At 31.6% G+C, this 56,659-nt stretch overlaps 4 protein-coding genes and 1 pseudogene across 8 annotated transcripts; 3 read left to right on the top strand and 2 right to left on the bottom strand.

Annotated features, from left to right (window-relative positions):
- The first annotated feature begins 335 nt into the window (after window positions 1-335).
- LOC114388167 lies at window positions 336-9,176 on the top strand (annotated as a pseudogene). Its single transcript, XR_003661455.1, has 15 exons — window positions 336-606; window positions 1,341-1,511; window positions 1,791-1,837; window positions 2,302-2,449; window positions 2,543-2,625; window positions 3,314-3,441; window positions 4,053-4,177; window positions 4,278-4,339; window positions 5,349-5,456; window positions 5,547-5,581; window positions 6,773-6,835; window positions 8,072-8,163; window positions 8,250-8,326; window positions 8,402-8,479; window positions 8,736-9,176. The product of XR_003661455.1 is annotated as a tubulin-folding cofactor E-like (transcript).
- A 4,722-nt stretch (window positions 9,177-13,898) lies between these two features.
- LOC114388567 (polygalacturonase-like) lies at window positions 13,899-19,911 on the bottom strand. The gene is made up of 4 exons (XM_028349113.1): window positions 19,313-19,911; window positions 17,116-17,405; window positions 16,294-16,522; window positions 13,899-14,286 (listed from the first exon to the last, which is right to left on the bottom strand). Exons 1-4 carry the CDS (start codon window positions 19,796-19,798, stop codon window positions 14,065-14,067), a joined length of 1,227 nt encoding a protein of 408 aa, XP_028204914.1. The 5' UTR covers window positions 19,799-19,911; the 3' UTR covers window positions 13,899-14,064.
- A 4,835-nt stretch (window positions 19,912-24,746) lies between these two features.
- LOC114388222 (cysteine desulfurase 1, chloroplastic-like) lies at window positions 24,747-33,138 on the bottom strand. Of its 3 annotated transcripts, none has more exons than XM_028348592.1 (12): window positions 32,841-33,138; window positions 32,520-32,750; window positions 31,968-32,199; window positions 31,294-31,427; window positions 30,967-31,126; window positions 30,328-30,514; window positions 27,640-27,785; window positions 27,497-27,569; window positions 27,009-27,072; window positions 26,131-26,230; window positions 25,390-25,548; window positions 24,747-25,211 (listed from the first exon to the last, which is right to left on the bottom strand). In XM_028348592.1, exons 3-12 carry the CDS (start codon window positions 32,178-32,180, stop codon window positions 25,041-25,043), a joined length of 1,407 nt encoding a protein of 468 aa, XP_028204393.1. In that variant the 5' UTR covers window positions 32,181-32,199; window positions 32,520-32,750; window positions 32,841-33,138; the 3' UTR covers window positions 24,747-25,040. The 3 variants fall into 3 exon arrangements, with proteins under 3 accessions (XP_028204393.1, XP_028204392.1, XP_028204394.1); XM_028348591.1 differs by having other exon boundaries at window positions 32,531-32,750; window positions 32,841-33,137; XM_028348593.1 differs by lacking the exon at window positions 32,520-32,750.
- A 2,921-nt stretch (window positions 33,139-36,059) lies between these two features.
- On the top strand, window positions 36,060-37,824 carry LOC114387313. The gene is made up of 3 exons (XM_028347470.1): window positions 36,060-36,312; window positions 37,416-37,485; window positions 37,604-37,824. The coding sequence occupies exons 1-3, from the start codon at window positions 36,196-36,198 to the stop codon at window positions 37,645-37,647; spliced, it is 231 nt and encodes a 76-aa protein (XP_028203271.1). The 5' UTR covers window positions 36,060-36,195; the 3' UTR covers window positions 37,648-37,824.
- An 8,076-nt stretch (window positions 37,825-45,900) lies between these two features.
- On the top strand, window positions 45,901-52,138 carry LOC114386381 (regulatory protein NPR3-like). Of its 2 annotated transcripts, none has more exons than XM_028346384.1 (4): window positions 45,901-47,335; window positions 47,799-48,552; window positions 49,931-50,134; window positions 51,636-52,138. In XM_028346384.1, exons 1-4 carry the CDS (start codon window positions 46,787-46,789, stop codon window positions 51,899-51,901), a joined length of 1,773 nt encoding a protein of 590 aa, XP_028202185.1. In that variant the 5' UTR covers window positions 45,901-46,786; the 3' UTR covers window positions 51,902-52,138. The 2 variants fall into 2 exon arrangements, with proteins under 2 accessions (XP_028202185.1, XP_028202187.1); XM_028346386.1 differs by having other exon boundaries at window positions 46,787-47,335; window positions 51,590-52,138.
- Window positions 52,139-56,659: the final 4,521 nt, after the last annotated feature.

The following is a 56,659-nucleotide window of genomic DNA, read 5'->3' as shown; positions in this document are numbered from 1 at the left end:
CCAACATGTTTTGCTATATTTCATGTTTTCAGATTTTTTTTTTCTTTTCTTTTCTCTTTCTTCTTTAATGTTGATGTATTGTATTCTTCAAGCTAAAAAGCTTGTGAGGGTACTAGATATAAAATTAATTTAGTTAATTATTAGAAGTTATTTGAGTAAATTAGTTGATTACTCAAGTTATAGTTACTAGAAATTATTTGAGTAAGTTAGTGTTGGTTATTCAAGTTAATTATTTTCTATCTTTATATAAATATATCAACTTTGTAATACTTTAATGAATGAATGAATTCTAAAACTATTTTTCATTTATCTTCCATTTCTTTCATTCCTACTAACAAGTACATGCATCTGGTGACTCACGGAGAATCGGTACAGTTAAGTATGTGGGGCCTGTAGAAGGCTATTCAGACACATGGGTTGGAGTTGACTGGGACAACGGAGAAGGCAAACACGATGGATCCATCAATGGTGTCCAGTACTTTCATGCAAAGTCAGAAAGATCAGGGTCATTTGTTCGTGCCCACAATCTGAACCAAGGGATTTCGTTGCTGGAAGCTCTTGAAAGTAGATATAAAAGTGAATCTACAAAAGATGAAGATGAAGAGGGTATATCTCTGGCTTAAATTCATTTGTAGTTAAAACGTTTATATTTTGGGTCCATGTGTGAGAATGAAAATGATTTCATTTTAATTTTTGGGATGAAAGAAAAGAAGTCAACTCACTGTAGTTGAGTTATTTTCTCTAGCCCTGTTACCAAACTATTACTGCATTTGTTTTCTTTTGTTGTTTCATTCTTTGTTGGGTTTGGGTGGAGGAGGTTGACATGTCTTGAATATGTGAGTACATGTGGGAGGATACCATTTAGTTTAATGCTAGGTTCTATTGTAAACCACTGTGAAATTGGTTGCATGGTGCAGGATTTTAATTAGTGCTATAATTTTGTAAGTATACTTTACTAATATAAATTCTCAAAATTATGCAAAGTAGAGACAATAGTGGTAGAGAAAATCCTCTTGAGAAATGTACACCTGGCAAATTACTCATTTTGAATTTTGAACTGTATACTCTTCCTGCCTATTGATATATCTATTTCCAAACTGTTAGGAAGTTGATTTCATATGAAGCCTTGAGACCAATTTATGTTCTGTCAGTAATATTTTCATTTTTTCTTTTGGGCTAAGAATGGAGAAGGTATCCATTATTCTATTCAAAATTTTACACCATCCATTCAAAAATAATTTTTTGCATTCTAGTCTCTCTTCTGTACAATTATTTTTGTATGCATTACACTGACAAAACCTGGAAAATAATATGTAATTTTTCTTCTTTTGTTTGTGCAGATGATATGTATGTCCTTTCAACAAGCAACCAGCGAGTATCTGTTCAACTTTTGGGTAAAGATAAAGTTTATGATAAGCTAAGTCGATTTGAGAAGTTAACCAGTGTATCATTGTCATATATGGGCATTAGTTCCCCTGGAATCCCATCTCACATTAATAATACAGTGCCAAGTAAGCTTGATTCTAGAACACTTCCATTTCTTTGCTAATATCAAGATGAATGCACGTCAACCTAGTGATATCAGTGATTCTGTTTTATTTTTTGGGATAAAATTGCAGTATCAGTGAATTAGTTGCTTATACCTTAAGTTATAATTGGAAACTTTGTTTATTTGATATCTTCTTCCATCCTGTAAGCAATTTCAATATAGGTAATGAGTTCCCTTGCAATTTTCTCTTTTTTGATATCTTCATGATCCTTGCACTTTAACCACCTTTTTTTGTTGATAGATATAAAAGAACTTGACCTGACTGGGAACCTTCTTTTGGAGTGGAAGGTATCTTCTGCCACCAGGTTTTTGCTAGTTTTCAATCCTGGCTACTGCTGCAGCTTCTTGTTTACCTTTTTTCTTTCTTTTTTTTTTGTCTTCAACATACCATGCAAATTTTACCAAGAACTTTGATGGTTTTGTGTTTGATTCAACTTATTTTGGACAAATAATAACTTTCTTTTTACAAGCTTCCTAATAGAACTTTTGAAGAGAAAAAAAATACAATTACTTTGTGGGAGATAAGCTTTCTCAAACTTGTGCAAAAACTTGATATGTTTTTCTATGGAGAATATCTTGTTATGAGCATAGTAGTCCTTGCCCTCTTTTTTCTTTTATCACCTTTTTCTATTAAAAAAATGCTACACTAATAACGTGAAAATTCCCCTTTTACTTATTTTGTATGGCCAACTATTTTGTTAGTGATTGATTGAGGGTACTTGCCATTTTTTTTTCAATTGATCTCTTTGCAGGATGTTGGCACAATTTGTGAACAGTTACCTGCTCTGAGGACAATCAACTTATCTAACAACTTAATGTCACCGTATAAATCAGAGCTTCCATTACTGAAAAACATCAAAGTTGTGGTTTTAAATAATACTGGTGTAGATTGGGAGCAGGTTCCCTCTATCTTTTGTCGACTTGTGTTTCTAGCATAAATTTGCCTAATGTATAAATAGGATTTGCTAAATATTTTCTTTTGAATTGGGCAAGTTGAGCTGCTTAGACAATCATTGACAACAATTGAAGAGCTACATATAATGGCAAACAATATAAGCAGAACACTGGTATGTTGTCTTTGATTCAATAGGCTTGCTAAATATGTTAGAAGCTGTAGGAATATATGTCTTCCCCCAAATAGCCTACTGGCTAACATGGAGAGCAGTTTAATAAACATTGGAATGTCACAATCTTTTAAGTACCTCAAGATGTTCATTTTGGGGCATCTGAAGAACTGGCCTACCCTTTCTCCCATTTTGGTTCACCACGCCACTAGATTTCCTCGAGTGATGGTATTATCTTCAGTACTTCTCAGTTTATAAGAGCTGTTGCACATTGAGATGTTTTGTTGAATGTGTTTTCTCTTATCTGACTGACTGACCACTTTGATGTCCTACAATAATATCAGTTTTGACATTAAAATATGGAATAAATTTTAATTTTTTTTCTAAGATGGAAATAATCCATTTGTACTAGGTTTTTCTCTTTCATGATTGATTTTTATGTTGCTCTACAATATATGATCAACTTTATTAGAGTATTTGTAAATAACTGTGAAAACAGTTTGCAAGGGGTGTTAGCAAAAGCTAACAGCACTTCAGTAGTATTAGGCTATTAGTAAATACTCCTTTGTAACTAACTTTGTAACTAACTTTCAGATTCAATAATATTAGTTCCCTTTCTCTATATTTTTCTCTCTCTTTTTCTGTTCACTAAGTCTAAAAAACTTTATAATATAATTACTAGCATTTTTAAGCCCTCTAATTTTCCTTTTCTGTTCTGCCCAGTTCATCCTCTACAGTTCAGGGATTTCATTATTTGCAGCTGTTGAATTTGGAAGATAATTGTATAGATGAATGGAAGGAAATCATGAAGCTGTCTCAGCTAAGATGGTTGGTAAAGACAAAATTTTGTTTAGTTCTAGAATACAGTGCTGAGTCCAGTTGGAACTGATGCTATCTTAACTTTCTAACTTTAACAACCAAATCTGTTTCCATGTTGATTAAACATAAAATTATCAGTTATGACTTGATCTAACTACTTAACAATTTAGTTAAGTCATTACCATTTCAGTTAACTACTTATTGTGAGTGGTTGGTGTTAATGTTAGGAATCTTGTAATTATGTAATATATTGTGTAGATCGGGAAATATTGTATTTAGGGATATTATGAGCTGTATAATTATGTACCCGCTATCCACTGTATGTATGACTCTAATTGTAAATAAGATCCTCTGCTGTGTAGTCAAGACACACGGATACGTTCACACAATTTCTCGTTTTTCTCCCTATGAGAGCAGTTAGCATGATGGTGAAATGTGGTTAAAAGTCACAGGTGGTACCGGTATCACTGGAACTGATTGTATCTTAGAACTGGCCATAAGTATTTAGTTTCTTTCTTGTTTCTGTTTTGCCTTCCCTAGAACAGTGCCTCTGCTTTTGGTTAATTTGTTGGTGAGTCTGTCAATTTGATTTATTTGTATTTGGTATATTTTGTTTTCAGTTTGGAGAAGCTTTACTTAAACAGGAATTGCTTGAGTTCTCTCTTTTATCCTGATAACGGTGGGCGGTATGAATCAGAAGTTACGTGCTATAAACCCTTTCAAAACTTACACTGCCTTCTATTGGGTAATATTATGCTTTTCCTCTTGATAAGTATCATTTTCAACATACTGCAATGCAATCTGGATTGTGGATACCAGCTGAAGTCTTTCAATTCATCATACAGCTAATAACAACATTGGTGATCTGGCCTCTGTTGACTCATTAAACTTGTTTCCTAATTTGGTGGTAAGGTTTATACTTGAAGTGTTGATTATACTTGCGTATTTTATTTATAATCATGGCATGGATGCTTTGCTGCATCTGTAATGATGAATCTAGGACTGTTGCCTGCTATGACTTTGTTTGGATAAACCTCTCAATAAGTACTTAAAAGAATGATATCATTCATGTGTCTTCACCCAACAACTTAAGCTTTTGAGATAGTTGGCTCATGGCATGATATTTCAGAGAGATGAGTGAGAAAACAGAGAAAAGATAAAGGAAAGAAGGATTCTGTTATTGGTGAATGAATTACAAAGAACAAAGGAGAGAATTATTGTTCCAAGGATTTCCCCTACCTACGACAGAGCCAATGCTTAGTTCCAAAATGATAGCAAATCAAAATCCCTCCTCTTATACCCTCTCCTATTTAAGCTAATTCTTTACCTCTAACACTTTAAAAGCCCAAACATAACTATTGAAACTAGCTAATTACTATCGAGCCATATCACTATGACTTGTTACTGCAGTTTACTTTATGGTGGAGAATACTGATCTACTGGAGAAGAGGATGGGATGTCCTCTTAAGAAAAACAAGAAAAGTAGAAACCAGGAACCAGTAGAAAGACATACAAACAAAGCAAAGCTTGCTAATCTCTTTGCATATCCAACATCGGAACCTCTTTGAAAAATCCATTACTGAGCACCATGAAGAAGCCCCCCAAAATAGTTTGAACCAGTTCATTTCAAATGGACAGTTGCAAATATTTGTTCTTTACTGTACTCTACTTGGCAATGACTCAGTTTTTCCCTTTGTGTGTGTGTGTGTGTTGTGCCACATATGCTTAAGCAAATTGAGAGAAATTAACTTGCTTATGATATGACTTATCTTTGTCCATCTCCATATGGACCATTCTTTCTTAATGTTTCTTTTTTCCCCATTCTCTTTGTTTTTCTTTTCCACTGGTTTATTTTAGAGCAGGTTTTTACAGATGGTAGATTCTATTCTAATTATTTATGTTCAATAACAATGAAGGATATCAGGCTTTCTGACAACCCAATTACTGATTCTGGAAGAGGTGGAGTTCCAAGATTTGTTTTGATTGCCCGTTTAGCAAAAGTTCAGATATTAAATGGAAGTGAGGTATGACAGAAGATATCTCTGTTGTTTATTTGCTTATTTTATATACTCCTTAACCAAATGTAATGTATTCGTATCTGTTTTACCTTTCAGGTTACTCCTCGTGAAAGGAAGGACTCTGAGATTAGGTATGTTCTTCTCAAAATTCTGTGCTTTATATATACCGTTTTGGCAATTGAAAGTCTGAAGCATCCTTTATGGTCATCATTTCTGTGTATTGTTTTGTCATGTATTTTATCTAAGCTTTTTTATTAGTGTTGTTCTTGAGTTTATCTTATGGATGTTCAATTCCACCTGCTAGTATATGTTTGCAGAGATTATTCGAACTTATGCGTTGCTCCTGTGTTCTCTAATTGTTTGGTTTTGATATTAAGTTTATGCTTATTTGGACTAAATAATTCATTGGAGACCTGGCTTGTTTGCCACCGTGCAATTCAGTGAAATTCCATTCCTATCCTTGTCATTCCATTGGGTCAGAGATGAATGACCTTCTTAGCATTGTGTGTTAAAGGTGCCATCTCCTTCTTGGATTGTGGGTCATTTGTGGGATGCCTCTCCTTTCCAAAGCTGGTCATATGCCTTGTATTGCTAGATAATTCTATTTCATGGAATCTAATTGCTTCTATCCATTAACTTTCGATCAATTATCCATTAACTCCATTTTTTAGGGTGTCTCCTTCCTAGAACTTGTCTCAGTTAGCTTGCTTTTCTTTCTTGTCCATGTCTCACATTAGCAGCTGCAACTATAGAAACCCAAATAATCTTTATTCTCACGGGGACAGATAATACACAGCAAACATCACAAATACAGAATACCCAGCCAAAACTGTACGCAGATGATGGAATAAGACATAAAATTGATCCAACCTACACCTGCAAGTTGTGTAAGAACCCTGCTAATGACAAATGCAGCCTCCAGAACCTTTCTATGATCAACTTGTAGTTTCCTGTACCAATACCACTGCTGCATATACCTAGAAGTGTTTGAAGCTGATTACTCCATAAGCATGCAATATTCAGATTTTTTATCATTGGGTCACACAAATAATTCTTAAATCAAGGATTGTTGTGTGAGAAATAATTTAATATGTTTCTTGCATTCACTATTAAGAAATAATACTTTTGTGGTTAGATTCCTCTTTAAGGACTGGCTATTAGACCCTTTTTGTATTCTGTCAATCTTTATACATGAGATATGTGAGCTTTTTCAACCATGCTTACCTTTTAGGTTGAGAGTTCAAAGGTTTACATCTAATTAGAGTTTAGTATGAAGCAACGTCATCTTTCTATTCTTAAAGATTATTTAAATTCTTTTGCAGGTATGCTCGGCTTGTGGTCTCAAAGTTGCATGCTAGTCCTGAAGAAATCAAATAGCATCCCAGGTAAATTCATACCGGCAAATAGTATTTGAAACCTTTGCTCTAGCTTTAATGTTCAGTATGTGTTGTGATGGCTATTGAAAGCTGGATGATGAATATGCATTTATAAAACAATAACTCTGGGTTTTGATGGAATTAAAGGAACAAATATGTAATAACGGTTCAGGTCCTTCAAGATATTTGGATTTTGAAATTGGGTTAAAAATGTTGGTTGAGTCTAGTGAAAAAGCTTGATTGGGAATTCAATCAATAGGAATCATAGAACTATGAGGAAGAAAGGAAACCTAGGTTTTACACCTTCAGTTCTTAGGTATTGTGATACAAATATCCATGTACCTCTATTTATACTAATATTTAATATTCATCAACATTGTGAAAATATTTGGAGTGATTGAGTCATATTTAGTGAGGTTTATTTTATTTTATTTTGTTTTATCTTTTTATGAGTTTACTTGTGATTGTGATCTCTATGGCTTTCCACTGTCCAATGTATAGTTCATGTGGTCTGCTAACAAAAAGCACAGAATGCCTTCTTGGTTGAATGTTTTCCCAAGTAATTGGGAGATATGTTCAAGCTACTGTGAAGGAAACCTTGCTATAAAATAGGTTTAATTTGTCAACAGTTAAAAATTGAAAGAAAATGATTCCTTTGCTGTAGTTTCTAATACTGAGCTTCCTTCAGCTTTTACTCGGCAACAATCAAATAATATCCATATGATATTGAGTAGTGTCATTATATAAACTTGTATGTTGATTTCACTGCCATTTTGTGACAACATTTTCAGCACTAGATGGCCACTTGCATGACCTGTTCTAGGTATCTAAAATAATGATATAGCAAGTAACAAGAAAAAACTCAAAAAAGCTCAGGTAAAGAGAGACACCTTTGAGGACGTGAGCATATTGCTCCAACCTGGAGAACCAATGGACTGCATGTTGCATAGACACAACTTTTGCCTCTTTGTTTTTACCAGAAACTTAATAAGGGTCTAACAAAGACCGTTCTAATGTGAGACACACTTAGTGCTCACCAAGAGTCCTTTAAGATTGTTTCAATAGAATCTTTTCTGCTTTACAATGCTTTCTTAAATGGTCACTTTTTTTTTTGCACAGAACACATGTCAGAAGAGTTCTGTTACTATAGACTTGAATTGAAACTGGATCTAGATGGGATTATCAATTAAATTCTATCTCATGGTGAACAACATTTTGAGAATATACTGGTGCACTTCATTACAGGTTTTTAGAGCTTAAGAAAATTCATGGAATTGAGGATGAAAGACCTTCAATTGGAGCTACTGTCCCACAAACAATCAGCTCAGGATTATTGTGTATGGACTATGGATGTTAAGTTTGAGCATTGACTTCTTTTTCTGAACTTGCAATAGCTTTAATTTTGATATAGAGATTAATGCAGCAATTACTCTGAATTGTGTTGGAGCATCCATGGGTGAGAAGCCATCATTGACAAAGAAGCTGCCAGCAACAACTACAGTTGAATATCAATACTACTCTAGTAATGAATGTTCAGTCTGACAAGATTCCTTCTGATTACCTTGTTTTTCTCAGGTTGGTAAGCTGAAATTTCTCTGCGAAAGCTTTTTTAAGCTGACGTCCATGAAGCTAAAATTATATCTTCCAGAAGAGGTTTGTTTTTATTAGGAATAAGATGTGTTATTTAGCATCATGTTTGCCTGATTCAAAATTTCTTAAATGAGAAGCAGAAACTCAAGAGAGTCTTAAAAAATCATTTTAATCTACCCTGATTGATGCAAAAACATACTTGATTATTTCTCTCAAGAAATTTTTGTAAGTAAAGAAACTATGCAGTGAGCATCATTTCTGCACAAAGAAAAAAAGGAATATCCTTTCTTGATTTAGTTACATGTCTTTATACTTGCAGGGTTCTCCATTTCCCATGCTGCTTGACAATGACACTTCATCTCTTATGGACCTTGGAATCGGCAATGATTCTATTATCCTTGTAGATGAAGAAAGTTCATAAATATACCAGAAAAATTGTGAAAAAGCTTCTCTTGTGTTGAAGACTGTATCTTGTTCTGATTAGCGGCGATTACTCTTGGAAGTATAACTCTAAAAATAATATATTTGTAAGCATTTTGTTGGGCTTCAGTTGAAGGTCTTATCAGGGGTTTTGATGCACCATGTTCATTGGATGATCAGTTCCATTCCTTGCCGCAACTGTTTTCTGTAAATCACTAGTTATTTTGATTCAATTGCAAACAGATTTGGGTCTTGTCCTCTGACAGATTCGAATCGTCTTTGGAAAATGACCATAAAATTGGTAACAAAATTATCGATCAATATAACATTTCTTTTTTAACTGAAAGAGCTACATTTTCCCACCTTTATATTATAAATGAGTCTACATTTTTAAGCACGAGAACATCTTGTATTATATTTCCATTTTCAAATTTTGCAAATTTTTCTTCATTTAAAAAAATTACATTATTTTTGTTAACAAATCTTATCTTTCTCAGGTTAATCGCCTTATGTATAAAATAGTAAAAAGATTATAATAGAATATATTATTAGAATGTAACGATGAAAAACATTATTTTATGATTCCTAATATTTCATAGGAAACAACCAAATTATCTACAATGGTAAGCAAATACTGATGAGCATTGATAAATGGTAAGGGGCCCAGTATGTCTATGTGGATAACATCAAATATTGGTTGATGTGCTTTGGTATTACAGGTGGGGCAGGGGACGTTGGTTTGTTTGGTTAGGTCATGTGATTCACAAATTAAATTCTACATTGTATTTGATATATGGAAAAGTGGCACAATGTCTATCTATTACATTGGTAGAAGAATGGTCCAACCAAATGTCTATGTGGATAAGATCAAATATTGGTTGATGTGCTTTGGTATTACAGGTGGGGCAGGGGTGGTTGGTTTGTTTGGTTAGGTGATGTGATTCACAAATTAAATTCTACATTGTATTTGATATATGTAAAAGTGGCACAATGTCTATCTATTACATTGGTAGGAGAATGGTCCAACCAAAGTGCCAAAGATCAATCAGGAGGTGTGAGAGAATTTGTACATTGGGATTGAATTAAAAAGTAAGAATTGATTGATGTTGCATGTTTGTGTAGAAGGTAAAGAGTAAACCATTGATCACTTTAGCATACCCTATCTGAAATAGTAAACAAAGAAATAAAGGGGCACACATGTTCGGTGTACTTGCTGAAAATTGGGGTTAGTTTAGTTGGTGGAGTGTGTAGGTAGTTGGTTGATTGCACTGGTCATTCAACTTTGGCCGTTGTTTTTGTTCATTCGTCGTTTTCGTTTTTCTTCTTTTCTTCTTTCTCCACTTCCTGTGCGGTTGTAGTTCTTCTTCTTCCTCTTTCCTTTGTCATTTCACTCTTTGGTGCTTATTCTTCTTCTTCTTCTTTCGTGGGTGTTGGTCCTTCGTTTGTGATTTTTCTTGTTGGTGGCTCCTGATCCTTTGTTGTTGGCCTTATCATACTTATTTTTTGTGCATTGTGTTGCTACTCATTCGTTGTTGTTATTGTTGCCTTTTTGAATGAATGATTGTATTGTTTTGGATGTTGTTAACATTGGTTTGATGTTGTTGTTTGAAGCAATGTCGCAGACAAAAATAATATTTTTTTGGAAAAACCTCATACGGATTAACCCATACAGATTGCAGATCTGTATAGTTTTTTTTATTGAATAATTTTTTTTTCTAAATTTGGTTTTTCAAAATTTTTGTTTACATTTTAAATATATATTTGTCAATTATTATTTAAATTATTTCGTAATGTAATATTGTTTTGTAATGTTAGTGAAATTTTATAATTTTTTCTAATTTATATGTTAAGTATTGATTTTATTTATAAAAAAAATATATTAGTTATTACTAAGATTAGATTGCTAAAACAAAGATTAGATTATATTAGATGGCTAAAATTAAGATTAAACTAGTGAAACAATTAATTTTCAATATTGTTATATTATATTTGTTTAACTTAAAAAAAATCGAAACAAACATTTAAAAGATATTAAATTTGTTACTTATAACAAATATTGAAATCATAATTAAAAATAATTTAAATTTTTTAGTTAAAAAAATATTTAAACGAAAATTTTAAATAATTAAAATTTGTTATAAAAATATTAAAACAATTTTTAATTGTACAATAAATTTGTTAGTTATAAAAAATTATGAAACCAAAATTTAAAATATGATAAAATTGTTAGCTTAAGATAATGATTGAAATCAAATTTAAAAATATATTAAATTTGGTAGTTATAAAAAATATTGAAACCAAAATTTAAAATTTAAAATATGATAAGATTGTTAGTTTAAGATAATGATTGAAATCAAATTTAAAAATATATTAAATTTGATAATTATAAAAAATATTGAAACTCAAATTTAAGATATGATAAGATTGTTAGTTTAATATAATGTTTGAAATCAAATTTAAAAATATATTAAATTTGGTAGTTATAAAAAATATTGAACCAAAATTTAAAATATGATAAGATTTTTAGTTTAAGATAATGGTTCAAATCAAATTTAAAAATATATTAAATTTGGTAGTTATAAAAAATATTGAAAACAAAATTTAAAATTTAATTATTAATAACCATAATAAACATTAAAATACATAATTCAGTATACACAAAATTATTTTAGCAATCTAATATTACTTTTACCAATCTAATTACTAAATTAATTCTTTAGCAATCTAAGGTTAGTTTTAGCAATTTTTAAAAAGATTCCTTTTTTACCAATCTAATTACTAAATACATATTTTTATTTTTTTATACCACTGTAAAATAATATCACCAAATCAATATTTTTAAAATTGCTAAAATTATTAAAAAATTACACTACAAAACAAATTAAATATATAATTCAAAAAATTTTATTTACTATTTAAAAAATTTAAAACTTATGGATTGTTATCCGTATGGCCATAAGGATTGATGATCCATAACTCATATGTTTCTAAAAAAAATTTTACGTAACTCTTCTTCTCCGACGAATAATCATCAATTTTCACTGTATCCTCTTGAACAACGCACATACATCACCAATGACAAAAAAGGCTCAAAAAAATAGACTAACTGAAATTAACGAAAACAACTTACACTAAGGGTGTAAGATTTTGTGGAAAAAAGGTGCTGCAAAAATGAAAAACCAAACCTTCTATTTGTAATCAAAAAGAATATTTTTGACATTTTAAAAAATTGATGGTGTCCCAAAATACTGGGTGCCTCAAACGGTTGCCTTCAACTTTTTTAGAAAGCAGATAACATACTCGGTTTCATCATTTTTGATACATTTTAATCGATTGAGAGCGATTAAAGGTAGAATACATGTGATCCAATGTAAAGAGTACTCTGTGCAAGCTAGGAAGATAGAGTACATGTGATCCAAGATACAACCATCACGTATCATTCCTAAACCTTTAAAATAAATTACTTTTTACTTAATAATTTTTTTAAAAAATAAATTACTTTTCGTACATCCTTAAAACAACTTTTTAAGAAGAGTAATAGAAACATACTTTTTAACACTCCTTCAAACACATTCTTTAGTGTCCTTAAGTTTTATCCGCTATCATGAAAGCTGAACTATAAAGATAATAAATACATTCTAAACTGTAAATCATTTTATCAAGAGACAAATTTAAGTAAAATATAATCAAGACATTGTCAAAAAACATGGGTAAAACTCCCTGTACTTTCACTATTGTTTCCTCCACTTCCCATTGCATTATAGAAAGTCCATTCCAGAATACAAATTGTATTTGGGAATGAGCTTTTCATAATGCAATGGGAAGTGCAGGAATCAATAATGGAAGTGCAGGAAGCAACAGCAAAAATATTATGCACAAGCCCATACAAATTGAGAGGCATGCCTAATCTTCAATGCGGCTCAATGGGCTACAAACGCCACAGGCTCAGCTCAGGCAAGCATTTTTTTCTCATCTTTGCCGAGCAACTTCTAATTATAAAAAAAAAAAAAGAAGAAGAAGCAGCAGCAAAGCCATGACAGAAACTTTCACTGTTTCACATGTTGTCTTTCCTAGGACTATGACTTCAGAAAACACCGAGAACAATTCCTTTGGCAAAATTGTTTTGGGTACCCAACATTTTTGCTAGAACACTATCATAGCATGTGAAATTTCAATTTTGTCTTTCTCTAATCCCTACGAGACTTATGAATTAACAATTCGTATTGGGCTTCAATCCGTATGTGACACATAGGATTTTTAAAAAAATATGTTTTACGAATTAATTTAAAATTAATGGTTCAAGCAAGAATCAAACTATGACTTTTGCGTTATTAGTATAACGTTCTAACTAACTGAGCTAATAGATTAATTATGTTATAAAATAATTAATTATCTCTACATATAACACTAAAATTTCTAATGTATATTTAATGTACATGTAAATTTATATAATAAATTTTGTGACAATTAATTTTTATCTAATAATTAATTTGTTTACATATATAAATTGTAAATAAAAATCATAGGTTTAATAAAAATTTATATATGTAAAAGAATACATTATTAACATAAATCTACTAATGTATTTTTTGATCTTATTATAGTTAATTTTGATCTAATAATATATTTTTTTACATATATAAACATGTAAATATATCATTCAATTAAATACCAAATTTGTTTAACTATTAATTACTGTAACCAACATCTAAATACAATATTCAGTTAAATATCAAATTTATTTAATTATAAAAAAATTTAAATAAATTAAATGTATAAAAAAATTCTAAATAATTTATAATTTTTTTAAAAAATTCAAAACATACGCACTTCTTTTTTTCTAGAAACGAAAAACCAATGAACTTCACCGTATATCGGTAAACTGCTGGGTGTACCGTTGGGTGCCCCAAGCAGTTCCCTTCCTTTGGTCATTACTTATCATATGGATAATCTAAAATGATACAATAATATCTCCTCTAACAAACTTGCTATCATATTTTCTATAACTAATTAAAATTTATTAAAAACTATAAAATCATAAGTAAAGTTCTTTAAATAAAAATGAAACCTAAAAAAAAATTCTAATAAATTTCAACCAATAATGTGCAAATATGAATGTTAAAAAATATGTTACTGACATTCTCACATAATCAATATATCTTAATTTTAGCAAATGATATAGTTTTGTCTCCAGATTTCAGATTTCAGAGCCATATCTAACATTTGCCCTAGAAGCAACTCACCGGTTGAACTATACCCAATGTGGTTCCACCAGCGTGATTACACAAAGCTTGGGGAGCTTTGTTGATCTTGTAAGTGAATCTAATATCCTCCAACGTTATTCTTTCGCATGGCTGCTCAGAACTACAATCAAATTTCACAGCAACTTGCGTTGCAGATGTTCCATGAATGTCTTTGTATGAAATATCACTTATCTTCACCCCAGAGGCCTGTGAATGCAAATCCACAAAACATATCATATAAGTTCCCTATCAAGCTCGGAGTAACATTTAACTTAAATGTGAAATGTTATACACAACAAACAAGAGAGTAATAACATATCAAAATTTTAAATAAATACAAATAAAATAACAAAGACTTAATTCTAATTTATAGATAAGAAAGGCTAGCAACTTACTTTCTAAGCATACTGATCTTAGATACTATTAACTAAAATTTATGAAAAAAATACGAACTCTCTTAGTTTTAATTAGTTTCCATTTTTGTCTTTCACACCTAGCCAAACCCTCAAAATCTCTTATCACATTCTCTTTCACTTCTAACCCGTTCCTCTTTTTACCTTCTCACTGCTTTCAATTCCTCTCCAAAATAGTCAAGCTCTTTTGTTTAGAGATATTATGAATTGATAGATAAGGCATAAAAAATCAATGGAAAATATTATTGTGAAATTGAAACTACCAATGGAAAACAAAATTTCTAATTTATAAAAATTAATTTTTTTGAGGGAATTTATAAAAAAAATACTATTACTTAATATTGCTCTAGGATTTGAATTTGAGTTGTGCAATTATGTTTCGTCAATATACAGTTAAACATTCTATCTTTAATTGCCCTAAATGCATGAAACAGACCAACTCCAACTTTTGTTATTTTGAATTCGGGTACAAGCCTTTTCTTTTTTTTAGTTTCTCCAACGCAATAATCAAAACACAAATTAAAGAAGAAAAATTGAGGAAAATATGAGTATTAATTCAGTGGCCGCCTAGAGCTATGAAGATTCAGTAACAGCATAGCAGAGAATTGAAAAGGAACTATATACTTAGAATAAAAAAATCTAGCTATGAGAGGGATTGAAAAATAGGCAAGGGTTGTGTTCTTTATTTTTATGTTTTAAATTTTTAATGTGTTTCCATGGTTTTGCAGTAGTCCTAGAGAAGAAGATAAAAGATTTTTAATGTATTCTCATGCAGTTGCAGCAGCGCACTCACAAGTACCACTTGAGAAGATAGAAGACAAAGGGGTCGGGCATCAATAAATTATAAATTAGAATTGAATCTTTGTTATTTTGTTTTATACTTTAATTCAAATTTAATGTGTTGTCACTTTCATACTAGCTGTGTCTATTGTCTAACATCTCATTTAATTAGGTAAATGTCCGCCAAGTCTTACTCGCAAGGTGATTGTAGAAATTAAGTTGAATTACACTTTTGATCCTTTTATATTATAATTAACATATGATTCCTATCTCTTAGCAATTATTTAGTGTAGTAACAAAAAGTTACTTAATTAGTTGAATTTAAGTATTATAATTACGTCTTATTTTTTCTGTTTAAAATTATAAAATCTTTATTTTTGCTTAAATAGTTAGCACTTGAAATAAGAAGTGGTTTTATTAGGTAAGACAAATTTAAAAAAGTTTATAATTATATAGGAAGTCGGGAAATTTTAAGATTTTCGTATTGGAATGATAGTCGAATTTTAATGTTTGGATTAATGAATTTTGAGCAAAAGAGAGTTTAAGATTATTTAATCAATCCAACTTGTAAATTTTTTTAATAAAAAATTAAGGATTTGAAAGTTTTTGATAAAGAAAAACCAACAGAAAGAATTGATTGCTTTAGTTATTTAATGTAATGTATTGAGAAACCAAGACCTAGAACTAAATTTGAAGGATAATATGTTTTCCTTTTTATAATTGGTTATCAAACCTTTTATTATGTATTAAAATACATCATTAATTATATATATATATATATATATATATATATATATATATATATTGATGCAAGGATTGGAATATCTGTCCGTTTAATCAATAACTTTTATTCTAATAAAAATAAAATCATGATTGAAGAACAAAAATATAATCAAACCTAAAAAAATTAGTTTGGTCTACCTATTTTATTCATCTCGGGGTCAATTATGGCTGATTGAATTAAAGCAAAATTTTCACAGAGAAAAATAAAGCAAAATAAATATCCTGGGAGAAAACTCACCTGACTAGGGCAACCATTGCGAAATGGGCAATAATGTTGGTCAATTATAATGGGGTTTTGGACATCAGACATTGTTGCATGTTCAAAATGGACATCCTCCACAAATCCACTGCTTGGCCTCCCCCAAGACTTTATTCTAAAACCATTTTGAGTTTTAGAGAATGTGGCTTTTCTAACTGTCACATTTTTCACACCAGGTTCGTCCAAGTCCCATCCTAAGCTTCCAATGCTGTTGCAAAATTGAGTGAACAATAACAATAAATAAATTAGCACTCTATGTCAAATGTTATACAAAATAGGTTTAATATGTTTTTGGTCCCGTTAGTACTTTTTTCATTTTTGGTTAATGTAAGTTCATTTGATTTTAGTCATAGTAAGTTGGCGATATTTCAATTTTTGGTTTTATAAGTTTTTTTTTTCATTTTTAGTTATTGTGAATTTGTACTTTTTCAATTTTAATCTCTTTAAAATTTTAATTTTTTATTTATAATTCCCATAAGTCTGTGCTTACAATGATTAAAATTAAAATAACGCAAACTTATAGCAATTATAATGAGCAAAAGACTAAAATTAAAAAACCCTAAACTTACATGGATGTACTAAAAATGAATGATTTTTTGTACAGAAGTTAAAATTTAAAAAATAAGAATTTATAGAAATCAAAAACATATTTAACCGTATAAAATATATTATTAACACTCTCATTATTATATTTCATCTTAAAATTAATTCACACATTAAGTAAAACTTTCCAACAAATTAAATAATTGAGGCAAGGATGAGACTTTTCAATAAAATTCATATAAAATTTTCAAAAGAAACCTTATCCCATGACCAGGTCCGCATGCAACATCTTCAACCCACAAGTTTCTACAACCAGGGCCAACAGAGATGCAATCATCTCCAGTTCGAATTCTAGGTGCAAGGATGGTGACATCGGTGGAGAATTTGACGTGGATGCCATCGGTGTTAGGGCTGTTTCCATCAGCCATGAGCTTCACTCCATGCATTTTCACGTTGTGGCATGCATTGATCAGTATGTGAACCAGTTGACTATTAAGAGAAGTCAACCCAGTGATGACAATGTGTTCAGAGTTTGTGAACCCAAGTGTCTGCTTGTACAATAACAGAAAAAAGAAAACATTATTATAAAATTTTGATCAATTAATTACCCTGTAGACAAATAAGCAAACAATGTGTAATAGTCAAGTCTTATCACACAAGTAATTAATATATTAAAGTTACGATTGAATCCTTTAAATATTATGTGATTTTGATCCTTATAAAAATAATTTTTTTTAGATTAATTAAATCTATTTTTTTCTGATAAACCATAGGTCAAGAAAAAAAAAATCTAACTTATAGTTATTGTTTACGTGACTAGCTAACATTTTTTTTTCTAAATATAACCATTTAAGCTTTAATTCTTTATTTTTTAAAAATAGTCTTTATTTCATTTAGTGTTAGATATGTTACGTCAACTATGCATAATAACCATTACCTAAAAAAAATCGTTCAATTCTCAGTTTTATTCAGTGGATGACAAATTCTTGTCATCCGACAGGATCCCACACAGTTGCAATTTCCCAGAAAACTAAACACTCAATTTCTGGACCTACCTCTTGACACAGAAACATCACCCGAGACCGAGAGAATCTCATAACCTCATTGTTACGTTGAACCTCCTTACTCGCCATCTAGAAATAGTCTAATATTTTTATAGACAAAAAACAATATAAGTTTTTATTATAAATATATTAAAGAAATCGGGAACAGTAAAAGTTAAAAGGTTAAAATAGGTAAAATTAGTATGAATTTATTCTCTTGCTTATTTTTAAAACTTTTCAAATTAATTTTTTAAGAATATTTTATGGGAGTAATACTTATGCTTTATGGAGGCATAACAAATTATTTAACATATTCAAGTAAAAAAAATTGTTTGTGGGAAAAATTGTCCCCCTTACTTTCTATGTAGATTCGTGCTAGCATAAAAGTGAAAAATAGGATAAATAAAGATATAGAAGAGAGAAATAAAGTGAATGAAAATAATTATAAATTTAAAGTGATCAAAATAAAAAATTTTGGTTTAAAAAAAAGTAAAAAAATAAGAATGAGTAAAATAAAATAAAGAAAAGATAGAAAAAGAATCATTATTCATTTCTCCTCAACAGTTAGCTAGACTCATATCCTCTTTATTAATTTCTTCCCTCCGATCCCATACATCTATTATACCAAACTCACACATCATTTCTTATTTTTTTCGAACTATTTCTGATTTCTTTTCTCCACTTCTTCATTATTTCCACCATGTCGCTAATACTCATTGAAAAGACGCTTAATACCCCAAATTTTCCACAGCCCATTTACTGCATCTAAGTCCTTAACCGAAAAGAAAACAACCAAATTAAAAGCAATATTAATTTTTCATATTTCTCTATAAACCTTAAAACCAATAAAAATGTTAATGAAGTTAATATTTTTTTTTCATAAGCTACAATAAGCTTATATATAAATTAAAATCATTTTTATGGGAAAAACTCTCACGTTTATTTTTTGTAACATAAGTTAATGTTGGTTTATAAAAAAATTGTTTTCTTTTTTTTTACTCTTACATATGCGAAGAAGTTTATCTATAGTGTTATATGATTAAATTACCTTAACATGCAAGCATTAGTGATTACCACTGGTTCCCAAGTATTGATATTGATATTATGATATCTTCCTTCTAGATTCATATATAAACAAAAAAAAAAAATCTTATATATTAAACTTAAATATAAACAAATCTAATTAATTTTATTTAATATTATCATTTCTAAACAACCATTTATTTAATTCTAGTTCTATTTTTAATGACTTTTGTATTCATGAAAAATGATTTAAAAATAAATTTATTTTTTTAGTTGAGATTAATAATATAAACAAACTTTTTTGATTAGTATATAGTTAATTATTTTTATTCATATATATAGATGTGTGTGTGAGTTGAAAGGAAAATTTGTGCATGCATGTAACATACCGCAGCTCCAATAGGGCAATTAGGGGTGGCTTTGTACTTGCAATCCCACAAGAAACTGCCTCGGGCATCAAGCACCCCACCATGAATGGAAACCCCACTAACTTGGTCAAAGGTCAACCAATACAAAGAATTCCCCACGAACGTGTATTGGGAAGGAGCCACCAAGGTTCCACGAATGGTTATGGAGATAGCACGGTTCGCACATTGCCCATGGAACGTAACGGCACGTGCTATCAGGAACCTCCCTTGCGGCACGTGAATGCCTGCGGGTTTGTTCGAACTACAAGCTTTGTTCCACGCGCTTAGGAATGCCGCGGTTGCGTCCGTCGCGCCGTCGGGTTTGGCCCCGAAGTCCACCACGTTGTAGGAGGTTGCTTTGGCTGAGGATGTGGAGAACCAGGTACATAGGACCAAGAAGTGCAATGTGTGAAGAGCGAGAAGAGAGAGAGGAGATGGTTTTTTTGTCGTTGTTGTTGGGTTTGGCATTTTGGAAAATTGTTAAGTGAAGTGAAGGGTGTTTTTTGAGTATATGAATGAGAATGTGTTGAAGAAGCTAGAATAAGATTGAGAGGTAGTGGTGAAGGAGAGTCCAGGGCAATGGCAACGGTTTGTGAGGGTATTTATGAGCTAAAAGTAAATTATATATATTTTTTTTTAAATTGCATCTGAAACTCTTTTTTTGTTTTCTTCTAAAAAAATCTCTTAATTATTTAATTCAAATTACACTTCTTATCCCTCCTAAATATTTTAATATTTTTTTTTCTCTAATTGGATGTGAACTCACCTTATTGGTACGCATGTATTAATATTTTTTTAATTTAATTTTTTTTATGCGTGTTGGGTTATTTTATTGGTGCATTTTTGTTGGACTTATTCCCAGGAATGTCTATTGATTGAATATGGTCCTTTGTTTCAAAATTTAGTGTTTTACTCCTGCATTTGTATTTTTAACTCCTTTTTTTGAAATATTTTTTTTATGGTTATGTGTTTAATATAATGTCTCAACTAAGAGCTGTATCTTCTTCAAGTATTATCAACAATGAAGTAAAAGTCAAATATTAAAGAAAAAATTGTTATTACATTAAGAAAGGTTTATTCACATGGTCAATTATTAATTTGTTATTGAATATTTAACAAAGATGTTAGGACAATTTTATTTATTCACATATTTCAATTGACGTTAGTTAATAATATTAACACAAAGGGATAAAAGTAATGTAAAAAAAGAAAGAGTGCAATTTGAGAAAAATACAAGGAGTACAAGTGTAATAAAGATGTTAAGATAATTTCATCTGTTTACATATTTCAATTAACATTAATTAATGATATTTACATAAGGAGGATAAAAGTAATATAAAAAAAAGGAGTATATTTGAAAAAACACAAGGGATGAGGGTATAGTTTACTCTATAAGCTAAGGTTAGCTTTTAATTTAATTTTGATGTCTTTTATATAAGGGAAATCTTAAACAATGTCTTAAGGGCATTGATTAAAAAACTTAAAAATAGAAATATTTTAATAAAAAATTATGTTGTTCATAATTTTTTTTACGTTATCTTATAATTTATATAATAAATATTTTTCTTTTAATTTCTTAATTAATATCCTAAGAATATTGATTAGCAAATTTTTTTAAAAAAAATACATGCGCATCTATGTATTTTCTTGAAAAGTAAAACTAAAATAAAAGAGAGAAGGGAAAGAAAATAAGGATATTAATTAAAGTGGAAATTAGAATGCGTATTACTTTAAATTGGATTTTATATGCAGTTAATGGGACAGTTTTTTTTATATATATGTTGTTCAAACAAAATAATGGTCGGAGTGAGAGCTTTGTTGCTAGATACGCTTATATGTTAAATACTTGAAGGGATTTTTTTTTTATTACACATGATAATATTATTCGGATCAAATATAATTGTTTTTATGTAAAAAAATATACGTGGTCTAAATAAATAAAATAATGGTGTAGTTTGCAAAATATGATAAATAATCAAAGACAAAGGGCAAGGAATGGCTTCTGAATTCTGATGCTTGTCTTTTTCGGACTTCACTTTACGTGTTTCATTTTCATACGTTAGCTAATTATTTATTCGCATGGTTTTAGTTACTACAATTCAGTGTCTTCTTTTTAATTTTTATAGTTTTTCTTTAATGAAAAATAATGTTATATTCACATGGTACGTAGAATCGTAGATATTGATATTTGATAACATAGATTGTTAGGCCTGTGCTAGAGTGCTTTAGCTCCATAAATAATAGTCCGTACTTCGTAGGGATGATAATTTTATCCGAATTTTATAGGTAAAAAAAACAAAAAAAAAAAGAGAAATTGGTTTAATTGGTAAAAAAAACAGATTTATATTACAAAAGAATATGATCTGAAAGCACTCATTAACTCTCATTAGAGTAGCTTTTGCAAGTAGCCATCATTTTTAATTTTATGGTGTCTCAGTAGCATTGAAGCATTACTTAACTTTTGGAAAACTCGAATCTCAGCTTATCAAGCACATTAGAGTTATAGTCTATTACCAGTTGTCAATCTCGAATACATCAGGGTTAGAATTAGGCATGAAGAACCTTTTTTTATTCAAATAAAAAAAATTGTTTTTGACTCATTTTGATAAGTTCTGAAGTTTGATTTGAGCAAGCAATAATAGTAAATAATGCTCAATTTTTATTGTAATCACTGAATTTTATTGCAATGTTGTGGCCTTGTTAGTTTGTCTAGAGACAGAGTTTCTTTGACCCATAATGGTTAATTAGATGTCCCGAATTGAATAACTGATCATAGAATCCATGTCATATTGTCATATATTGGAAAATAACTTTCCTTCCTACCTATGTTAATTCAAAATGTACTTCCCGATTCTCTACCCACTTCTATTACAAAATGGTCCCCATCTTCCCTTTCCATCTAATAATTAATGTCAAGCTACAGCACCAATTTTGTCTTACATACACCACCTCATCATCACTTTCTCAAAAACCAAATTATCATTGCATGCCCTTATCCTTATATCCTCAGGGAATTTCCCTGTACACTAACATCTACTTCAACTACATTGGGTCAGTACAATTTCGCTTTTTAATATTCCATAGCATTAATTATTTATCAATTCCCACGTGTATACACACACCACGTACAAGTTCAAGGACTACAAACCCCACGGTACCACAGGCACCACTCCCTCGTCCTTGAAATCATGTGAGCAAACCAAGTGTAATACCAACTAATACAATCCACATATTTTTGGCACATTTTCGTTTCAAATTACAAACCAACGCCACCCCAAAAACACATGAGCCTTCAACGTACAGAGAGGCAAATATAGAAGTATCCTTTGTTAAGGCAAGCTCGTGAAAACTGAAATATCCAAATCAATGGCCCCTATTTCTCATAGGGTCCAAGTGGGTTCGTAGCATGCATATTAATGTAGATTCCTTATTAGGTGGCTCCAAGTGCACAACAGTGAGGTGATCTACCCTTTTCCTCTGTTGTTACTTAGATCTCGCCCCCACATAGGAGAGTTATATAAGGCAATACGATGCTATAAATCTTTTTTTGGCACCATCGAGTTTCTTCAAAATGTCCACAACTTCCAGCTAATATTTATAAACACAATTTCTGTCCACAGTTTATAATCTTTAATTAACAATTTTGCATTTTAAAAAGTTGGAAGAGTAATAGTAGTATCATAGTAAAAGATTCAAAATATAAAATTTGTTTTAAGACTTGAAAATTTCTTGATACGGCACTTTTACAGCAATACATGACCATACCCAAATTCACAATCTCACAATTGGTTGACTTAGGTACCTTGTCCAGTCATCACAATGAGAACAGAGATCTTTTTCACTTTCCATGCTTAAACGTATGCTCTATGAGGTAATCTTCTCCTTTGCAGCAAATATTCTCAGTATGATAGAAGACAAGACTATGCAGAAAATGAACACAAGTCCTCACGATTCAGCCGCACAAAAAGGATTGCAGTATTTATTATCAAGCATGACTCTTGGTCTTCATTTTAACTATTAAGACTCATGGTAATGTAGAAAATGAATTAATACTTTCAATTACTGTAACAACATAGAAACAGGTTTTCGTTGTTCTCTTCCACTAAATTAGATAAGGAAAATGGTATTGCCTTATCATACTTGAAATATATAATATCTTTATTAAATTTGGTATCTACTATAACTATAAGAATCACAATTAAGCAGAGTATCTTAACTCACGGCTCAATGGCATCCGACTTCTTAGAAATTGATTAACATAGTTTTCTAGTAGTTACTCGTGAATCTAGTGATACAACCCTATTGTGCTTTAACATATTTTGTAACATTTAGCATAAAGCGCAACATGTGTCACTTCATTTTAACCACGAAATTCAACATCAAACTCCTCAGTTCAGCATTGGCACATAAAAACAGAAAACTCTTCTTAGTTGCTAGCAAGTAATCATAGGTAACGTAGTGAAATCTCACCTTAGTTCCTTCAAATAACGCCACACTTAGTTTGTAAACTGCTACTCCAACTTGAAATCCCGACAAGAAGAAATAGACACCGCATCCCTTGGTACCACAGTAACAATTAACAAATACTTACAGCAACTAGTTCCAAGATCTACTAACACTTCACATGCAATTTAACATGAAGAACCTAACATTTCCCCCAAAACACACCGAGTTAAAGTAGAGAATCACCATCCACCTCAAGCATTAAATTTATTCTAAATGTGTAACAGCTAGCAGAAACTATATTCGAGCCAGGGAACAACGAGTAACTAATACTATCAAACCATATCAAGCTTTGTTTCCCAATAGAACAACACGACTTTGACACTTAATCTCTTCAGTTTGCAATTAAGCTTATCCACCACGAAAGCTATGGGGTCTTGGAATCAGGAGTCATTTATTTTAAGAATCATATCACCATCAAACAAACAAATTCCATATGCAGCCAAGAAACTTCATACAGTAATAAATGAATGAGACATCAATTAGCACAAAATTTCTACTACTTTTAAGAAAACCTACTTGACTATAAGCCCTAAAGTGAACTAGGAAGATCCCCCTATCTCAATCTCCAAGCCTAAACAAAAATGAAAAGAGCCCAATATTTCGATCTTCCTCCCAAGCACTTGCTACAAGCCTACAAGCACGATCAGGAAGTTCTTCACATGCAGCGCGTCAAAGATTTTTTTATTTTTAATTCGAAAAATGAGGGACTTGACTTTGATATTAATACATATTGAGTCTCGTTATAAAACTGAATCAGAAACGAAATTGTAGCAGATTACAGCCTTGTTTTTTACTTCTATAATTATTTTCTTCTCTTATGCACACGTACTAATGCAAAATCTTCTATTAAGATTAATTTAAACATGCATCCTACATCCCATGTTCAATGGCTTAAATTTGATTCTACAAATAAGCACAAAAATATGCATTATGTTATTCCTGTCAAAAGTAAAAGTGGATACAACATTCACCTTCCAACATCAAGAGGGAAAAGATTTTAATGCGTTTTGAGCATTTTCTTTACACAAAAATTCAGGAGGTAGATAGGTTGCAATACTGCTATTAGTGGATGCCTATTACCAGCCAATGATATGAACAGGAGGAATGAAATTCAAGAACATTTCATTGATGCAGCTTGTCCTACCAAGCAAGCCCTCTCATTCGTGTATAAACAAAATATAATATACATAAAAATACATTCCACTTACATCAATGAACTGAAAAAGCTGACTGTGTCATTGAGGGCATGGATAAAGTTGTCTACATCCTCCTTTGTGTTATAAAAATAGAGACTAGCACGTGCACTTGAGCTGACGCCTAAATAGCGATGGAGAGGCTGGGCACAGTGGTGACCTGATCTGATTGCCACTCCATGCTGAAATGATACACTATCAGTTAATTACAGTTCAAGAAGGAAAGCTTCAAAAGATGTACAACAGTTATCCCAAATTCTTCCACAAAATTCAGGCTTTTTGACAATTGATTTATATAGAATAAACTGTCTTAAGACCAAGAAAATGCACATATCCAGGGATAGTCTTTTATCCATTTACCTGTTGATCCAGAAGTGTTGCAAGATCAGTAGGGTGCAAATTCTCAACATTAAAAGAACAAAGGGCAGCTCGTTCGACTTTTTCTGAAGGCGCTGGCCCATAGATGCGAATATTTGGGACTGAAAGAAGCCTTTCATACAGATATCTACCCAGCTCCACCTATGGAAATTGATGTTTAGTAACTTATTGTTCACAGAATTGGAATATAAATTATCTCACTTTAATGAAAAACATGACAACAAATTTTACTGATGAGTAAACAAAAATGTTGACCTATACTGTGGCATGTTTACTCTGCCATTAGTTTCTATTTTCTATCACTTCTGCAATCATGAAATAAACAAAAGAAATTTTTTTGCTCGAAATAAGTTAGCTTAGCTATGGGATAGGTGATCACAATCATATTACAATGTTTTGATGATATTGACGGATAGGGGGACAACGATAGCATTGCTTTGAAAATGATGATAATAAGATTGAGGCATCAAATAATGAAAATTATGATAATAAAGAAAATCAGTATTTGAAGAAGTAAAACAATGAGGAAGATAAAAGTTGAAACACTAGGTCAAGCTGAGTGATGCTTTTAGTTTTTGTTTTGCATACTTCTTTGTTGTTCTCATCTGCTGATCAAGTTAAAAAAGATTAGTACATTGAAGTTTAATCTGTGTGGCAGGTATGAGTTTAACTATAAGTTATTTTGGTATTTAAACAATACATATTATTAACACACACACTTACCTCATAATCATGTATAGTTTGCATACCAATCCCAGATAAGTAATCAATGGCTGCTCCTAAACCAATTGCTTCCCCAATAGCTGGTGTTCCAGCTTCAAATCTAGGACAGTCAAATAATAAGATACATGTAACTGATGGTATGCAACAATAGTAGAGAGAAACTATCACTACATGGAGGAAGAAAATGGCCAGAAATTACTAATGGTTATATCTAAAGTTAGAAAAGAAACAAACTGAGTATGAGTTCCAAGATAAGTCACAAAAACCGTTACTATCACTTGACTACTATTAATAACAATCACTTAAATGGTTGACACAATCATTTTTCAGGTCAAAGAATTTTACGGGTTTCAAAACATCAATAACCAACACCAAATCATAATAGTCTAGCATCAAGTGCCAGGCAAAGTAAAATGAGGAAGTGAAAAATTTTATTAACTAGAAGCAAATAAGATGAAGGATAAACTTACAGAAACCACAGTGAAGAATATCACTAGACAACTCTAAAAATTGCATCCTACTTATAATTTCTTCTAAAGTATTTTCTGTATATCCATTTTCAATTTTCAAATTTTAATCCCATAACAATCACCTGTTAGCTTCTTTACTAATGTATTGCAGCAGACTCCAAAGCTTACTATATGATAATTGCAAGTTAACTTGCTAGTGAATTGAAAAGCCAAGGTAAATTTGGGAGTGATGGAGTGTAGTAGCGAGTAAATTTTAAAGCCACAAAAGAAAATAAACTATTACCCATGCATTAATGCTCTTATATTTTCTTTTGTACATTGGGAATCAAACATACGATCTCTACCTAAGCCAACGTAGATTATTACGATCAGCTGGGCCCAAGTCAAAGTAAAAACAAGTTCACAAACCTGGATGGAGGTTCGGCATAAGTTGAATGATCAAGATATACATCAGAAATCATTTCACCACCACCTAAAACAAGTGAAGGCAGAAGTTACCAGCAATACATTAACTTCAAAAGAAAATCTTATTAACACAGTGCAAAACCAAACAGGAACTTTTAGGGGCTGTTTAGCATGAGAAAACGCTGTCTGTTTTTATTTTCGTCCATCACTTTTAATTAAAAAAATGCAACCTTGTTTTCACTTTGTTTTCTATTTTCAAAAGTTTGTGTAGGAAAAAGTGAAAAGAAAAAACAATAACAAGTTGTTTGCATTGTTTTTATACAAAATTTTGAAAATAGAAAACAAAGTGAGAACAAGGTGGCATTTTTGTAATTAAAAATGAAAAAAAAACACTTTCTCAAACCAAACAACCTCTTACATTATTTTATTGCATTTTAGTTAGTTATTCCTATTTGACAGGGAGATATACGTAACCACATCCAATAACTTACCCAAAAATGGAGGCATGGAAGACAAGAGGTCTATTTTACCGTATAAGAATCCAATGCCTGTAGGGCCACACATCTGAAACACGTTCGATAACATATTACTATTTATTAACAGTTAAAGTTTATAAATAAGTAAACAATCCTACCTTGTGAGAAGAAGCCACAAGAAAATCAACATTAAGGCTCTGGACATCAATCATCATGTGTGGAACACTCTGGCAAGCATCTACAAGAACTTTTGCTCCAACATCATGTGCCCATTGTGCAATATCTTGAATAGGAAGGACAGAAGCTACATAAAAGCAGAAAACAAAATATGTGAAATCTCATTCATTTCTGCTATACACATTCTAGAAGTGAGTAATAAGTATTATCTTTGTAAATAAGAAAAAATTACAGATCAAAAAGACAAAGAAAGAGTGCTTAGATAGGGGGGGGGGGGGGGGATGTTATGATAATTCATATATGTACTAAGTTCTATTGTTTTTAAGGTCATACCAGGTCTCAGTAATATTCATTTGTGGTTTATTTGGACCGGACACTGAACTTATTCACTGGTTTTTTGGTTGGGCTGCACAGTTCAGCCTAGTTATCAAATATGGATATCAGTACTCAGTTTGTCTACTGTGTGAATGGGACGGACTGCTCTTCCCAATCTGACGCGATTGATGCAGGAGCACAAGTTTCATGTATGCAGGATGTGAAATATGAAATCTCACTTTCTGGCAGAAACTCTCCCCAACATCAAATTGATAGGAGTATTAATAAGAAACCTCCATCCATCTGAGAATGTTTTTGTTAGAAGGAAGAGAGGTACAACAGGAAATTAAAACCCTGTGAATTGTAACAGAATAAATAATGAAAGTTTTGTTAGTTATGAGGACAGAATATAAATAGGATTGGTAGTTAGAAGGATAGATTGGTCAATTTGTATCGGGAGGGTCCAGGTTCCTTGAATTACCTGGAGGATTTTTCCCTTCTTTCATTTTTTTTTCAATAAACGTTCCCTTGAACCAGTTTGCATCACAAATGCCTAAGGAGAAGTAGGCCTGAATATAGATTTCTTTTTCTTTTTAGTATCTAATATGTTTTCTTCAATTTGAACTATTAAGTGATGCCACCAGAGACCTGCTTTCTAGGTCAGATCACTAAAACTGCTTACATGTTGAAGTTATGTTTCGTTTGATCTAACCCAATTTGTCAATCATTAATTAATTTTCAAAGGCTCTGCTAGCAATCCAAATATCCACCACTCTGATTCTTAAGTAGCACCTTATTGCTAGCAAACTTCCACTATTTAATGATGCATATGATGTGCAGCATCATTCTCCAAGTATCTTGAACATATACATAATATATCTTCGTATGGCACTAATGTGGTCTATTTGGAAGCTAAGGAATTCCATAGTCTTTTCTAATGCAACCTTCAATGCTAATAAATTGTTTGAAGATGCAACATTCATCCTCTGGACTTGGCTTAGAAACTTTGAGAAGGATTTCTCTATTCATTCTAACCAATGGTCCAGTAGCATTAGACAGGGTTTTTATTTCAGTAGGGGATAGATCATTGTGGGCTATTAAATGTAATTTTCATTTTGCACGCATAAAAAGGTTCTCTCTTAGAATATATAGGTCTGATCGTGGAACCTTTTGTATGGTGTCTTCTATTTTGTATTTAGTACCTCTGGTACTCTAAGTTAAATATATATAATATTATCTTTGCTGAGCAAAAAAAAAATATATATATCTTCGTATGAGATACTTCAAAAATTTAAGATCTATATAATTCTTAGAACAACAGTGACCAAAGTCCTTCCCCAACAGGTGAGTTAGTTATGTAGATTAAATAGTGTCATTAAGTTCTGTCAAAAAACAATTCTTCATAGTGCCATTTAAATCTAAATCCTTTTTTTTTTTTTTTTTTGGCTGATCAAAAAAAAAAAAAATCTAAATCCTTTTTAAAGACTGGAATTTATAGATTCTTAAAACAAAAAAAAATAAAAATTAAAGGCTCTTGCACAAACATAACAATTGCATCTGGTTCCCAAGTGATACATTTCTTATTGGGTTTACATAGCAGGATTTTCAGTTTCAGGTACATGGCACAATTTTAAAAATATACATTCCTTCAAGCTCATCCAGAAAGGATCATATGCTTACCTAAAGCTAATTTGAAATTTCTCATATGAAGAAATTAATCATTCAAAAAGAAAATTAGATTTACATTCAAGGTGGACTTAGGCCAAACCCAAATTCAAGATGGTATCAAAGTCTATGTCTATCATAGATCTGATATTGGGCCACCCTCAACTGTCTAAAAATCTACCTAACCCCACAGCTTTCCCAATGCAATCTACCTGGCCCTATGGCTAGACAATGCAATAAAAAAAAAAAAATCAATTGCACAATCTCCATACTTAGCTGTCCAATCCTGGGCATGAGGGGGGAGTGGAGATCTCACATTATCTATAGATTCATGTAGCCAAAGTACATCTTATAAAGGTTTGGCAATCCTCACCTCATGAACTAGTTTTTAAGGTTGAGATGGGTCCAGCCCAAATTCAAGAGAACATTTAGCATAATGTTAGCTCATAGATTAGTATAACTTGAAGGTGGGTAAACATTCAATAATCCAGTATAGAGGCCTTTGAAACCTAGTGACCTTTATGTGAAATAATGAGGGATTTTAGAAAGCAGCTAATAAACCAAAGAGCATCAATGTTGAAAAACTACAAAATTAACCCAAGATGCACATGATCTTCAACAGCATAAATTCAAGGTATCATTAAGTAAATTGGAATTATCAAGGTGAACAATCATAATGAGAAACATACCAAGCACGTTTGAAACATGATGGACAACAACTATTTTGGTCTTCCTTGAGAGCATTTCTTTCAACTTGTCTATGTCTGGAATTTCATCTTGGTTTAAATCCACAAATTTCAAAACAGCCCCTGTTTTTTGAGCTACTATTTGCCAAGGAACAATCGCACTGTGATGTTCAGCAACTGTAAGTATGATCTGTAATAATATATAAAACTGAAGATTATACAAGGGCATAATTTGGAGATAATGGCGGTATAAACAAAGATCATTAAGCTAAATGTAGAAAGATTGAATTAGATGATTAAAAAGTAGCCCAATGTCTCATCCTGCTATTAAAAATGGCTTTGTCTAACTAACCCCAACTAAAAATGGGGTTAAACAACCCCATCCCATGTGGCCCAATAAAATTGCACACATTTATTTAGATTTTTTTTTTGCACAAAATTCTATGTAATTTATTGGGCCACCTAGGATGGGCTTATTTAACCCCATTTTTACTTTGTTTCTACTTTAAAACTATTTTTGAAAAATTCAATTAAACCTTAATATTCTCTCCAAGTTTTAAGAAGATGCATAAAATAATCTCAGACTTTGTTGCCAATTAAGTGAACTGGAATTCATCAAAATATTATTGTACAGTGAAATACCTCATCGTCAGGTTTTAAATTTGACAACCCCCAAGAATAAGCAACAAGATTGATAGCTTCAGAAGCATTTTTTGTGAATACAATCTCTCTGGAATCGATAGCATTTATAAAAGAAGCAACTTTCCTTCTAGCTGATTCATACTCGTCTGTGGCCCTTGCACTACATCCATAAACAATTATATACAATAAAGCATTTGGTTATTAAGTAATAATAGATATAAATTGTATGTGTATTGACCTCCCAATAAATGCAGTAAGGGAGGACGGAAATTAAAATAAAGTGTCTCCTAATTGCATATGTGATTCCAAAAATTACATGATAAGTACCTCAAGAAATGTATGCCCCGATGCACATTTGAATTGTAAGCTTCATAATAGTTTTGCAATGCCTTCAATACAGCGGTGGGCTTTTGAGAAGTTGCTGCATTGTCTAAGTAAACAAGTTTTGAGCCATTTACTTCCTGTGGAGTGAGTTAAAGTATCATAGCTTAATAATATGTACCAACACATATACAACTTGCAAATTCCAGATCTAATTTGCATACATCAAGGCAAACAATTTTACTAAGAGTAGGGCATAGTATAATACTATGATATGAGGATTAGATATTCCATCTTTGACTTTGGTTTAAAAAAAACTAATATACTTTGTCCAATAAGCAAACATATTGCTCACAGAAAAACACAAGGCACACACAGAATAGTTAGACGTGCGTTCTACAACACTTATTGAGACATTGATTGAGCAAAGTTGGGGAGATGAATTAGAATCTCTGGTCCCTCTATAACTAAGTGTTCAAGACTCGAGAGCTCAATCTCTACTGCCTTTTTTCTTCTTATGTTTAAGAGGGTCTATGCTTTGTCCATCCATCAAGTAGCATTAAATTCGTAACACAATAATCAAAATGAAAATTTGAACCTTGATTACCCAAAACACTTCCAAACATTCTCAGGCTGCATCTAGGAAAATAATATTGAAGATAAGATGAGAAAATAGATACCTGGTGAAGTATGGGGAAATGGGGTCGGGTGGAGTGACCCAAAGAAAGGAAACCAACAATTGGTTCAGCTACTGCTTCATTGACAGTTGATGCACAAACAGATACGCGACGGAACCCAAATCTGACATATGATGAGCTCCTACTAGTGATCGAGCAGCAATAAGTGGCACTTGGAAATTTGAAAGAAGGAAGTTTTGGTAGCAAAACTTCCATTGCCACCCAACAACAGAAACTGCCACACATAACTATATTTGAGATATTTTGCAGCAAAAGAAGAAAGGTAACGGTAAAGTATGTCATAGAATCACAATTCCCAGACAAGTAATTATACAACAAACACTGCAATGGGAAATTCAAGTCCAAAATTCACAAATAGGTGTCCACAAATAAAAAACCTGTGAAGTGCAAACCATTTATGAAATTAATAAAGAACAAAGCTTACATAGCATAGCACATGCACAAGGTTTCAGTCTAGAATGAAAATCCTAAGAACGTGAATTAATTACAAACAAACAAAAAGAAAAAAGAAAACTTGAACAAAAGGGTACGTACTATCTATCTACCTCTTTCAGTGAAGCTGTTTCAGGAGGGGAAAAAGCCCTCGCAGAAGTCGCCGTTGTACTCTTTTCTGAGTATGGGTGGCTGCGGTTTCAGTTAGAAGAAGAAGAAGAAGGGTCTAAAATTAAAATTAATTATTTATCTCTGTATCTGTATGTACACAGTGACTACCGCAGCAACACAATTGGCCACTGTATCCGAGGGATAAAGATTCGACGGATTCTCCTGTGCATCACGAGAGAATGTAGTTTACGGTAGTCCCCTTAAATTTACTTATTTTGTTTTAATAATTAAATTTTATAAATAGGAAATCACCTTTTTGTCCTTCGAAGATGAATGGTAGTGTTACAGGGGTAAAAAAACCGTAGCTGGGCATGGCGGCGTCTGAGGGCGAGAACGAGATCGAGTGCGGAGTCACAGAAAGCTTCGAGACGAAAACGAGAGCGATGGAGACGCGAGAATCATGAGTAGAAGAGGAAGAGAGAGGAGTAAAAAGTTGAAGCACCGTTGCCCGCGGCGGCCGGAGATCGCCTAAGCGGTGGTCCGTGGCGGAAGAATTGTTAAAATGTGTTTATACTGTATAGTCGTAAACAATTACAGGGATGAATCCAAAAAATGGTTCTGAATCTGATGAATGATGAATGCAATTACTGTGCACTAAATGGGGCAATTTGGTCAACTACAAATAAGTTTAATATCTCTATTTAATTAACAATAAATCTGTAAAAAAGAAAAAGTAGGAAGTAGCAACTACTCATCACTAGCATTCGATATTGTATATTATATACAAGGGTCATCAATTATTAGAACACTGTAAATCACATGTTATAGTGATTCACCCTAGCCTTTGTCATTCTGAAAAAAAAATATGAAACAACTTTTTTTAAATTTGTTTAATTAAAATGTATTCGATATAATGTAATTCAATCATAAATTCTGTTGTATTAAATTTTGTTGGATTTTATCCATGTTACTTCAAAAGTTGTATTTAAGATAATTATAACTAGTTATTATATATACAATTTGAAAAATAAACTCTAAAATTAATTTACATAATTTTAAAAAAATATCAATGGACTTGGATTTAACTAAACAGATTAATTTCTTCTCAGATGATAAATCAAGGTTTAAATCTTACTAATATAAGTCCTCATATTTAGTAGTGTCTCTTTATATCCTAAAATGTTGGTTTTTTGTGTGACCAGAATTGGCAACGCTTGGGAATGCATGCTTGGCCGCTGTACAAGCCTAAGATGCTGCAACTGAAAGCGTTGAAAAAGTACAAGCTGCTGAGTTGAAATTCCAAGATATTATCAATTCTCCTTTGCTTGATGCTGCCTGCAGGAAGATAGACAATTTGGCCGAAAAAAAAGAACTTGATTCAACATTGGTATTGATGATCACCAAAGCTTGGTCAGCTGCCAAGGAGTTGAACATGATGAAAGATGAGGTAAATTGATGGCGACCTCATCAATATCCTTTCTGTATGCTATTTTATTTTTCAATTTCATGAACAGAGGATAATAAATTTTCAATGATTATGCAACTTCAAAATAGCTTCTTTAGGCTGCAATGCACATCAGCACATGCACAGTTGGGAGGAAAGTCAAGTGGACAAGTTTGGTTGTTTGTTGTTTTATTTTATTTTCTAATAATAAGATGTTGGTAACAACTTATCTCCTTTTTGCAACATCTTGTTATCTTTCTTTTTTTGGGGGGGGGGGGGGGGGAATGAATGGGTACGAATCTTCTGTTGACAAACTACTTTATTTTTAATTTATCCACTTTTCTGTTAAACACTACGTTTATCTTTTAGTTGTTAAAATTCTTTCATGTGAAATATGATGCTTTAAAATAATTTGACTTGTATGATATTACAATTTGGGAAGAGGTTTTGATTGATCAAAAAGAAGAATCTACTTCAACCAATATGTCTTTAGATACGGCAATACATAACATAGAAATCACACTCGGAAAGAGTGGACAATTAACTAAAGGAGTAGGTGCTGTAACCAAATTAATTGCAAAAGAGGGGAAATTGGCCACATTATTATTACCTTCTGGGGAGGTCCGTTTGATATCCAAAAACTTTATTACAATATATGTTTTGTGAATATAACAAATCTACTCATGTCGAATTGAGGATCCGGAGGAGCAACTATCTGCCCTCAAAGATGCATTTACACCTGGAGAAGAAGTTGAAGGAACGATGTGGATAACTTGTACACGTACGTATTAGATGTCAGAGCATACAATAATTTCAAATAGAATTCAGTTATAATAAATTTTTCTCGTTATCATTTTCAGGACTCCAGAGAAGCTTCACACATGGATAAAGAGTGTGTTGGATGCTTATCATTTGAGTGGAGAAGGTACCCTCATTAGGGAAGCAAGAGATCTGTTGAATCCAGAGGTCATCCAAAAATTGGAGGTACTCAAGAAGGTTGTGGAAAAGAACTTCATGTGAATAGGAGCTTAAGAAGCACGCTAAGGTGGTTTTCATACTCTAAAAGGCCAGAAGTTTACTTCATGAGATTCTAGATGTCCACCACCTTCAGGCCCTGATTTACAGTAGCATTGCTGCAAGGAAATATCTAAATTCTGGCTAGCCTTTAAGGACGTAGAATTCTCTTTAACAATAGAAGAATCATTTTTTTGGGTAAATAATAAAATAAGCAATTTTATTGGTAAGTAGAGGAATGTGTTTTATGCACGTAGGAGAGGGAACTATTACACGGTAGACCCCTAGATAAATACAAGACTTGAGGAACTGAGCCCCGGCAGAGGCCGACCGTTCAACCAAAAGCCTAGGCCCTTAGTTAAGTCACTTGAAGATATAAAATGTAAATCCCTATTTTTTTATTTATATTTAGTTCCTTTGTTCTAAATTATCTAAAACTATTACAATATTGAACTGACGATGTAAAACCCTCAAATATTTTCTAAATAATTAAAAAATTAATTATTTCTTTCTTAGTTAGTACGGTTATGTTCACTAAAAAAGTGAACACAACTATATGACCACCTTCCGAAATTTAATTAGAAAATTTCATTAAATGAAATTGAGTTTAGTGGAAAGGGTTAATTTCTTATTGAGTTAACTGAAGTATGACTTTTATTAGGAAAGGTATGGACAAAATTAGATAATTTCAACAAAATATTGGACAATGGTTTAACTTGAAGTCTTGAACCAAGTTGTTTCTAAAGAAAAATATATTTGGAAAACAAAAAATTACACCCTTTCAACAAAAGTCACATTTTTTTTGGTCTACCAAAAAACTCAGTATTTTTTGTGGGCCAAGAATGCACAAGCTCATTTCCAGCACCCTAAAATTGCTTCCTGCATCAATACGGTTATTTTTTTCTTTTTCTTTTTCTTTTCGGATTGACTAATCCAGATGGTAAAAAGGTGCAGGAAATGATTTTTAAGGTGTAGAGAGCAACTACATTCGTTAAAATGGGCTAATCCGCTAATGAACCCTAACTTAACAAACCAGACTTGGCCCACGACCCTTTACTAGACTTGTCATTTGTCAATGTAATCGTGAAAAATGCATGTTCTAATTCCGCAACTAACCTGAACGCAGCAGCTCCGCTTCTGAGCGAAAGAAGGACATTTGTTTCAAATTTTCAGTCACATTCAGATTCAGGTATTCAATATTTGTCGAAAATGGCTTCAATTTCTCCTTCTTCAAGCAATACTTCGCCGAGTGCTGCTGATCTGACGAAGCAATTGAGGCTCCATGAAGTCGCCATCGCCGAGCTCAACAACCAGCCTTCTTCCAGAGTAACCTCTTTTTTCTTTTATCCTTCAATCTAACTACTTTTAATCATCCATTTCAAACACGAATACCTCTCCCTACCAATTTCATGTTCCAGACATAGGATTAGGGTTATTTTTTGTGGTTTCGTTATAATGCAAACAAACCATTGAGATAGATATTTCTTCAACACTCCCCAAGGTAGAACTAACAATAAATCATGCGTTTAACCTAGCCTCTGATGATTAAGTGCATGTTTGGATGTCAGTTGGGAGAACTCAAAACTATCTTTATTTTCGGTTTAATTACCTATTTAGTCCATCTAATTTTCAAATTTATCCTTTTTAGTCTAGTCAATAAGTGAATTTTTCTCCTGTTAAAATTCTTTAACTATGTTAAGGACTCCTCTTACTTGTCATTGATTTAGGAACTAAAAAATTCACCCGGGACTAAAAAATCGAATCACTTATTAATTATAGGAAAACTTATTTAGAAACTGACGAATTAAATAAATAATTAAACCTTTATTTTCAAAGCAACGAATTTTTCATTCTTCATTTTGTGCATTGAAATTTGAGAATGTGATTTTGGAATTCCAAAACCACATTCTCGACCTTTATCTAGACATAGGCTAAAACTATAGACATACCAAGTGTCATGGTGTTCGTCGCAAGAGAGAGAATTAGAGAAAAAAAAAGAGTATATTGTTTATTCATGTGACTTGTGTACATTTGTTCAGAGTCTTGTTACTTAGAATCCTTGAGGAGCATTTGTTGGTGGAAAAGTTAGTCATGTCACCGGTCATATGTTGATTGTGTTGGGTATCCTATATTATTGGTAGTGCTTTATACCGGGATTTAGCTAATTTAGTGTCCTTTGTGATGATTCCAGACTTGGTGTTTATCCCGGGTATGCCGACTTAAGAGTATAGAAACGATTATGTTTTGCAGAACACCTAGGATTTAATCCTAGTCTTTTTTATGGAAAAAAATGTTAATAAGAGAAGTAAAATGTGATGCAGCGATTTTTATGTTTCGAAGAAGAGTATTCTCTGTAGGTTCATTCTATCTATAATTTTGTTTTTTTTGTTTGTTTTTTTTAATTTTCCCCTACTTTCTATGAAATATAGGCTGTGTACCAGAGAGATGGGAACATATTTTTTCGTACAACCATCCAAACAGCAACTGCAACGGAGCAGAGTAAGAATTCTCCGCATCTTCTCACTTCTTTCTTCTTTCTTGAGAAATCTGAAATTCTGAGGTGTCAAACTATTCTGAATTATTATTATTTCTCTTTTTCAAAATTTGTGTTGGGCAGAACAACTTGAATCAGCCCAAGCGAAGCTAAAAAGTCTGAATTGATGGTTTGGGAGTAATGAAGCAGTTGTAATAAGGATATATTTTAGTTTGAAACTTCATTTTTGTAAATTGTGACCCGATAGCTTTTGTAAATTGTGACCTGATTGTGTGGGCACTTGACGATCCCAATAAGACATTAATGAAGTCTAATTGTCGTTATACCAAAATATTGTACGTTTATTGGTTAATTTAGTTATTAATATTAAATTTGTTTATAATTATAATATTTTTCACATTTATCCTTGACTCTATTGAGAATCTTTTTATCTTCTCCAATCTCCGTAGGGATGCAAAACAATCTAGAGTACAAATTGTTGATTATCTCTCTTAAACAGAGATAAATTGAATAGTAACCAATTTGTGTCACATGGTTTGGCAATGTTGGTAGTGGTTTAAGGATGGATTGAGAATAACCCAACCTTAAGAACATCAATAACACAAATCAAATCTGATTTTGTCATCCATTAAAAAATGTCAATCAAAAAGAAAAATGATGTTGTTTCAAGTGTCTTTCCCCAACCTTAAAATGGGGACAATTGTGACTAACTTGGCAAACCGTTTATAAGTAATAATTAATAACAGCATGGTATTGTGAATTTCATATTCAAATTTTTGTTTTTTAAACCATTCGATTATAGAAATAGTATGAAAAATAGGATATTTATAATTTTAGCTGATCTGTAGGAACACACCATGATTTTGCGTGATCTCAGCGATGCATATCATCAAGTGTGTAGTTGCTATTGGCTATTATGGTCAACACACAAGTTTATATTTTTATGCATTGGATATGTTTTAATTATTTTTTGGAACCATGATTTAAGTCATTTGTTATTTTTATTATACTATGGTAGGCCTTTTCTATTTTTTGATTTATGAAAATAACACGTAAGGACAAGTAAGTAGTTTTTTCTGTTTGACTTTTGGTAATTCCCGTCTTTCAGTCTTTCGTGTTTATGTTGTTACTTAGAATTGTTATTGGTCTGAAATATTGACCATGAAAGAATGAGTTGATTTTCAATTGTGTGCATTTTAGACACCTTGCATGCACAAATTTTGCTTAAGATGCTTTGAGAAATGGATCAAATCAAATCTTGGCAAAGATGACAAGCAAAGACAATTATGGACAAAGATGGTCAAATAATACTTGTTGAGTCTATCTATGGTGTATGGTTTTGTCTGCACTATATTTACTCCATGAAGCAAACTAAAAAGTCACATCAAAATCATTTGCATGTGTGATCGTTTTTAAGAGTGAGCCTACAGCAGGAGTCGAAATGAAGATTAAAGTTACATGTGTGTAAATATCTATAATTGACACGATAAACAATTATCTATAAATATTGTATTAGGAAATTCAATTCAACACAAGTCCATAATTGACACGATAAGCATTGATAAGCATTGATGAATAAAATATTCATGAAATGTAAATTATCTTGAAAAACATTATAATCTAATAAGGCACACCACTTAGGAAAAAAAATACTAGTTATTTGACACAAAATATAAAAAAAAATGAGGTTATCTAAAAGACAAAATGGAGACTTATGCTTTTAAAACTAAATAAATTCATATGCTATCTCTGTAGACCTAGGGGAAAAAAAAACTTTACATGTTATAATTTAGATAAATCAATATGCCACCAAATAAAAACTACAAAGGGCTTAAGGTATGATCCCAACAATAAATAGGGGCATAACCTTGAATTTATGTGACATAGCTAATGATTTACACATGAAACCTATCATACATGATAAATGACCAAAGGTCTACATGTGGAAATGTTACACAACCTGTGTGTTGGATTAAATATAATTTACCATAAACAATTTACACATGAAAATGTTGAGACATTTTTTTTATAAAAAAAATAAATACAATTTAGCCTAGTATTTTTTTTTCCTTTATACAAAAAATTATAAGCAAAAATGACTCGGTCCAATTGGATGGATTGGATCAACAAAATAGTATGCCATAAGAGATTCAGGCTAGGCCTAGCCTGAAGACTAGCTGCTCATCTGACAACTCTAAGTCATACAACTAATGAAAATAGTTATGCAGAGATTAAAAAGGCTTGGATAACAAATCTGGAATATATTTTTATACTAATGATCTCTTGATTATGCACGAGCAAAATGCAATAGCTCCAAGATGCAATTTCTAACTTGGACCTGTGCACAGAACGCTTCCAGCCTAGAACATTGTCACAGTGATGGTGTGGGTATTGATTTTTCTTGAAGTGTTTATATTAGAGGCTCTATGTTATTTTATAAAGATTAGGTTTTATCCATCATAAAAATTGATCCCGAAGTAGAAAACCCTATACCATTTCAACAATTTAACCTCATCACTTAAAATTTTACTTCACTTGGTCAAAAGATAGTGAGTGAGAAAGATTAGGATTACTTTATCTTTATTTTAGATCATTGAAATAAAGTTTAAGACACATAATAGATTCACACAAAGGTAACTAATAGTGTGCTTGGTTTGCTGCACTTTAACAACTAAACAGGACTGCATGAAATCAATGAATTGTTCAACATCATTTGTAACGTGGAAATAGATTATACTATAAACCATCACGTGGGTTTGATTTGGTTTACCATCAAACATGTTCAATAAAATACTTCAGTCCATTTTCATACTAATATTGTTTTTCATTCTAATATAAAAGGATTAGTTGGAGGCCCTTTTCTTATTTAATGCGTTTAGAATGTCGCCATTAATAATCAAACTCAATTAAATCAACTACAAATAAAGAAGATTAATTAACTAATTAATACATGTCTTGTTTAGGCGGCTAGGCAATGGGATGGGATGGGACGGATATGAGTATTGTCTCTCCAATCCCTTATCCCGATTCCCCAACATTACCCGATACCCGACGCATCCCGTACCCGTTAGATATCGAGTATCCCCGACCCCGTCCCATACACGATTTAAATTAAAAAAAAAATATTTTTTTTTGTAAAAAAAATAGTAAAAATTTGATTTTAGAAAAAATAAATTGATTGTTAAACATTTATTTTTAACTACTTATATATCAATAAATTTATTATAGTACGTGTGTCTACAAAAATAGTTAAGAAAATAATATTAAATTATGTAAAAATTCTAAAATAAAATTAACTAGTAATAAAAATTTTATGTTTTAATTAAATTATATACAAATTCTAAAAATTTTAAGTGGTGAGGCGGGTTTAGGTTTGGGGTCGGGACGGGTCTAGTAATCCCATACCCGTACCCAACGTTTGATTATCGAGGAAAACTCGAATCCGAATCCATACCCGGTCAACTCGGATATTACCCGTCAAAGTTGAGATAGATTCGGACGGGTACCCACAAATGCGAATTTTCTTGCCATGTCTAGCTATGATTTAACAATAATTTTTCAACTTCAATTTAGACAATTAAAATTAACGATAACTAGTCACCAATACCTTGTGCTTTAACCAAGATGTGTAATCTTTAAGCTAGACTTCTCACAAAGAAAATGAAACTCGGGTGTACATTAATTGCTGAAAATCTAACCATCTATACTACTGTTTGCTACAAATATGCATAAGTCAATGCGTTATACACAGTGTAGTTCCCATAAGAATACATATCAGTCTAATAGTAAAAGTGTGCTCGTTGGGCCCGTTGGATCTATTTATGAGATACTGTAGCCCAATGGGCTCCACAGAGAGCTGGGAGAAAACCTTGCTTATAGCCTAGTTTATGAAAAATAATCACTAGATTTTGTCTTCTTAAATCTATTTAGCATTTCACATAATGTTTCCTCCAGTTTGATTAATTTAATTAAAAATCATGAAAATTAATCAATGCAATTTTTTTCAAGTATATTTAGAACCACAGTTAACAATTAATCATTGACTGAACTAATGTTGGAAGTATCTCACTCACTCAGTCTTAATTATATTAAGCGAACCAATTTCGAAACTAATTTCACAATTCAAATAAAGCCAGTAGAGCTTTAAAAAAAAAGTCATTAGAAAATTTGAGTACTTGATTATAGAAATTCAGATAAACTCCTATTCTAGTCTCCTATGATGAAGGTGATTAAATTCTGTAATGTCTAATTTAGTTTAATCGAATTTGACATACGGGGTGAGGGATGCTATGTAATAGGAAGGGAAATGGTACAAATCATTACGAATCGTCGTGGCCCTTTTCTATTGGTGAAAAGACAAATAAAGAAAAATTGACTGAACTAAAATAATGCTACTACACCACTTTCGTGTAATTTTACACAAAGTCGTTAATAATATATTCATCAATTTCCTTTGACAATTTATTATGAAATGGGACGGGTAAAATGGGGTTGAACTTGCACCTTTATCAGTCAAACTTTTATTTTTGGTGTACACCTATCAACCTTTTGAACTTGTGGTGAGATTATATTAACCAACTTTGATTAATTGGGTAATGATATATAAATACTTATATATCATAAATATTTATTTAACACATCTTTTTTATCTCTCTCATCTTATTAAATTATATCACTTATTATATTTATATTATTTTTTTCTCTCTCTTAAGGTGTCAAATAACATTTGATGCCCATATAGTTTTATCTTACCTAATTATTGATTGTAAATAAGAGTGAGAGTGGGTAAGTTAATTTATTAGGTCATTTTTCTTATTCTTTTTTATTTTATTTGATAGTTCTTAGTTTCTAAAGACTTTAGAGTATTTTAAATTGATTTTTTTAAATATAAATAATGTAAAATAAAATAAAGGTGCATTCATTAATAATTTAAAGTTAAGATTGTAAAATACATTAATTTAAAATAATAATATTTTATTTTCTAATTTTATGAGTACATTCATTTTAAAGGAGTTAAATCTTAGCTTAGTTGATTCAATTAAGTGTGTAAATATATAGTAAATAAAAATTGTAATAGGAAAAATCATAGATGCAAATTGATTAGAAAGTTCTAAGAAAGTAAATAATTGTATGCGAGTCCAAAGACTAGCTAGTTTGATATTCCAATAATAATAATATTTTAATCTATCAATCAAGTAATCAGAATTCAGAATCATGCAAGTGGTTTGAATTTTTAATTGGAACCATACTGTCATCTTACACCAATAATAGAGATAGCGTGTCAGCATATATTGACCTATATATCACTTTCAAACATTTTATACGTTCCCGTATTTAATAGAATTTACGACTTGCAAACAAACAGAGATGTTATGTTTTTAAATATTTAAAATTTAACAATTTTTGCACAATATATTCGAGCATCCAAAGGTATACACTTATTATTTATAGGTGGGTAGTTAATTATGGTAGTGGTGAATCGAGTATAATTTGTTAAGATTTTAATGCTCAATACAAGATAGTATAAAATTTAAGGTAATAGTAGTTGAATGAAAAAAAATGAAAACGAGTTTCATTTTCTTGACTTGTGTTTATTCATGTTAGGGATGTTCATAAACTCATCTAATTCAATATAAAAAAATTAATCTAAAAAAAATCAAAAAATCGAATAAATTGAAAATCAAATGAATTGAGAATGAAAAATCAATTTTTTTATTGGATTTGATTGGATTTTAGATTTAACTTTAGAGATCCATTCAAGTCGAATTAACATATATATATATATATATATATATATATATATATATATATATATTTTATTCATAAATTTATAATGTCATTTATTTCTATTTTATCATATAACTTATATCTATTTATAAAAAATATATTTAATTAAAGATATTTTTATTAATTATTTGAGTTAAGATGCATAAATATTTTATTATTAGTTATGCAATAACATATAAATAAAATATTTGATATTATAATTTTTTTTATTATATATTTTATCTTTTATTTAGTATTTTCTAAAAAAAGTCAAAAATATGATTAAAAATGAAAACTGATCCAATCAAAATTCCTTTAAATTGAATTAGATTAATAGTTTAAACTAAACGAATTAGATTATTCCATGTATCTCTGGTTAAATGAGTTGGTTCACACATTAATAGTAAAAAGTAAAAAAAATTGAAAATAAAATTAATTAAATAATTAACCAAAAATGAAAAAGGCCTCCAAATTAAACCAGTTAAACTTACAAGTTAAAATCATTGAATTGAAAAAGGTCCACATATTTCATAGCCCGTTTGTGTAGGTTACAAGTTGAACGAATCATCCATGAGTTGCAACCAGAGTAGTCATCTTTACATGTTTGTGTGTGGCTTGAACTCTGCACCCATACAAAGTAGTAATGAGTAAACCAGGTTGAACATTTTTAGACATGAGTAACAAACTTAACATATATAGTTATATACATATTATAATTATTTATAATACTATTATATCAGTTCATATAATTTAAACCAGTGACTCATCGTTCCGATCAATGATTCGTTAATTAACTTTATATATATATATATATATATATATATATATATATATTAATATTTCTTCAAGATTTCTTAAATTAAAAAAAAGGTTAATCAAAGTTAATTATCAATATAAAATTTATGCACTATATCATTCAATTATTTATCAACGTATAAAGAAGTTTGGCTATAGCATCAATAACATGCAAAGTGTCAAAGTAAAAATGCAAAGCGGCCATATTATGTAATTGAATAATAATATCAAAACTTTAAGGATATTGTTAACGAAATAATTAAAAAATATTAAAAATCACAATAAAAACTTTTTCACTCTTAAACTGCATTTGGTTCAACTAGTTTTAGAAAGAAGAGGATGAAAAACTTGAACTATTTTTAGTTCTCCGTTTGGATTGTTCATAATGGGAGAATTTTAAGTAAAATCTATCCCAGAAAATAATTCATCCCAAGTATGGAGAAAAAAAGGGGAGAAAAAACTTTTTACATATACATTTACCAAATTATTATTATTTAATAAGACATTTATGGAATTTCATATACTTGCTTATTTTGTTTTATTTCATTTCCTTTCTTATCAAATAACTTATTTTTTTCTTTTTTTTCCCTTTTATTTTCATTCTTTCTTTCTTGGACCAAACATACCATTTATGTTTTATATTCATCCCCCAACTTTATACTAAAAAAACGAACAAATGAAGCTTGAACTCCCTAGAGAAAGAATAATCTAAGGTATGTGCAGTAGAGTCGGCAAAAACGGAAGGTGCTATTATGATCACATTCACACTCACACCATATAGCATAGATAAGGTCCAACACAAGGAAATGGCAAGTTGTGATGTGAAGGGAAAGTTTGAGTTATTTCCATTTTCACATTCAAATGCCACGTGATCAGATCATAGTTAGGTTACTTATAACCTTATTAGGGATGCCCATAATTACCATCCTCCACACGAAAGTGATGTTTAGGCCTAATCAACATTATAATAACACTTTTGTCCAAATAATGATACTCTTATATAATCTTATTATAATAAATTTTATTTTTAATACACTACAAATAATCTTGTTCAAGTAAAGAAGATTATACCACCAAAGGCATAGGATCAATTAATGTGTGATTGTTTTAATTTAATAAGTAATCTTAGATTGAATCCTAAATATGAAAATAATTTTTTTATTGTTCATAGTAATTTTACTATGTTTGAACTCTAGCAAAAAATATTATTTGTGATAATTTTTTCTTTAAATATTTAATCTAATTAAGTTCTTAAGACTTTAACTTGAAATTTGTGTTTTGGAAAATAAGACTTTTAATTAAAAATATGATATAGTGACAAATTAATTGATAAAAGATAAAAATATAAATTTAGATTCAAAACGTACAAAAAACTGTCACAAATTAATTTTGTTGTTAAAATTTTGAGATTCTTTTATCCTTAAATTGCAATGTTTAAAAACTAATTTGACAATAAATTATATATTTTGAGAATCAATTAGATATTAAATTATAAAATTTAAAAATTAATTTATCATTAAATTATTATTAAACTAATTTATCATATTTTTGTACATCCAGAAATAATTAAATTTAAAATTATGATCTTTTCGTACTAATTTACTGGTGTCTCACACTCTTATGAAGGAATTTAGCTATTTAGACTGATTAAAATCACAATCTATTATTAGTTATATATTTATTTATGTATAATGAGTTATTACATCGGTTGTGTGTTGTGAACGCAGAGAGGCACAAAGTGATGCGAAGAATAGCAGTGACGCCACCGTCAACGCAAGCAAACCCAAGCTGGGGACGCTGACGCCATCTCCAACGTCATCTAAACCACTTCATCTCTCTATCGACACACAACACAATGCAACACAAAAACAGAACCCTTTCTTTCTTTCTTTTAAGCACCTACGCGAACAGTGTCTTCTTTTCTCTCTCTTCTTTGTTTGTTTCTCAACGAAAGGCGAAATTTCGGGGATGGTGTGTCCTTGACCTTCACAGCCGCGTGACGTTATCATTGCCTCTATCCATCTCTGCTTCTTTCTTTCTTTCTTTCTCTGCTATGCTATTGCTGCTAACACCCCTTTGGAACCTTCCCTGTTTATGATGCTTTGACTTCTTCCTAAATTCTGTCCCACGTTGATTGATTCTCTTTCTCTCTCTCTGGGTTCTCTGGCATCAAAGTTCGTACCTTTTGTGGTTTGGATGGATCTGATGCCAGTTTGGTTTTCTGGGGTGTCTGTGTTCCTTAACCCACTTTCCTCCTTTTTAGGATACTCGTCTAATTGAATTTTTTTTTCCTTTTTTGCTCAAGTTATTTTCTGATTTTGGTTCTTCAGTTTGCTTATGCTGTTTTGGTGGCTTTGGAAGTTTGAACAAGGGGGTTCTTAGATCCTTTTGCACTTTTCCCTTGCTGAAATTTTTCAGACATATCAAATATTTGCGTTTATTTTTTTCCATATGAGCATAGCTCTTGAAATAGAGAAAGTCTCTTTAGCTTATTTTTTTTTTATTTTTGTTTTGTTTTAAGGAAACTTGTGAGGGGTTGGATCAGATGTCATGTGTCTTGTGAGTTTTGCTCCATGAAATTTGTAGTTAACACATATACATATCAGTGTTTATCGTATACACGGTGTCTATAGTTTCATTTTTTATAGGTTTCTTTGGGTTTTCGGTCTGTGCTGGGAAATTCATGGTTTTTTTATATCAGAAGATATGTTCTAGGTTCACTTTGGCTCTCAAGTTGTTGATAAAATGGCTTATTCAGCCGAACCCTCATCATCTTTGAGCTTTACCTCATCTTCCCATCTATCAAATGGGTCGGTTAGTCACAACATATGCTCTTCTTATGGCTCTGACCCTGGACCTAACCTTGAGGCTCTCAGTTTGAGTAAGCTTAGCTCCAATTTTGAGCAGCTTTTGATTGAAACTGATTGTGATTATAGTGATGCTGACATCGTTGTGGAGGGAATTTCGGTTAGTGTTCATCGATGTATTCTGGCCTCTAGGAGTAAGTTTTTCCATGAATTATTCAAGAGAGAGAAGGGTTCATCAGAAAAAGAAGGGAAATTGAAGTATAACATGAGTGATTTGTTGCCTTATGGCAAGGTTGGATATGAAGCCTTCCTCATATTCCTTGGCTATGTATATACTGGTAAACTCAAGCCCTCTCCAATGGAAGTGTCTACTTGTGTTGACAGTGTGTGTGCCCATGATGCTTGTAGACCTGCCATTAACTTTGCTGTGGAGTTGATGTATGCCTCTTACATTTTTCAAATACCAGAGTTTGTATCACTTTTCCAGGTAAAAACTCTGTGTATGATGACACAAAAGATTGCCACATAACATGTTTCATTTAACTAAATGATCAGCCATTGTACTAATCTTCTGCTAAAAATTTTCTTACATCAAACTTCCCAGTACATACTTGATACTACATACAAGCCTCCATATACCTTAGCAAGTGCTAGTGCTCCCATGTAAATGCTTTCCTTTTCTCGAACATAATCATTACACTTGTGTTTGAGCTAGCTTTTACATTTGTGGATCCCAAAGGAGTATGAAATTGAACTCTATAATATATGTTGCATTGTGTAGTCACATGCCTTGCTCCTAGCACCTTGTGCCTTGGGATTAAGCATTACACTCAGCTCCACAGTATCTTTTAAATTATTGAGTACATGAACTTCACTTGTGCTAATGCTTGGGAACTTCACTTGATCAGGCTTAAGGATCAAGGTACTAATTAATTCTTTAAATTTTGCAGAGACGTCTACTTAACTTTATAGGGAAGGCTCTTGTGGAAGATGTCATCCCAATCCTCACTGTTGCTTTCCATTGTCAATTGAGTCAACTTGTCAATCAATGCATTGATAGGGTGGCCAGATCAGACCTTGACCAGATTTCAATTGACCAAGAGCTTCCAAATGAACTCTCACAAAAAGTTAAATTGCTCCGCCGCAACCCTCAGCGAGATGTTGAAAACGATGCTTCTATAGTGGATGCTTTGTCTCTAAAAAGAATCACTAGAATACACAAGGCATTGGATTCAGATGATGTTGAGCTTGTTAAACTTCTTTTAAATGAATCAGACATTACTTTAGATGAAGCCAATGCTCTCCATTATGCTGCAGCCTACTGTGATCCCAAGGTTGTTTCTGAGGTACTTGGTTTGGGACTCGCTAATGTCAATCTTCGAAATTCTAGGGGGTACACAGTGCTTCACATTGCTGCCATGCGTAAAGAGCCTTCCATTATAGTATCCCTACTTACGAAAGGGGCTTGTGCATCAGATTTGACTTTTGATGGTCAGAGTGCTGTTAGTATTTGTAGGAGGTTGACAAGGCCAAAGGATTATCATGCAAAAACAGAGCAGGGGAAAGAAACAAACAAAGATCGGATATGCATCGATGTTCTTGAAAGAGAAATGTGGAGGAATCCATTGGCTGGGGATGCCTGTATGTCTTCCCATACCATGGCTGATGATCTCCACATGAAACTACTATACCTTGAGAACAGAGGTATGGTGTCATGGATGATACTCATTTACTTGCTTGTGTTCTATAAATTGTCATCATGGTTCCAGCATCTAGGTTTTAAAATGCTTTGCTTTTTTGTGCCTGGGAGTGGAAATTTCCAAAATTTGTGTCACTTTGTACAAGAAATTGTAAAGATATTGTTACTAATAGTTACATTCTTCTTCTTCTTCTTCTCTCTCTCTCTCTCTCTCTCTCTCTATATATATATATATATATATATATATATATATTTCCACTCGTGTGTCATCATGCTTTTGCTCAAAGTTCCTTTCCCTTTTGAGGGATTTTTTTGTGTGCAAAACACCAAAAGGATCATGCAGTGAATTTTTGGGGTCTGTCCTTGACTCCTGTGATTGGACTTCAGGATTGACCAGTTGATCTACCAGCTTTATTGTTTTTTACTGTTTAACTTTTGTGTTACAAACTCTAAGTAATGTAATGTAGGACAGGTAGACATTAGACAATTCAATGAAATGTTGGCTGACTTAAGTAATGTAATTTGAGTTGGAAGTCGGAAATGGAAAGATTTTCAAATATCCAAATCAAGGGTTTAGGGTTCTAATGTTTCTTTTGTTTTGGATTTTGAAATAAGGAGTTCTTTTTAATTCTTTGGCAAATGAATTAAGACTGGAAACAAAGGCCTATTATCTGTTAAAGCATTTATTATACACTCTAGATTTTAGTGTTTTATGTTTTGTTAATCCAAAAAAGAAAGTAGCATGCAATGCACCATGACTTGAGATTGGACAGTTACCATGGAAAAAGAAGTGGTCAAATCAAAACATTGGACATGTAGAAGAAATGCATGTATTAGATGAGTATTATGGCCTTGAATAGGCTATGTGGATTAGATTCTTCGTACCCCATTGCCCAGAGGCTCTTCGCTATGCGAAGGTATGGGGAGGGATATTGTACGCAGCCTTACCCTTGCATATGCAAAGAGGCTATGTGGATTAGATTAATGGAAAAAAATTCAATTGGCGAACCATATTCTGTGTTGTATCTTATACCAATTAATTGTGGTTTACATAGCTGGGGCTGAGTGATGTAGTTTCTTAATCTATTGATGTGGATGTTTTCTTTTTTCCAGTTATAAGACAAGCTGTAATAAAATGAAAATTTTTGATAAGTTTTAAAAGCAGAAACACCGAGACCACCTTCTTATGGCTGAAAGGTTGGAGAGCCAATGTTTATCAAAATCTTTTCAGTTTGAAACCTGTCTTATTTGATGTTGATTATCTAACTCTCTTAAGAGATCTGATGTGCAGCTCCTTTGAGAACGTTGTTTAACTGGTTTACTGTATTCATGAGATATTTTATGCTCAAACCATTGACGAGTAAATATTGCTCTCTACTGCAGTGGCATTTGCAAGACTTTTCTTCCCTTCAGAAGCCAAACTAGCCATGGACATTGCACATGCTGAGACAACATCTGAGTTTGCTGGTCTTTCTGCATCAAACTCAAAAGGTTCAAATGGAAACTTAAGGGAGGTTGATCTCAATGAAACTCCTATAGTTCAAAGTAAAAGACTTTTTTCTAGAATGGAAGCCCTTATGAAAACAGGTAATTGCAGACTTTATTTTATTTTCTTATAACCATTTGTTGTAATGATGCTTTTAACATGTCTGTTTCTCATTCAAATACATAGCCAGTTGGGTAGTGAGGTCAATTTTGTTTCATGCATGCTCTATTTCTTGTTTGTGTACAAGCTTTGTAAGCTTCCTTCATGTATCTGAATATTCATAGAGTTTGCTAAAAAAATTGTTCATATTTGATAATATATTTTTATGATTTACAAAACCTAATGGCTTATATTTGGGTATTTTAATCAAGTGCAGATTTTTGGATATGTATTTGGATATGAACTAGGGTACACGTTAAAATTGGTTTTTGGGTTCAGGGGATGTAAAATTCCTATCAAACTCAGCCCACTGACATCTACAGTACTCTCTGACTAATTTCAACTTGTCTACGTGGTGATGGACTAGAAATTCTTTAAATTAGTAAATTAGTTTGGCTTCAATTTTTATCTAAATACTCTTTGGTATACAATGGCAGTAATGAAGTTTGAAGCTAGGATTTCATGCATACTACCCAAATCCCCTACCACTAAGCCGACTCTAATGGGTTAATCTATAAAATACCTGGTATCATGGAAAGTTGCTTCTCACTGTCTTTGTAACATGCAAGGTTGTTACACACTAATTAATGCATGTAGCCTTTTGGGACAATTATGCTTGTTAATGAAAGAGGGAAGGGCTAAGTATATTGTTTTATCTGATAGTAAACCCTTGAGAATTGAGTTTTTTCTAAAATTAAATTTGGTTTCTCCGTCGGTCCATTGTACACATTACTGCGTGGTTGTCTACAAAGGTTAAGAAATCTACTATTTATTCTTTGGCTGAGTTTTTAATTGTTTAACTTATTCCTTAATTTGGCACAGCGGTAAAGTTGTACTTTAGTGATCAGTTGGTCATGAATTCGAATCCAGAAACAGTCTCTTTGCATATGCAAGGGTAAGGCTGTGCATAGTGACCCTTTCCCATCACTTCGCATAGCGAGGAGCCTTTGGACACTGGGGTACGCTAATTTTATCCCTTAATATGGGACCTAATTGTCACTTTTTAACCTTGCACTCCTCCCCTATAAAAATCTGTTCTTGATGAGGACTAAATTATGTGCAAAGGCTATATAACTCGGGAAACTACTGAAGAGTAGATTACTTTGCTTGAATCTGGGTTTATGGAAACTGGTTTTAGGGACAAGTTTGAAGAACTAAACAAGCATACACTAACTTAGATCCAGATATGCTACAAGTTTACATTTCCACACATTTACTCAGCCAGTAAACCGAAACTGTTGGATCAAGATACAACGGTGCATTTTCTGACTGCACCAACCGTGGTTGCCTCTAACTCTGGCTTGCATCTTCATGTTTCTAAAGATGCAAAATCTTTGTTTGTTGTTTCTGTTCCTCTTGTAAATCTCGAGCTATTTTCCTAATGTTTCTCAGTACAGTTTTGAATTCTGGCACCGACTATGTTCTATGTTGTGGTTGTGGCAGTGGAGATGGGGCGGCGCTACTTCCCGCATTGCTCGGAAGTGTTGGATAAGTTCATGGAGGATGACTTGCCTGACTTGTTTTACCTTGAAAAGGGTACTAATGAAGAGCAGAGAATCAAAAGGACACGTTTCATGGAGCTTAAAGATGACGTCCACAAGGCTTTCAACATGGACAAGGCCGAGTTTAGCCGCTCTGGGATTTCATCTTCATCATCCTCATCATCCCTCAGAGATTCTGTTGTACATTACAAGGCTAGGAAAGTGTAATAATAAAAGCATACATAGCGTTTTTTATTTTGACATACATATTATATATAGTGCAAATTTGAAAGGTGAAGCCTACCAACTCATCTGTAAAATTGTGAAAGCAGGAAAGTTGATGTTATAGTACCTTTTGTAATCAACTTGCTCATGTATTTTGAAAATATTTTCATATGTTTGGTGGAGAAATTTACGGCATTTTTTTTGAAGATAAATATATAGTATCTACCTTTAATCTCCAAATTGTGTTATTATTTCTTAGATTAAAATACATTTTGGTCTGTTATTTTTTTCCAGTTTAGTATTTTAAGTTTAATTTTTTTATTAGTTTAATGAATATGCCATTGAATTATACCTATATTTAGTATTCTGATATTCAAATTGGATAAAGATGAAATTTGAATAATGAATTTTTGATTTTTTTTTAATATATATTTTTTTATTTAGGATTCCCAACGAATTTATCAATATTTATGTTTGCTAGTGTAAAAGATTTTGTATTGTCAAACATGATGCTTTTTAAAATGATTATTATAAAACTTAATAAATTTATTATATATGTTGGGTTTTCAATATTTATGTTTGTTAGTGTAAAAGATTTTGTATTTTCAAACATGATGACTTTTAAAATGATTATTATATTTTAAAATGATTTTGTATTTTCAAACATGATGACTTTTAAAATGATTTTGTGACAAGGTAATTGCATACCAATCTTGCAACCCATAGGAGAAGAATATGTTATGCTCATCATGTTTATAGTTTTTTTATTTATTTAAAAATTAGTTGACTTCTTTAATTTACGTATGTGAATTTAATGAAAAAAAGTTATGTTTTGAGACAGTAAAAAAAAAAATCATATTCCAAAGTCAAAAATAATTATTGTTTCGAAATGACAATTTTGATTTACTTCAAAATCATATATAAGTGACTAAATACATTGAACATTTTGAAAAGATAAGAAGAAACTAAAAATAATTAGAAAAGACTAAAAGTATATTAGTCCTATAAAAATTTTGTTAGAAAAAAATAAAAATAATGTTATATTATACTTGTTAAGTAACAAAAATTAAACTGTCTTTGTAGTTTTTTATTTTAACAGAGATCACATGTATCCTCAGCAAAGTTCTTTTTTAAATATTTAAGCGTTTATATAAATTCAAATTCGAAGCACTGGTTGAATTGGAACAGCTATCCATTAGTTGATTCTTGCGTTTAATAATTCTCTTACTCTACTTCTCAATCACTACCACTATCATTTTCAATAAAAAAATATTTATTAATTTTTTAATCAATACCTTTAGAGAACTTTTAACAAGATAAAAACACAAACACAAAAACAAAAGAGAAGCTAAACAACGAAGCATCAGAAGTGAGCAATAACTAAAGCTACTATCTGCATGAAAAACCAGCAGAGCTGCACAAGCCATGCTTCATAACAGTTTATAAAAACAATACGTGTTTTAAAATCAAATATACGAAGTTTCGTACAAGTACTGCGTTGTCAATGAAATAAATAATAATTTTAATTTTTTTTTGGTAGTAATAAAACAAAATACCTTTTTTTTTATTGCAATCACTTATTGACACAAAAGTACTTTTCTGTATGCTCTAAATAAATTATGCAATTAGCAAGTGTCTGTATAGCAAAACAAAAAGAAGGTTAAACAAAAAGTATCAGAAGTCAGTACTAACAAATTAAAGCCACTACTATCTGTGGGAAAACACCAGTAGAACATCACAAGCCATAGACATCTCTCATACCAGAACATAAAATAAGAGCTATATAATTAAAATCAAATATACAAAGTTTAATTTAAGGTACTTTTTTGTAAATGAAAACCTAATGAATTAAAACTAAAAAAATGTTTTTGGTACTAACAAAATACTATCTAATTGTAATTGTTCATTGATACAAAAGTAATTATCTATATGCTCTAATTAAATTATGCAATTTGCAAGTGTGGCGGCAATTTCACTGAGCCGAGTAGCTAGGCTGGTCCAAATGGTGTTTGCCTTTACAGAAAAGAACCTTATAGTTTAAAATATAGCCTAAAAGATTCACCATTTACGGTTCATCAAATCCACCACTTTCTTTGTCTTCATTGCTGTGCCTCTATTCTACTATAGTTTATAATACATTTGTTTTGAGTTCCAAGAATATCCAACCCCAGAGAGGTCTAAACACAAACTCTCACAACATGAGAAAAACCCACTCTGCATACATCTGTCACTAACATATCCTTATTCTTTATTTTCCACTTTACAGAAAAGTATTTGCATCATGTATAAATCTTTTAGTAAAAGCCGTTATGGAAAAGGAACAGAAAAGAAGCTGACGAAAATTTATTTAGGTTTAAGGCATGTTTGGATAAACTGTTCTATAAGTACTTATAGGAGAAAAACATAAGAAAAATAGAATAAGTTTATCCAAAAGTTTAAACTAACTCATGTATATGTTAATTTGTAGAAGTTGTCTCATATTATTTGTCAAAATGTGATTTTTAAGAATGTGACATGATAGATGGGTTCTAGGCCAAAGATTGAACGGTCAATTTGGCAATGTACCTGAAGGAGTGGACCCAGACATACTAGTTGCAAGCCTAATAAATCATGAAGATAAATGTGGGGTCCAACAAGCTATAACTGATAGGATGTGGCACAAAATGTTCTTCAATTATTTATAATGACACGAGCCATTTGGTTCTAGTCTGTGCTACAAAGAAAAATACTCAATTCCTACAGCCAAGCATAGCAGAAGTATCGAGCCTCCATTGGAGTATACATAGTCGTAGAATATTATTAATTTTTTTAAACCAGCAAAAAGGGAATATAATTTATGTATAAGGTACCAGAGGTACATAAAGCCAGGTACAAGAGGAAGGACCACCTGAACTATCCAAAGCTACCACAGGTTATGAATTATTACTTGCCCACTATACGAAGGAGAACATAAAACCAGGGTGATTGTTAGAATGCCATGTCCGTTAGGAAGTCCTAGTTCACCTACCTCAACTTTTGGGGTGTAACTTATATATCTATTGAACAACTTTAATTAATATCAATTGGTTTTAAGATAAAATCTAACATGATATCAAAACTTATATAGTCCATTTTGGTAAATTGCCTAGTAGGTTCGTTTGTTCTGACAAGCATATGTGTATGTAATGTGACACCCTCTATCCCGATATACATAATTATATAATAAAATATATGAAAATACGAAATTACATAAAATGATCCTATTCAATAAACATAAAGGAACCCACGTGGATAAAATGTTTAAATTCGCGTTAATTACCAAATTAAAAACTTATCAATTAAGGATATGAAAACATTTTCGACTTAAAACAAAACCGTTCAAGTTTACAAAAAAAATTCAAGTTAATTAACATAATAAAATAAAGTAAAATGAAATGTTTGGAACATCATGCAATTAAAATAGAAACTTATGCTCCAATGTTACATCCTATCATAGCATTGTGTCTTGATGTCTTCCAACACGAAGTTCCTTAAAACACAAATTGAGTGTGTATTGACTTGTAATATATGTGTGCATTGAGATGTGGTGTGCATTGAGTTGTGAGCTATGAATTGGACAATCGCACGACTATAAGACCCTTTAAGGGCGACGAGTTAATGTGTGACAAGTATTATGATGAGAGCCACTAAGGGAACTCGACGAGTTTAATCACAAGCGCGACAAGATAAAATTATTTTGAAAACAATTGAGGAGTCGTATATTTTGTACAACTGATAGATAGAGTCTGCATGCTAAAATATTTTCTGGGTTGGACTGAATCAGGAGAGAGAAGCTCTGACGGACTCTTCGGAGTGTAGGCCTTGGGGGTAAATACACCCGGTTTGAGTGCTCCTCTAAGCCTGTACCGATCCTACATGATTGAAGCATTCTCGCAAAACAGCATGACCCTAACTGGTCTCCCTATGATTTTACCTAGTGAGAGTAACCTGACTTACTAGTGTGTGATTTGTCTTGTCATGTACTCCTAGGCGCCCGACGAGGTTTTTAACTGACATGGTACCACATTGCATATAAGATTGAGTCTTAGTGTATCTGTTGCATAGTGCTTATGTATTGATCAATATTGATTGGTTTAGTGATATTGTGTTTTGATCCTTGAGTACGTGAATTAGGTGAAAATGAATAAGACATGTTGTGTTGTGATGTTACGCGACAAAGTGATAGAATGACGTGAGCTATGTTTAAGTAAGTTGTTTCTCATTTATATATATATATATATATATATATATATATATATATATATATATATATATATATATATATATATTGTCCCGTTTCTCTCTATTAGTTGAGAATGTGATAACTCACTTCCCGTGTGCTATTTGTGTTTGGGTCCTGTGATGATCTTGAACTTTGTATTCGTGGGAGCAGATACTAGGTGAATGACTATAGAGAACCTCATGCTAGAGGACGCGAGAACACAACGCTCTGATAAGATGTGACAATGAAGTATAAGTTTCTATATTAATTGTATGAAGTCTTGAACGACCTTGTTTTAAGTTGAGATGATTTTATTATTGATTTGGACAATTTTTATTATGATGTTAGAAAAATGAATGTGAGTCTTTTACCTTTTTGAAAGACTTTTATTTAAATGTGTTTTAAATTTTTTAATTAATCCTGATTTTTTATTCCTTTTATGATTAGTACATATACGTGAGGGGTGAAGGGCGTCACAATGTGTGGAATGAATTATATTGGAGATCATTTTTTCAGGATAT

The sequence above is a fragment of the Glycine soja genome, chromosome 15 (assembly GCF_004193775.1).
Source record: "Glycine soja cultivar W05 chromosome 15, ASM419377v2, whole genome shotgun sequence".
Lineage (NCBI taxonomy): Eukaryota > Viridiplantae > Streptophyta > Magnoliopsida > Fabales > Fabaceae > Glycine > Glycine soja.
This window is presented reverse-complemented; position numbering and strand designations above follow the sequence as displayed.

What these genes read in the sequence shown, in the direction of transcription:
- LOC114387313 (XM_028347470.1), top strand. Translation starts at nt 36,196, where the DNA reads ATGGCTTCAATTTCTCCTTCTTCAAGCAATACTTCGCCGAGTGCTGCT. An exon ending in ACAACCAGCCTTCTTCCAGA is followed by an intron (nt 36,313 to 37,415) that starts GTAACCTCTTTT and finishes TATGAAATATAG; the next exon opens with GCTGTGTACCAGAGAGATGG. An exon ending in AGCAACTGCAACGGAGCAGA is followed by an intron (nt 37,486 to 37,603) that starts GTAAGAATTCTC and finishes TGTGTTGGGCAG; the next exon opens with AACAACTTGAATCAGCCCAA.
- LOC114388222 (XM_028348592.1), bottom strand. Translation starts at nt 32,180, where the DNA reads ATGGAAGTTTTGCTACCAAAACTTCCTTCTTTCAAATTTCCAAGTGCC. An exon ending in ATTTAAAACCTGACGATGAG is followed by an intron (nt 30,515 to 30,966) that starts GTATTTCACTGT and finishes ATATTATTACAG; the next exon opens with ATCATACTTACAGTTGCTGA. An exon ending in TATGCCGAACCTCCATCCAG is followed by an intron (nt 26,231 to 27,008) that starts GTTTGTGAACTT and finishes TGACTGTCCTAG; the next exon opens with ATTTGAAGCTGGAACACCAG.
- LOC114386381 (XM_028346384.1), top strand. Translation starts at nt 46,787, where the DNA reads ATGGCTTATTCAGCCGAACCCTCATCATCTTTGAGCTTTACCTCATCT. An exon ending in AGTTTGTATCACTTTTCCAG is followed by an intron (nt 47,336 to 47,798) that starts GTAAAAACTCTG and finishes TAAATTTTGCAG; the next exon opens with AGACGTCTACTTAACTTTAT. An exon ending in GGAAGCCCTTATGAAAACAG is followed by an intron (nt 50,135 to 51,635) that starts GTAATTGCAGAC and finishes TGGTTGTGGCAG; the next exon opens with TGGAGATGGGGCGGCGCTAC.
- LOC114388567 (XM_028349113.1), bottom strand. Translation starts at nt 19,798, where the DNA reads ATGCCAAACCCAACAACAACGACAAAAAAACCATCTCCTCTCTCTCTT. An exon ending in ATTGCCCTATTGGAGCTGCG is followed by an intron (nt 17,406 to 19,312) that starts GTATGTTACATG and finishes TTGTACAAGCAG; the next exon opens with ACACTTGGGTTCACAAACTC. An exon ending in GGACCTGGTCATGGGATAAG is followed by an intron (nt 16,523 to 17,115) that starts GTTTCTTTTGAA and finishes ATTTTGCAACAG; the next exon opens with CATTGGAAGCTTAGGATGGG.